This window comes from Azolla caroliniana, unplaced genomic scaffold (assembly GCF_043228905.1).
Source record: "Azolla caroliniana isolate FFs.n. ecotype wild unplaced genomic scaffold, voAzoCaro1.0.p SCAF_8, whole genome shotgun sequence".
Taxonomy (NCBI): Eukaryota; Viridiplantae; Streptophyta; class Polypodiopsida; order Salviniales; family Salviniaceae; genus Azolla; species Azolla caroliniana.
The window spans coordinates 14624422-14696510 of record NW_028230443.1 but is presented as its reverse complement, the minus strand read 5'-3'; the positions used below and the strand labels follow the sequence as shown (position 1 = coordinate 14696510).

Sequence of the window (72089 nt, the reverse complement as noted above, 5' to 3'; positions counted from 1 at the left end):
GAACGGTAAAGACCGGAGGGGGCCGGACCGGAAGGGAACGATGGCAATCGCGGCAAGTGAAGAAGAGTTGATGCTCATCACCGAGCAGTGTGAGATAAACCTTGCCGGCGACGAGATGACCTGGGTGGTAGACTCCGGAGCATCGTTCCACCTTACCCCGGACCGGAAATGCTTCTCATCCTACTCAGCCGATGATCACGGTTGTGTCCGGATGGGGAACGAAGGTACATGCCGAATTGTCGGCATAGGAGACGTGTGGCTGTCAACACCAACCGGATGCAAGTTGCTGCTGAAGGATGTCCGACACGTCCCGGAGGTTCGTCTGAACCTGATATTAGTCGGTCGGCTAGATGATGAGGGCTACACGGGTAGCATCCGGAACGGCGTCATGAAGTTCAGCAAAGGGAGCCTGATTGTGGCTCGGGCCCAGAAGGTAAACACACTGTACCTGATGAATGCCTGGCTATGCCCGGAAGAACTGAACGTGGCATCCGACACTGCCGGTGAGCTGTGGCACAAGAGGCTGTGTCATATGAGCGAGAAGGGGATGAAAAGGCTTGCAGACGACAACCTCATTCTAGTGAAGAACGTGCACTTAGAGAAGTGCACTAATTGTCTAGCCGGTAAGCAGAACCGGACCTCCTTCCGACCAAGGCCACCGATGAGACATAATGCACCACTGGAGTTGGTGCATACGGATGTGTGTCAAGTAGACACAAAGTCACATGCCGGAGTGCAGTACTTCGTGACATTCATAGATGACCACAGCCGGAAGTTGTGGGCCACACCGTTGAAGACGAAGGATCAGGTGTTATCCATCTTCAAAGAGCTCCACGCGAGAGTGGAAAGAGAAACCGGTCGGAAGCTGAAGGCGGTTCGAGCAGATAACGGAGGAGAATACCGGGGGCAGTTCGAGGAGTACTGTCGCTCGAAGGGAATCCGGCTCGAATTTACCATGCCGAAGACGCCGGAACTAAACAGACTGGCCGACAGGATGAACCGGACCATAATTGAGAGGGTCCGGAGTATGCTAGCGCATGCAAAGCTACCCAAAAAGTTTTGGGCTGAGGCATTGTCGACGGCGACATATGTGATAAATAGATCACCCTCAGTACCCTTGGACGGAGACACGCCACAGAGAGTGTGGACCGGTAAGGAATTATCCTACCGACATCTGAAGGTGTTCGGGTGTCTCGCGTACGTGCATGTAGCTCAGGACCGGAGAGGATAGTTAGATCCAAAGACCCGGCCATGCATATTCCTCAGTTACGGTGATGATGAGTTCGGCTACCGAGTGTGGGACCCGATCGACAAGAAGGTATTCCGGAGTCGAGATATTATCTTCATGGAGGACAAGACGCTCGCCGACTGGGAGTCGGAGAAGAAGATAATGAACTCCGAGTCGACCGGTAAGGATAGACTCAACGATGAGTAGACCCAACCGGCAAGAGACCAGTTAGCACTCGAGGAACCAGCCGGTTACGGTGAGGAAGCTGAGACCGGAACCGGCCAAGACCCCGAATCAGATTCGGATGAAGAGCAGATGGAGGAGCCGGCTACCGAAGCCCAAAGACGGAGATATCCTCTCAGAGAGAGAAGGGCCCCCCGGAGATTTCCAGATGCAGAGCATGTTCTGCTGACCGATGAGGGGGAGCCCGAAAGCTTCATAGAAGCGGAGGATGACACCCACAACCAAAAATGGTTAAGTGCCATGCAGGACGAGATGGATTCCCTTCATGAGAACCATACGTACGAATTGGTGGAGTTGCCGAAAGGAAAGCGGGCACTCCGAAACAAGTGGGTGTACAAGTTGAAACCGGGAGATGCCGGCAACCCCCCGAGATACAAAGCCAGGATCGTGGTGAAGGGGTTCCAGTAGAAGAAGGGTGTGGACTTCGACGAGATATTTGCCCCGGTAGTAAAGATGACCTCCATCCGGATGGTGCTGAGTATAGCGGCAAGCATGGACCTTGAGGTAGAGCAGCTGGACGTGAAGACGGCATTCCTTCACGGCGACCTCGAAGAGGAGATCTACATGCAACAACCGGAGGGATTTGTGGAGAAAGGGATGGAGCACCTGGTATGCCGGTTGAAGAAGAGTCTCTACGGGTTGAAGCAGGCCCCCTGGCAATGGTACCAGAAGTTCGACTCCTTCATGACCGATCAAGGGTACCACAAGACACAAGCCGATCACTATGTTTGTGAAGAAGTTCGAAGGAGGCGACTTCCTAATACTCCTTCTGTACGTGGATGACATGTTGATCGTCGGACGGGACCAAGTCAAAATACGGATGCTGAAGAAGGCTCTCAACCGGACCTTCTCAATGAAAGACTTGGGTCCGGCAAGACAGATGTTGGGGATGCACATCATCCGGAACCAGTCAAAGAAGCAATTATGGCTATCACAGGAGAAGTACGTGACAAAGGTGCTTCACCGGTTCAACATGTCAGATGCGAAACCGGTCGGATCGACACTTCCGGCAAACTGCAAGCTATCGGGCAAGCAAAGCCCGAAGACGAAAGCAGAGAAGGCGGATATGATGAAGATCCCATATGCTTCTGCCGTCGGGAGCTTGATGTACGCAATGGTGTGTACCCGACCGGATATAGGATACGCAGTCGGAGTGGTGAGCCAGTTTATGAGCAATCCCAGCAAGGAGCACTGGAACGCGGTCAAATGGATACTCTGGTATTTGAAGGGAACTTCGAAGATGTGTCTCCGATTCGGCTTCGGAAGACCTCAACTTGACGGTTTCACCGACTCGGACATGTCGGCTGATGTGGATACTAGTCGGTCTACATCCGGGTATGTAATGACTTATGTAGGGGGAGCTATTTCGTGGCAGTCGAGGCTGCAGAAGACGGTTGCATTGTCAACCACAGAGGCGGAGTACATGGCGGCTGTGGAAGCCGGCAACGAAATATTATGGATGAAGGACTTCATCGGAGAGCTCGGTATCCGGCAAGAGGAATACCGACTCTATTGTGACAGTCAAAGTGCCATCCACCTTGCAAAGAATGCGGCCTACCATTCTCGGTCGAAGCATATCCAGCGAAGATATCACTGGATCCGGGAAAGAGTAGATGACTAGGAGTTCGCGCTGACGAAGATCCATACGGCTGAGAACGGGTCAGATATGCTAACCAAAGTTCTCATACCCGACAAGCTGGATGCATGCCGGAAGCGGATCGGACTAATAAGACACCCCATGCCGGAGTGAAGGGGGAGTTTGTTAGGAGACAGGTTCCTCCGGATGGGAAGGGAGAAGAACAGTGCCGACGAACAATCTACGCTGAGGCTGAAACAAGAAGATAAGTACCCGGCTACGGAGAGCCGGATGGTGCAGACCCGGTGTGAACCGGATGAGGAGTACCCGGCTACGGAGAGCAGGATGGTGCAGACCCGGTGTCAACCGGATGAGGAGTACCCGGCTACGGAGAGCCAGATGGTGCAGACCCGGTGTGAACCGGATGAGGAGTACCCGGCTACGGAGAGCCGGATGGTGCAGACCCGGTGTGAACCGGATGAGGAACACCCGGCTACGGAGAGCCGGATGACGCATACCCGGTGAGAACCGGAGGAAGAGACATATTCGTAAATATGTTTCTGAGAGCCCATCGTGGCTATATTTGTAAATAGCCAAAAAGTCATATTAGTATAAATATGACTTAGGGCAAATATGTGGAGTGAGTGGTTGTCATTTTCTTGTTGGTGCAAGAAGAAGAGAGAACACGTAACAGTGTACAGAGAGAGAGAAAAAGAAAGAGGTTGTTGCCTCTGTTGTAACCGCCGCCTGTGGCGAAGATCGTGAGACGAGGTCGTTGCCTCCGTGAACTCACTGTTTTGTACATTCCAACATAGTGATAGTTTGCAGCCTGTGGGCTGCCGTGGTTTTTCCCTCTTTGGGTTTTCCACGTAAACATTCTGTGTACCTTTTCTCTCCTTTGTGTCGCGTACATTTGTTCCCGTTTTTTCTGTGTATCATTCTAAGCTCGGTTGCGGCCGAGCGTAGCGCATAAGGAGCGTTGAGTTCCCGTCATTTCTCTCTCTCTCTCTGTACACTGTTACGCGCGCTCTCTTCTTAGACCAACAAGAATGACAACAACTACTATGTTCTCTATTTGCTCTAAGTCATATTTATACCAATATGACTTTTCGGCAATTTACAAATATAGCCCTGATGGACTCTCAGAAACATATTTACAAATATGTCCCATCATCCAGTGAGCACTTCTCACCGGGCCTTCCTCCTCCGGCACTTGCCGGTGTCGTGTGAATCTTCACACACTATGTAAAAAAATAATGAAATAATTATTATAGATTTGATTAGTAGCTTACTATAGAAAGATGATATACTCAAGAGCTGCAAAACGTTTTCTACTATATACAAAATGGAGAAATACATATCAAGTGATGTGAAAATAAAGTTTGAGAAGATAGGGAAATTAGAACTATCCCACATATATAGGAAAGTTAAGGCCCTGGCTATATAAGCACCTTGAGCTACCTCAATTTTCATTTGCGCTAAGAGCACTTTGGCCAGTTTGTCTTGATGGATGATGGTGGCCAAATTCCCTAAAACCGGAAACTGGTCGGTAATCAAATTCGGAAACCGGCCGATAAGCAAATCTAGAAAACGGGTCCGGTAAACAAATCCGGAAACTGGCCGGTAAGCAAATCCAGAAAACGGGTCCGGTAAGCAAATCCGGAAACCGGCCGATATGCAAACCGGAAACAGGCCGGTAAGCAAAATCGGAACCAGAACCGGCAAGCAAACCAGAAACCGGCCGGTAAGCAAAACCAGAACCGGAATCGGCCGATAAGCAAAACCAGAACCGCAACCGTCCGACAAGCAAAACCAGAACCGCAACCGGCAAGCAAAATGGAACCGGCCGACGAGGGATTCGACGATCGGGCGGAATCGGCTACCGGACGAGGTTGGACGCGGATGGACGGAAGATGGGATCATGCAACAAACTAAAGTAAAGTGAAGAGAATTAAAGTAAAGGCCATGTGGACACAAGCAACTAAAGTTGGAGTGCATTCAAAAAGTAAAGGTCATGTGGACGGTCACATGCAACTAAACGAAAAAGCCATGCAACTAAAAATAGATGAAACTAAAAGAAAAAGCTAAGCAACTAAAAGTAGAGGCCATGCAACAAAAAGTAGAAAGACTATGATCAAGGGAGAACTCCATATATATTCCATTTGGTTTCCTACACTCGGACTCTCTCCATATTATCTTATTTTTCTTTTCCTTCTCAACTCCCTTATCTTAGGGAAGCCATATCTCTCATAAACCCTAATCTTCCCTACGGAAGTCATAACACTCAAAATCCCTAATCTTCCCTACGAAAGCCATAACACTCAAAAACCCTAATCTTCCCTACGGAAGCCATAATACTCATATAACCTAATCCTAATTTTCCCTACGGAAGCAATATCTCTCAAAACCCCTAATTTTTCTTTTCTATTAATCTTAGTAAACCGAAAACATCTAAATCTCAATCTTGGGACAAATTGTAATTTCTTTTTCCTTTGTTAATGAAAATTATTAAATTTACTCTTTCCGTTAATTGTTAAAAATATAAACGCACGAATGTGATTATCCTTTGGTCGGAGGCCCCGGGGTCCTGCCTCAAGTTCGTGTGTCCTCATCATATTTTCGCGACATCTTTGGTGAACCCGACGTGAATCAAGGCGGTAGGAGGATATCTCATGGAGGCATATAGATACAAAGAGCCGAAGAGATGCAAACTATACGAGTTCAATCAATGGGTGTCATCATTAAAGACCCACCAAAGTGTCATGCATGCTTTCGTTGAGTTCGAGTGTCGCTTTGCACAACTCTCGGAGCGGGATCAAAGATTGGTGGGGGTGGAAAAAGTCCTAATGTTTGTGAAGTCAATCGATCAGAAGGAAAGGAATACCATTGGAATCTGATTTGAGGATGATGATGGTGCAAATGATGAGCGAAGAGGGAAGATTCAACAATACTCGAAGAGGGAAGATTCAACAATACTCGACATAGAAGTCTTGATGGAAGAGGCATTCGAGAACTTAAAGGCGCAAGTTGAGGCTGAAGAGAAGCTTTAAAAGGAGCAAAAATTGAAGCAAATGATGAGCGAGGAAGAAGAGGCCTCCCAAAAAATGCGGATTAATGTTACGGTTGATGCAAAGGCCCAAGTTCGGTACCACAATGTAACCATGGGAGAAGATGTGGAACAAGAAGCCTTCTCGTCTTGCAAAGAAACAATGGCGAAGAATGAAACAAATGAATCGAGGGTGGCGAATGCCACTTCAAGTAAGGGCAAATGTTTTGGAACACACATTGTGTCTGAAACATCAAGTGATGAAGGTGCTAGCATGAGCAAAGCTTACATGATCAAGGGAGATGAAAAGTGTAACGTCAACATGATTGAGGAGGTAGCCACGAGAAACGACATTGAGTCAGAGGTGGCTAAAGACCAGTCAATGGCGGATGGCCGTGTCAAGACTTTTTCCACACTTGTTCTAGAGACTTGGGCAGATGCGTCGGAAAGCAAACATGAGACCCAAGAGACAGAAGGTGGCGGCGAGGAAGTGAAGGCCGAGGCTAACACATGCAAAGAAGAAAGAGACGTCAAGCCAAAGAGGGTAGACGATGATGATGAAGAGACTCTCCCCACAAAGGTTCTTGAGACTTGGGCATTAACCGATGTAAGACCAAGAGACGGAAGGTGGCGGTGAGAAAACAAAGATCAACTCCAACATGAACAACCATAAGATGGAAGTGGCAAAGAGTAGCACGACAAAGGCAATGCCAAACTACAAAATTCCTCCACACTTGTTTGAGAGACTTGGGCATTAATCGATGTAAGACCCAAGCGAAGGACGATGGCAGCGAGGAAGCAAGGGTTAAAGCCAATGTGTGCAACGAGGAAGTAAAGCAAAGCAAAATGACGAAAGTCCATGTGTACGACAAAGAGGTCAAGCAAAGCATGAAGACAAAAGCAAATGTGTGTGACAAAGAGACCATGCAAACCTCAAAAATCAAAAGTGTGGGCCAAGTGGGCCAAGCGGATACGAAAGATGTAATCACAAAATCTAACAAGGATAATAGTAGCGTAGAAGTCATGGTCAATTCCAACACAAGAGTATACCAAGAAAGTGGACAAAGTGGGAAACATGTGGTGTGGTCACTTAAGCACCTAGAGGAGAGCATGACGCTAAATAATGAATCGCTAAGAGTACTCAACAATAGTACTTCGATAAGGCCTTTGAAAGACATGCATGGAACAAGAAAGAATGATAAAAGAAAGTTAAATGACCAAGGAGATGGTCGAAATGAAGGTGACACATGCACGAGGCATAAAGCATTATGCTCAATAGGAGCAAAGAGAGCCATGACAACCGGTTATGGAAATGCAAAGAGTAAACGAAGAATATGGTGGATCGGATGGCAATGGCGATTGTGGTACATCAACGAAAAATTAAAGTAAACAAAAATGGAGCCTCATCACAATTGGCACATACCGGTGGATGTGCAGGTTTAGTGGGGGCGAATGTCGTGTGAATCTTCACACACTATGTAAAAAAATAATGAAATAATTATTATAGATTAGATTAGTAGCTTACTATAGAAAGATTATATACTCAAGAGCTTCAAAACGTTTTCTACTATATACAAAATGGAGAAATACATATCAAGTTATGTGAAAATAAAGTTTGAGAAGATAGGGAAATTAGAACTATCCCACATATATAGGGAAGTTAAGGCCCTGGCTATATAAGCACCTTGAGCTCCCTCAATTTTCATTTGTGCTAAGAGCACTTTGGCCAGTTTGTCTTGATGGATGATGGTGGCCAAATACCCTAAAACTGGAAATCGTCCGGTAAACAAATCCGGAAACCGGCTGGTAAGCAAATTCGGAAAACGAGTCCGGTAAACAAATCCAGAAACTGGCCGGTAAGCAAATCCGGAAAACGGGTCCGGTAAACAAATCCGGAAACCGGCCGGTATGCAAACCGGAAACAAGCCGGCAAGCAAACCGGAACCGGAAACCGGCCGGTATGCAAACAAGAAACCGGCCAGTAAGCAAAACTAGAACCGGAACTGGCAACCAAAATCGGAACCAGAATTGGCCGGCAAGCAAAACCGGAACTACAACCGGCAAGCAAAATGGAACCGGTCGGCGAGGGATTCGGCACTCGGGCGGAACTGGCTACCAGACGAGGTTGGACGCGGGCGGACGGAAGATGGGATCATGCAACAAACTAAAGTAAAGTGAAGAGAATTAAAGTAAAGGCCATGTGGACACAAGCAACTAAAGTTGGAGTGCATGCAAAAAGTAAAGGTCATGTGCACGGTCACATGCAACTAAACGAAAAAGCCATGCAACTAAAAATAGATGCAACTAAAAGAAAAAGCTAAGCAACTAAAAATAGATGCAACTAAAAGAAAAAGCTAAGCAACTAAAAGTAGAGGCCATGCAACAAAAAGTGGAAAGGCTATGATCAAGGGAGAACTCCATATATATTCCATTTGGTTTCCTACACTCAGACTCTCTCCATATTTTTCTTTTCCTTCTCAACTCCCTTATCTTAGGGAAGCCATATCTCTCATAAACCCTAATCTTCCCTACGGAAGTCATAACACTCAAAAACCCTAATCTTCCCTACGGAAGCCATAACACTCAAAAACCCTAATCTTCCCTACGGAAGCCATAATACTCATATAACCTAATCCTAATTTTCCCTACGGAAGCCATATCTCTCAAAACCCCTAATTTTTCTTTTCTATTAATCTTAGTAAACCTAAAACATCTAAGTCTCAATCTTGGGACAAATTGTAATTTCTTTTCCCTTTGTTAATGAAAATTATTAAATTTACTCTTTCCGTTAATTGTTAAAAATATAAACGCACGAATGTGATTATCCTCTAGTCGGAGGCCCCGAGGTCCTGCCTCAAGTTCGCGTGTCCTCATCGTATTTTCGCGACACCGGGTACTCCTCATCCGGTTCACACCGGGTCTTCCGTAGCCGGGTACTCCTCATCCGGTTCTCACCGGGTCTTCCGTAGCCGGGTACTTGTCATCCGGCGCTTGCCGGGTACAACACATCCGGTTTCGGCCGAGGCCCATCCGGAGGGACCTGTTTCCTAACAGTGTTTACAATATTTTCATTCTTTAGTTCCATTTTAATATTACGTTTAGTACATCAACTCACCCAATTTTTGCTAATTCCATATCGCTTTTAACCTCTTCCTTAACCTTTTTTATCTCCTCCTTAATACCCTGTAGGGAAGATATTTCACCATCATCCCTAGATGTCTCAAGGTCCTTAGCTTGTATTTGAAGGTTCGTGTTGTCTACTTTAAGTTTCATTATTTCAGCAATAAGCACTTCTTTTTCTTCCGTATCTTTTTGTTTTTCAGCTTTAATCTCTTTCGCCCATTTTTCTATTTTAACTAAATAGTTAAGACATCTAAAATTTCTTCCTTATTTATAATTTCTTCGTGTGTTTCATTATGGTTTCGTCTAGAAGTCATGTTGTAATTTAAAAGATAAAAGAAAGAAAAGACAAAAATGACAAAAAACTTAGCCGAGCATCGGTGCCTTGCGCGCTAGGTACAAGTGTAGAAGCACATTTATACTCTCTCGTTTATCAACCGGCGACGTCGTCAGAAGTGTAGGTGATAGCGGTGGTCGATAACGACAATAGCGGCAAAGAATACAAACCAAACAACCATGGCGGAAAACGACGACGATGACAACAATGACATCAGACGATGGCAGCGACGACTACAGATGACGACGACATCAGTGGCGACGACAGACGACGGCGATGGCAACATCAACGGCTACAACGGCGGCTACAGACGGTGATGACGGTAGGCAGTAGAAAGAGTCGTTGGCAGCAGCATTACAAAGAACAGACCAAAGAAGAGAGAGAGAGAGACTGACTGATAGACAAACATAGAGAGAGAGGGAGAGAGAGAGAGAAAGAGAGACTGACAGATAGACAAACATAAAGAGAGAGGGAGAGAGAGAGAGAGAGATTATATTATCGTCTTCGGAGGTCAAATATGACCTATGAGAGCTAAAATATTACATTCATGTGATATGTGTGAAAGTGAGTAGAAACTCTCGATGTTGAAGAACTTTACCAATGAATGTTGCAATTGAGAGTGCACATTGTGGTTGTATTGAATCTTTGGAGCACGTTTGTCACGTACTTCTCTTGTGAAAACCATAATAATTTCTTTGTTCAATCCCAAACAATGTGCATACCCAAGTTTTGTTTTGCCGGACCCATATCTTTCATCGAGAATGACATTCTGAAGGCCTTCTTCAAGCTTCTGATTTTCCTCGGGTCTCGTTCAACAATTAGTGTGTCGTCCACGTACAGCAGGAGTATGAGGAAATTTCCTCCATCAAACTTCTTCACAAACACGTAGGGATCGGCTTGTGTTTTGTGGTACCCGTTGTCGGTAATGAAGGATTCAAATTTTCGGTACCATTGCTGAGGTGCTTGCTTTAGCCCATATAAGCTCTTCCTCAATTGGCATACGAGGTTGTCTTTACCTTTCTCCACATATCCTTCCAAATAGTGCATGTATATCTCTTCCTCCAAATCGCCATGGAGGAAGGTAGACTTGACGTCCAGTTGCTCGACTTCGAGATCCATGTTGGCCGCTATGCTCAACATTGTTCGGATTGACGTCATCTTCACTACTAGGGAAAATATCTCGTCGAAATCGACACCTTTCTTCTGTTGGAAGCCACTTATTCCAGAGTGCCCTTCTCTCCTTCGGCAACTTGGTCAATTCATATGTGTGGTTCTCATGCAAGGAATTCATCTCCTCTTGCATGTCACTTAACCACTCTCAATTGTGGGTATCTCGTTTAGCTTCTTCAAAGCTTTTCGGCTCCCCCTCATCGGTTAATAGTACGTGCTTCTTTTCAGGAAATCTTCGCGGGGGCCTTCTCTCTCTTAGGGGATATCTTCGGCCTCCATTCGGCAAGGTCAAATTACGTTTCTCAGCCGAGTCAAATTCGGTCTCTCGTTCACCCGGTTCCCCTTGTTCTTCAGTCAGTTCTTGATTTTGCCGAGTATTAGATACGCCAACTAGCTTGGATTCCATTTCGATTGAATCAACTTCTACTCGATTTAGTCCAGCATTAACTCGGTTCAATTCAGTAGTTGGAGACTTATTTTGAATCTCCCAATCGACAATCTTCTTCTCTTCCATGAAGATGATGTCTCCGCTCCTAATCACCTTCTTCTCGGCTAAGTCCCATAGCCGATAGCCCAATTTGTCGTTGCCGTAGCCGAGAAATATACATGGCCGAGATTTCGGGTCCAACTTCCCCATATGGTCCTTTGCAACATGCACATAGGCAAGACAGCCAAACACCCTCAAATGTCGGTACGAAACGTCTTTGCCGCTCCACACCCATTGTGGAATATCACCATCCAATGGTACTGAGGGTGATCAGTTTATCAGATATGTTATCGTCATCAGCGCCTCAGCCCAGAACATCTTCGGTAACTTTGCATGTGCAAGCATACTTTGGACCCTCTCCATTACGTTCCGGTTCATCCTCTCGGCTATCCCGTTATGCTCTGGCATCTTCGGCACAGTATACATGAGCCATATTCCTTGCGCTCGGCAATATTCTTCGAATGGTCCGCGGTAATCTCCGCCATTGTCCGCTCGGACTGCCTTTAGTTGTAGGTCGGTTTCCCTCTCGGCCCTCGCTTGGAACTCTTTGAAGATGGATAACACTTGATCCTTCGTCTTCAGCACAAAAGCCCACAACTTCCGGCTACAGTCTTCTATGAAGGTCACGAAATACTGTGGACCAACATGCGACTTTGTATCCACGTAGCATACATCTGTATGCACGAGTTCCAACAACATTTTCTTCCTCATTGGGGAATTCAATTGGAAGGGGGTTTGGTTTTGTTTGTCGACCAACCAATCAATACACTTCTTGAGTTGCACATTTTTCATCTCCGGTATTATATTTTCACTTCTTGAGTTGCACGTTCTTCATCTCCGGTATCATATTTTCCTCAGCAATTTTTCCCCCCGGGGACTCCACTATATATATATGTTGGGAGACAGGTCCCTCCGGATGGGAAGGGAGAAGAACAATGCCGACGAACAAACGGTATGAACCGGATGGGGAGTACCCGACTACGGAGAGCCGGATGGTGCAGGCCCGGTATGAACCGGAGGAAGAGACATATTCGTAAATATGTTTCTGAGAGCCCATCGAGGCTACATTTGTAAATAGCCAAAAAGTCATATTAGTATAAATATGAATTAGGGCAAACTTTTAGTGTGTCGTTTTTGTTGTTGTTATTCTTCCTTGTTGGTGCAAGAAGAAGTGAGAGCGCGTAACTGTACAAAGAGAGAGAGAGAGAGAGACGAGGTCGTTGCCTCTGTTGTAACCGCCGCCTGTGGCGAAGATCTGAGAGCACGAGGTCGTTGCCTCAGTGAACTCACTGTTGTATATTCCTACATAGTGACAGTTTGCAGCCTGTGGGCTGCCGTGGTTTTTTCCCTATTTTGGGGTTTTCCACGTAAACCTCCTGTGTACCATTTCTCCCTTTTGTGTCGCGTTTCATTACCTGTTTTTCTGTGTATGAAAAGAATCTCGGTTGTGGCCGAGCGTCGGACATAAGGAACGTCGAGTTCTCAACAATATAGAGGTTGTATCACGTGCATTCACGACATCTTTTATAAACCCCTTATACATATATTTTTTACTATTTTAGATACCCTTCTATAAAAAAATGGTTAATAAAAATAACCCTTAGACTTGCCAATATATATTTTGACAACAACTCATTTTAAATGCCCTTACATAGAAATGTATCATATTGTATTGCATATGTTGTATATATTTTATATATAGGTTGTGTGTGTGTGTGTGTGTGTGTGTGTGTGTGTGTGTGTGTTCATATGTATGTATGTATTGTATTGTATTCCATGTTTATTTATGTATGTATTGTATTGCATGTGTTGTATATCTTAGATGTATGGTATGTATGCATGTATGTATGTATGTGTTATGTATATGTGAGTGTAGTGGCTCATGTTTATTTGCACATAAATCATGAATATTCTTTTACTAATAAAGACTCAATAGCACATTATTTGGTTTGATAGCTATTCTCTATTTAAACATTATAAAATTTCATCAACAATCATCATGAATACTCCATCATTACAAGAAGTTCCTTCAAATGCTCAATAATTTCTCACATCACAACATTTTTTAACGAGGAAGAGATTAATATATGACTCTTTCAATATGCAAACCTGATCAAGCAATATATGTGCTACATGGGTCAAGCCACATTTGACATACATATCAATCACACTATTGGCAATACAACATCTCTTTCTAGTACACCTTTTTCTTAAATTATATAGTTCACAACAAACACATGCAAAACCAACTTACTATAATAATAAAACACCTAAGGTTCAAATAATGTTTCAAACAAACAATAATTCATTAGATGAGAGGAAAGTAATGGAAACAGTTCTATATTACAACACATACAATTATTTATTTATCAATCTCCTCCCTTTACAACAACTAGAAATCAGGACCTTGCATTCTTGTAATAATGTAGCACCAAGAAAGATGAACACAATGTCAGATGATAATAAAAATACACGAACACAGTCAGTGAAGAGTAAAGTGGGTGTGACTCGATGAAAAAAGACCCACTTGGCTTCAAAAATGTTTCTAATAAATGCCAACCTCCACATCTTGAAAGTCATGAAAGGAATGAAGACTAGCCATATTGATAGAACAAAAGACAATCGTAGCTTCGACCTCCCTTGATAGCTAGCCCCAAAACAAACTCATGGTATGAGAGCCTTGATGGTGCGTGCATTCTCAACGTAGACTGAACACCAAAATAAAAACTAGATAGGTGTGAAGCCTAGTCTCAAGTATCAAAAGCTCCATATCCTTAAATACAAAGATATCATATAGAAAAGCAATTAAACACAACGAGTCTTTGATGAAGACATCCAATTAATTCAGCATCTCCATCACCACACATAGTAGGTGAATATTTGTTGCTCTGCTCTCTTCATAAATAACCCATTATTTGTCTTCCATTTGAAGTAATCAAAAGAAAACAAATATCTAAAGAAAAAACTTCAAACAAATGGAACAAAATTCCCATATTAGTTAAAAAGGAGTTTTAAGAGGAAAAAATTATAATAAGCAAAATATCCTCTCCTTCCTCTATATTTTCCTTTCCAACCATTTCATTCTTATTTTTGCATACTTCTCTTATAGAAATAAAGACATAGACCATAAGCCAAAACCCCTAGTCATAATAGTAAATTTTGTTTATCTTTTGTTTCATTCTAACAATTACTAATAAAAAAATATGCAGAGCTAAGTTTTCTCCCACTTCAATGGCTTAGCGATTTCCCATGTGAAATCAGGATCATCACGACCAAAGTGTCCATATGCAGGGGTCTTCTACTAACGTTTGTTTCTACGTCTGCAAAGGTCATGGATAGCCATCATCCCAAGTCGAAAATCATTGGGATTAGGGTTTCCTAAAGTACAAATATTTTCATCATTTCTTTTTAATTTCAAGAATAAAAAGGAAACACAATGAATGCATAAAGCTATTTTCTTAAACTATTATACATTCCTTGACCAATATGCACAACCAGACTTGGTTTCTACTAAGCTCCTAAGAAGAACAATGTTTAATCATTTCTCACGACTTTATTTGCATGAAAAAGGAGAAAACATGCCACAATAAGTGAAAAACAAGGCTCAATATCCACCAAGATCACAAGATGAATACATACTTCGACAATGCAACGACGGGCAAGTCTCATTGCAACAATACTCTCCACAACTTGCCTCAAAATGTAACATGTACTCCAATCAACCTCGGTAGGGTCCTTCCTAAAGAAAGCACCACCCCATGTGGCTTCTCAAGACCAAAAGAGCTCTTCTTGCCTTGGAAATGACAATAGCAAATACACAAATTAACATGGAAATAAAAACATGAGAGAGAATGTTGCAATTGCATGTGTGCATGCATTCATACATGCATACAAATACACACACAGAAACACAGCCATGCATATGCAAATACACATGCACACATGGACACATACAAACATGGTTAAAAATTGATATAGTACTAAACCTAGAACCCTCGGAAAATGGTATGGATCTTGATGGCAACAAATTCCCACCTTCTTGTAGCTCATCCTTGCTTGCTAGAGGAGGGCCACTTCGAAGAGGTCGATCACGCTCGTGGCGCCTTCTCTCTCTCTCTTTCTCTAGGACTATAAAAGAGTAAGCATTAGTCATGGTGATTCTATTAAATTGTTCTTAATATATTAAAAGTTATTACTTCAGAAACCATAGAGCCTCTAGCAAGCCGGTGGTGGAAGCAAATAACGTGAATGGGACCCTACTTTCTATCCAGAGAATTTCATCCTCATAAAGCCCGTATATGCCCAGGTTCATATATTAAAATAAACCCTAATCTTGGCTTGAAAAGTCGAAGCAAGAAGTAGCCGAAAGAAAAAAGTGTTTGATTTCAGTAAATCAGCTTTCAAAAGAGTGATTTGAATCGTATCTCCCCTCTTAATGCCAAAGTATACTTTATATTCAAGAAGGAAAAACGAAGTGCAATTGAATTTAATGGTGCTCGACCTTTCATGTGATTAGGAAATTCCACAACAATGGTCCCGTGAATTCGAGAAGTTACCACTGGAATGGCCAGCCCAATTGCGAATTCTGCAACTCCCACCATTAACATTAGTAAAGTGTGTAATTAACCCATCATATCATCAGAATAGACAGAAAATACCGGCTCTCTTTCTCTCTCTTTGTTTTCTGTTTCGTCTCTCTCTGTCTCTCTCCCATCTTTTCCCCCACATCCAACCCCCTCCCCCTTTCTTTCTTTCTTTCTCTCTCTCTCTCCAAAACTCATCATCATTGATTAATAACAAAATTACCAAGGTAACAACTGAAATTAAGAGAAAAAACAAGGAAATCCATTCAACTCTCAAGAAAATAAAATCATCATCTAGATCATTTTGAGCACAAACACACTAACTTCATCAACAATTTGGTGGAGGGACACTGTATTGTTGCGCTTCCATGTAGCATGAATTGAAGGCTTGCACTTACAGTTGTTCTGACCTTTCCCTCAAAGTCCAGGGTACTTCTAACCAATAGAAGTAAGACCTCTCAATTCATGGTGTTTGTGAACAAGATTACACAACCAATTGATACTAGGATACTTCCGAATGAGAGTATGAGCCAAATCTACAATATGTGTACGTTGAATCTTGATTAATCTAGTAAGAGTTCAACACACGTAAACCTCCAAGCTTTTGTCCAGCTCTCTCGTCCGCAACAAAGTGCAAAGTACGTCAGAATTTCAATTGTGTAACACCCTGGTTCTTTGGTTTACCATAAAGAATGCCTTTGGAGACATCCCTCTTATGTTCTCCTCTCCTTACACGAAACACAGTAGACGACATAACCCTGTTTTTTCTTATAACCGAGACAATGAGCTTTGTTTGGCCGGGTAGGGCGAGTGATGCGAACCATTCCAGGAAGTTGCCTATTGTTGAGATACAAGCTCAACATTGGCCAGATCGGTTGTGCAAGCCGAGAACCGGATCGGTTGGGACTAATTGGTTAGGGCGGACCGGCGCGTAAACTAGTGCGCAACAAGAAGCCGTAGCAGTGCGTAAACCGTGAGGCCATTGGAAAGATATTCCGCGTAGGAATATATTTTGGGAGTTAGTGTAGAGCTCATTTATGAGCATTGAAGTACGTGTCAGTACTTCTGTCAGTCCGTATGGACTTGTATAAAAGTGCTCACTGAGCACATTCTATGCACAGATTGAGTATTATTATCTTGAAGAGAGTTGTGTGCATACTCTCTCTCTCTCTCTCTCTCTCTCTCTCTCTCTCTCTCTCCCGCGTACTATGTGTGTCCAAGCTCTCCATTAAACTTGTGTTTTTTTCCAACGTTCTGTTTTCTGTTGCTTCCGCACTTTGTTCTTTTTACATGGTATCAAAGTGCGAGGGTTGAGAACCTCTGCAGCCGACCTTAGCTCGAGAAGAAAACCTAACCTTCGTAAAAATAAAAAACAGGAAAAACAAAATGGATAGAGGCATGGCTAGCTTGCTTCCAACCAAGAAGCTCGACAGAAACAACTACGCGTCTTGGTCGTACAAGATGCACCATTACCTGCTCGGGCATGGATATTGGAGCTATGTCGACGGAGCAAAATACACAACACCCGATTCGACACACAAAGACTTCCCGGCTTGGGAACTATCCGCGAGCAGAGTTCTCTACTGCTTCGCGTCTTGTGTTGGCAAACAACTTCTGAGCTATATTGGGGATACGAAAACACTGAAGGATGCTTGGGGAAATCTGAAAAAGATTTTCGCCACAAGCACCACATCCAGAAAGCTCTAACTCTGACAGGAGCTGAGCAACTTACGACAACGCGACTTGTCGATGGCTGATTACACCTCGAAGATCAAAGATATGTGCGACTCCTTAGCCTCCATCAATGTGAACATCGAGGAAGGCGAGATGGTGCAAATCTATCTCAGGGGACTGGCGTTGAAGTTCGGAGTGTTCCGAATTGTTGTGTGCACAAGGGAAAATATGTCGTCGTTTTTCGACCTATAGTCGATGCTCCTTATAGAGGAGAATCAGGCGGGTGCGTCGACGAGTACGCATGCTGATAGCAAGATGTTGTACACAGAGGGAGACAGGCCCCATGGTCGTGGCGGACAAGGCGAGTCGGTGCGCAATGGAGGCGGTCGACGGGATCAAGGAAGAAGGCACTGTAGTGATGCCGACAGCAATTCGAGACCCTCCGGAAACAAAGAGAGTCGAGGTGTCGAGAACAGGCAAGGGAAATCTGTTGTGGAATGCTGGTATTGTGGCAAGAAAGGCCACAAGGAGAGGGAGTGCTGGAAAAGCGCGCCGATTCGGAGAAAACCGGATTCGGATCCGGACAAACCAACAAAGGAAATCGACAGCGATCGCACTACGCCGAAGGATCTGAGAAAGTCGGAAAGGGGGCAGCCTTCGTGACGAGACACAAGGCAAACTCAATGAAGAAGACCACCCCGAAATTGGACGAGGTGTGGTACGTTGACTCCGGTGCGTCAAACCACATGACGAGCCATAAGGAGTGGTTCTCATACCTTGAGAAACCGATGCAATCACGAGTAGTCGCAAAAGGAGACGACACTCCGCATCCGATCGAGAATGTCGGTGAAGTTCCCCTGAGCCATGTCGGGCAAAAAGGGAAACTCATGAACGTGTTACACACCCCAACAATCATGAAGAATCTGGTGTCGGTCGGGCAGATCGTCGACTAGGGGATGCAAGTCTGGTTCACGCATCTCGGGTGCTTCATCGAGGAGGAAGGCCAAGTTATTGCGTAGGGGCGTAGAGACGGGAGGATGTTTATCCTCGACACCAATGACGTTGGCACCGCAATGTTCGCAAAAGCACAAAAAGTCGCGTCGGATATCGACTTGTGGCACAAGCGGATAGGCCATGTCCACTATCAAAGGCTTCAGGACTTGCAATCGAAACAAGTTGTGTTCGGATTGGCCAAATTCAATGACCGCAAGGCCCAAATTTGTGAAGCCTGCCAGCTAGGGACGCAACACCGACTTCGTTTTCCCAACGAGCGTAACCGGAGCCGGAACAAGCTCAACTTGATACACTCAGATGTATGGGGGCCGGCACAGAACGTTAGTCTTGGTGGGAGTCGATATTTTGTCTCCTTCATCGACGACTACACGCGGCACACGTGGATCTATCTAATTGAAAAGAAGAATGAAGTCTTCGACTGTTTTCGGGACCTCAAAAGCTTCGTAGAAAGAGAAACATGGAGAAAGATCAAGTGTCTGCGGTCCGATGGCAGAAAAGAGTACTTTTCTAGCCAATTCAACAGTTATCTACAACAAATGGGAATTCGGCGTGAATTCAGTTGCAAGTATACGCCGGAGCAAAACGGCGTAGGCAAAAGGAAAAATCGGTCAGTTGTGGAAGCGGCGCGGGCAATGCGATGCTAGAAGAAAAGATCTTGCCCAACTTTTGTTGGGCTGAAGCGGTAGGAACCGCGGTCTACATCCAGAATCGGATCGGAGACAAAGTGTCGGCATATGAGCTGTATTTCGGAAGAAAGCCGAATCTACAACACTTGAGAGTTTTCGGTAGCATTGCGTATGTGCATGTGCTGAAGGAGAAACGGAGGAAGTTGGACGCGAAAGCAGAGGAGTGTATCTTGGTCGGCTATTTGGACGAACTGAAGGGTTATAAGTGTTATAACCCCCGAACCAAACAACCTTGCGTGAGCCGCGATGTTGTGTTTGACGAGTCCGTGTCCTGGTACTTGCCTCCGACACCGGACCTCAACTCCAACTCCGGATCTCCGAACCTGAGTTCTGACGATGAGGTCATCGAGGTTGAAATGCCTCTGGATGACCACGAAATCAAGACCCTCGATGAGAGTCAAATTTCACTTCGGCTAAGTGGACCGAACAAGAGATTGGGTTGGTTTGACCAGTCCGAAGAAGAGCTGGCGAGTAGTGGAGACTCGGTCGTGCATTCCCCGCGCAGGAAGCCGAGGAGACCGTTTACGCGCAAGGCAAAAGGGAAGAAGAAGATGCCGAAGTACGGCACGGACAGGGGCGAGTCGGATCGATGCAAATCCGTCTCCGAGGAGAGCGATGACGGGCCTCCAAGAGCGAAGTCCGCATCAACCAAGAAAGCCTCAACATCGGCTAATGAGCAATTACGCCGATCTACCCGCCAAAAGAACCCTTTTGTGTGGTTCGGATACAACGAGTACATGGCGCATCACTATGCGTACATGACGCGTGTAGCGGAAATGCGGGAGCTGGAGAGCTACGCAGAAGCGACGAAGGACGCAAATTGGCATGCCGCAATGGAGGAAGAGATGCGGACATTAGCAAAGAATGAAACCTAGAACCTAGTTGACGCACCGAAGGGTGTGAAGCCGATTGGATGTAGGTGGGTGTTCAAGGTCTAGTACAACACCGATGGCTCGGTCAACCAATACAAGGCCCAGTTTGTAGCGAAAGGCTACGCGCAGAAGCATAGGGTGGACTACGACGAGACCTTTGCGCCTGTCCCGAAGATGACTACCATGCGTGTTCTGCTAGCCATAGTTGCAGCGAAGGGGTGGCATTTACATCAAATGGATGTCAAGAATGCATTCCTACAAGGCGAGCTTGAGGAACTAGTGTACATGGTACAGCCCCCCGGATTTCACTCCGGAATGAACACTTCAGCGGTCTGCCGGTTGAAGAAGTCCCTTTACGGACTAAAGCAAGCCCCACGTGCTTGGAAAGTGAAAATCACGCAGCGATTGCTTAGGATGGGATTTGCGACGTCCAAATCGGACTCTTCACTGTTCATTCGGAAAGGTCATCTCAAGCCGGTTAGTATTTTACTTTATGTTGATGACTTGGTCATCATCGGCGCCGACCTCGGTGAAATTGACCGCGTAAAACTCCAGCTCGCGGCATCATTTGACATGAAGGACCTGTGGAACCTTCATTACTTCCTCGGGATCGAAGTGATCCGTACCCCCAACGGCATTACATGCTGGGTATGCCCTTCAAGTTTGAGATGGCAGATTGTAAGTCCGTCTCGATTGCTCTGGATAGAATCGTCAAGCTTCGCCCCAACTCCGGAAATGTTTGCGACCTGAAGAGGTTTCGACAGATTGTCAGAAGCCTCATATACTAGACTATCACTCGACCAGACCTCAGTTACCCAGTCCGCGTGATTAGTCATTTCATGGTGCGGCCAACCGAGGAGCACCTTCAGTGTGCACAACGCGTACTCCGGTATGTCTATGGCACTAAGGACCGAGGGCTACTATATTGGACCGATACTACTGCGCAATTAGTCGGTTATACCAATGCTGATTGGGTCGGAAAAGCCGGCGATTGTCGATCCACATCGGGATTCGCGTTCTCTCTTGGGAGCGTTGCGATCGCGTGGAGTAGAAGGAAGCAGCTGATAGTTGCACTATCGAGCACTGAAGCCGAGTATAGAGGAGCAGCTATTGCCACATGCGAAGCCATCTGGCTGAAACGGCTACTTAACGATCTGTAGGTGCAGGTGTCCGATCCGACGACAATCTACTGCGACAACCTCAGTAGCATCCAGCTAGCGAAGAACCCTATCTTCCACACCCAGACTAAGCACATTGAGGTGCACTACCACTTTGTCCACGAGCGTGTCCTCTCCGGTGAAGTCGAACTTCAGTATGTTCCGACAGATCAGCAGACCCCCGACATTTTCACCAAGCCCCTTGGTTTCGACAAGTTGCGGCAATTCTCGGGTGCGCTTGGGTTACGACACTTAGATGTGCCGAACTCGAGGGGGAGAGCAGTCCCGGATGACCACGGAAGGGAGCATGAAAGGAGCGGAAGACACCGTGACGCCGAGTCAAATGACGATTTCGATTTCGGGTCGGTTGAACAAGCCCGAGGGCGGATCCGTGAAAGAGTCCGAAAACGGACGTGAGGGCAGCAGCCAAAAGAAAGAGCGGAAGCCAGCCAAGCATAGGGGAGATGAAGCCAAGAAGGGCGAGAAGACCAAAGATGAGTGGGAGATAGTCAACTCAGACGAGAGCGAAAACCGATCGGAGGAAGCCGATTTGGTTCAGATGTTTGATTCGGAGACGTTGAATCAACCGAGGGCCAAACGGAAGAAAGGGCAACCGAAGAGGCGCCACCACCACGACAGCAAGGGAGCTGAGAAGGGCCGCACGAGCACACATGCCGACTGGAAGGCTCGAGGCGTGCGGAATCGAACAGGACGAGGAGCACGAGCGAGGCGTGAAGCCAGAAGAAACCGGAGTGGTGATCTGGAAAAACAAGAAGAGCCTCAAGTTGAGCTTGAGGGGGAGTGTTGAGATACAAGCTCAACATTGGTCAGATCGGCTGTGCAAGCCGAGAACCGGATCGATTGGGACCAATCGGTTAGGCCGGACCGACGTGTAAACCGGGTGCGTAAACCAGTGCGTAACAAGAAGCCGTAGCGGTGTGTAAACCACGAGGCCGTTGGAAAGATATTCCGCGTAGGAATATATTTTGAGAGTTAGTGTAGATCTCATTTATGAGCGTTGAAGTACGTGTCAGTACTTCTGTCAGTCCGTATGGACTTATATAAAAGTGCTCACTCAACACATTCTATGTATAGATTGAGGATTATTATCTTGAAGAGAATTGTGTGCATACTCTCTCTCTCTCTCTCTCTCTCTCTCTCTCTCCCGTGTACTGTGTGTGTCCAAGCTCTCCATTAAACCTGTGTTTTTTTCCTACGTTCTGTTTTCTGTTGCTTCCGCACGTTCTTTTTACACCTATAGTCCCATCAACAAACATGAAGAAGGAATCGCATGACATCGAACTATTTCTTCCTCCATAGCTCCTCCTTGTCATGAGCAATACTAAGACAGAGAAGTACTCTCAGGAACAATACTAAAATAGAGAAGGAATTAGTACTAAAAGATGAGGATTAGTACAAAGGTAGGTGTAGAACTCTCAAGTGAAGGAGAGAGAGAGTGAGTGAGTGAGAGAGAGAGAGAACATGAGGATAACAAAAGATATATATTATGTTAAGGGAATATACAATAGTAGCTGGGAGGCTTGAGACTAGCGTTGAACCGATTTGGTTCGAAATAATGCCTTGTGTTTCCTTTTATAGTGTTCTCAGGAATACTCCTAAAGTTTCTAGAATGTTGAAGAGAAATCTGGAATATAAATCAATTTTCTATAGTAAAACCTAAATGAAAATAATATCCTTCGTATCACAACATATAGTCTAATGGTCAAGAGCTCGACCTATGTAACATAAGGTCATGGGTTTGAGTCTTGCCATATCATGACACTATCCCCCTTTTAAAACGACGAGTGTCACGAGTAGTTTTGGATTGAGGACCTAATCGTCGGTAATCCAACTTCTCGCATGGGCAAGTAGTCTTGATGTGTCGTCGTAGTAGCCACACCCGATCTCCAATGTGAAAACTGGATGGAAGCCGAGGATGATCCGCGTGAACCTTGTGTGTTTGTTGAGCTTGTTGTAGATGAGTAGATGAATCCGCTTGTATCTTACGTAGTCGCTCCAAACAATCCTCTGCACAAGGATTTGTGGGTATCAATCCTCTGCAGAAGGATTTGTGGGTAACTCTGGGACTTCAAATACACACCATCAGGGGTGACAGCCCGTGTAAGCATAAAATGGTGTCACCTTTGTCGATGAGTGGAAAGAGTTATTATACGCAAATTCGGCGAAGTGGAGAATATCCGCCCAATCATCTTGATGATAGCTTAAAAAGCACCGAAGATACTGCTCCAACATTTGATTTGTTCGTTCTACTTGGTCGTCTGTTTGTGGGTGCATCAATTTTCTATAGTAAAACCTAAATGAAAATAATATATTTTGTATTACAACATATAGTTTAATGGTCAAGTGCTCGACCCATGTAACATAAGGTCATGGGTTTGAGTCTTGCTATATCATGACACGCATTTTTTAAAGGGGTCTTCCCATCAAGTCATCGTATTCAATGATCACAAAAACCTTGCCTACTTTCAGAATGCTCGTGTGTTAAATCAACTTCAAGCTCGGTGAGCCCAATTCCTCACTCGTTTCGACTTCAAAATTACGTATCGTTTGGGGAAGCAACAAGAGATGGCAGATGCATTCTCACGGCGTTCGTATCTAGCACCATGTCCCGACGAGCCAGCTTTCGATAACAAAAAGCAAGTAATCTTGGGACCGGCACGACTGCAAGCAACGCAGGTCTTTGGTATGCCCTTGGATTCCCACGTTATCAATACTATACGTGAGGACTTGAAGACAGATGTTTTCGCTCAAGCCATTCTAGCACAAATTGATCCCTCTCGAGCATCTTGTTCAAAGTCGCAACAACCAGGTACGGACTATCGACAATTCAAATGTCATGATGGATTACTATTCTTTAAGAAACTCTTGTATGTTCCTAATGGTACTTGTCGCCTTCAAGTAGTCCAAAACTATCATGACACATATACAACTGGGCATTTTGGTAGTACTAAAACACTAAATTTAGTACAACGATCCTTCTAGTGGCCCCATATGTGACAATTTGTCGAAGATTTTATTCAGACTTGTGATACATGTTGCAGAGCAAAAAGGCCAAGGCATCATCCATATGGTTTATTAGAACCATTGCCAATTCCAAGCAAGCCATGGCAATCCATTGCCCTAGATTTCATCACAGATCTTACGGTCTCTAAGGGATTCGATGCGATCTTAACAGTAGTAGATCGATATACGAAGATGGCCCAATTCCTGCCATGTACCAAGGAAATCTCCAATGAAGAAATCGTCGAAGTTTGTCGAAGATTTTGTGCGGACTTGTGATACATGTTGCAGAGCAAAAATGCCAAGGCATCATCCATATGGTTTATTAGAACCATTACCAATTCCAAGCAAGCCATGGCAATCCATTGCCCTAGATTTCATCACAGATCTTCCGGTCTCTAAGGGATTCGATGCGATCTTAACAATAGTAGATCGATATACGAAGATGGCCCAATTCTTGCCATGTACTAAGGAAATCTCCAGTGAAGAAACCGTCGAAGTTTGTCGAAGATTTTGTTCAGACTTGTGATACATGTTGCAGAGCAAAAATGCCAAGGCATCATCCATATGGTTTATTAGAACCATTACCAATTCCAAGCAAGCCATGGCAATCCATTGCCCTAGATTTCATCACAGATCTTCCGGTCTCTAAGGGATTCGATGCGATCTTAACAGTAGTAGATCGATATATGAAGATGGCCCAATTCTTGCCATGTACTAAGGAAATCTCCAGTGAAGAAACCGCCGAAGTTTGTCGAAGATTTTGTTCGGACTTGTGATACATGTTGCAGAGCAAAAATGCCAAGGCATCATCCATATGGTTTATTAGAACCATTACCAATTCCAAGCAAGCCATGGCAATCCATTGCCCTAGATTTCATCACAGATCTTCCGGTCTCTAAGGGATTCGATGTGATCTTAACAGTAGTAGATCGATATACGAAGATGGCCCAATTCTTGCCATGTACTAAGGAAATCTCCAATGAAGAAACCGCCGATGTTTGTTGAAGATTTTGTTCGGACTTGTGATACATGTTGCAGAGCAAAAATGCCAAGGCATCATCCATATGGTTTATTAGAACCATTACCAATGCCAAGATTGGGCGGATATTCTCCACTTAGCCGAATTTGCGTATAATAACTCTGTCCACTCATCGACAAAGGTGACACCATTTTATGCTTACACGGGTTGTCACCCCCGATGGTGTGTATTTGAAACCCCAGAGTTACCCACAAATCCTTGTGTAGAGGATCATTTGGAGCGGCTACGTAAGATACAAGGGGATTTATATACTCATCTACAGCAAGCTCAACAAACACACAAGGTTTACGCGGATCGTCATCGGCTTTCATCCAATTTTCACATTGGAGATCGAGTGTGGCTACTACAATGACACATCAAGACTACTCGCCAATGCGAGAAGTTGGATTACCGGCGATTAGGTACTTTCCGTATTATCGGAAAAATTAATGATGTCGCTTTTTGTCTCAATCTACCTCCACAACTTCGGATACATCCGGTGTTTCATAGTTCTCTCCTTGAACCCTATCAAGATAGCACCATCCCAGGTCGTATTAAACAACCTCCACCCCCAATTGACCTTGAAGATGGACCTGAGTACGACGTTGCCGCCATCCTCGATTCCAAGATTGTTCGCAACAACCTCTACTATTTAGTCAATTGGCTAGGATATAGTCCCAAAGAGCGTAATTGGGAACCAATAGAGAATGTGGTCAATGCTCATGCTCTTTTTGAAGACTTCCATCTTCAATATCCAGACAAACCGGGTCCTCAATCCAAAACTACTCGTGACACTTGTCGTTTTAAAAGGGGCATAATGTCATGATATGACAAGACTCAAACCCATGACCTTATGTTACATGGGTCGAGATCTTGACCATTAAACTATATGTTGTAATATGAAGAATATTATTTTCATTTAGGTTTTACTAGAGAAAATTGATGTATATTCCAGATTTCTCTAGAACATTCTAGAAACTTCAAGAATACTCCTGAGAACACTATAAAAGGAGGCACAAGGCATTATTTCGAACCAAATCGGTTCAACACCAGTCTTAAGCCACCTAGCTACTATTGTATATTCCCATAACATAATATATATCTTTTGTTATCCTCATTCTCTCTCTCTTTCTCTCTCCCACTCACTCTCTCAAGAGTTCTACACCTCCCTTAGTACTAATCCTCATCTTTTAGTACTAATTCCTTCTCTGTTTTAGTACTGTTCCTGACAATACTTCTTTGTCTTAGTACTGCTCCTGATAGTTTGAACCGATTTGGCTCAAAATAATGCCTTGTGCCTCCTTTTATAGTGTTCTCAAGATTACTCCTGAAGTTTCTAGAATGTTCCAGAGAAATCTAGAATATACATCAATTTTCTATAGTAAAACCTAAATGAAAATAATATCCTTTGTATTACAACATATAGTCTAATGGTCAAAAGCTCGACCCATGTAACATAAGGTCATGGGTTCGAGTCTTGCCATATCATGAAACTCCTCATATTTATAAACAGTTCCTCCATAGCTCCTCATATTTGTAAGCACCCATCGACGACATTGCTCCATTTGTGTGTGCCTGAGCAAGAGTCTCTCTATGTCTGCATCAAAAAGAAAAGGTTTTTTCCTCTCTCTCTCTCTCTCTCTCATCAAATTATAAAGTTACTCACAAAAATCCAAGCCATACATAATTTTTTACTACAAAGCAAGCCAAGCCAAGCCAAGTCTCATCAAATATCCCAACTTCTCCCTTGATAGCCTCAACACAGAGCAATATATATTGAACTTGTTTTGATTAGGTACCATAGAGCAACAACACATTGCATGTCATTTCAAAAGAAGGGGAGGCCGACATTGTGATGATGAACTATCAGGAACGGCATTCCGATCTATCGGACCTATCCTGTTGCCATCATTTATCTTCTTGATCTTGTTGGTTGTGCATGTTTGTGCCAAAGGCTGAAAGAAGTTTCCATAGACATGCTCAAGGTAATATGAAGCATCTTCATGTTCATGGTAATCATCATGCAGGGAAAGCATGTGACCATGCCACTTCCACACGCGTTGCCCCATGGAGGTATCATCATGGAATGAAACACATAAATGGTGGCCAGCTATGGGGACAAATTTCCCCAAGTTAGGTTGAAGTAGGGTTTTGAACTCTCCAGAAACAATGAGTTGGACGACCTTGACCTCCAGGGCTGCTTCGAGGCGGGCGGGCCACCCTGGCACGACCATTGGAGGAGGAGGAGGATGAGCTGGATGATTGCAAGTGGAGGAGATGGCGGTGGGTCGTGGAGGTGCTTTGATCTTCTTCTTCTTCTTCTTCTTCTTGCATTGTTTGGTCCATGAGCATTAGGGTTGTGGCTGTAGTGGCAGGATCCATGGCACCTTCCACGGCGGTGAGGTCGTTGCAGGATCCATCACCCTCCAACTTCTCTCCCTCTCTCTCTCTCTTCACTCCATCCATCATTTTTTACATTCTATAACTCATTGGAAAGCTCTTTTAGAGAGCTTTCTAAGGAATGTTCATTTACTGAATTCTGTTACCGTGGCGAGAAGTTATGAGCATTTTCGTATGCATCCATCTTTGCCCCACGGCTCCTCAAACGCAAGGTAGATTTTGAAGCCCTAAATCAAGTGAGAGGTACATTTTCTCTCTCTTTCTCTCTCCCTCTCTCTCTTCTCGTAGGGTTTGGTCCTACAATGACACACACTCGTAAGGCCACCTCAAAGTTCGGGAGTATGATTGATAATGAACCGAAATCACCAACAAATGTTGATTCCAATGCAATAAACACAATGGACAAAATGGTTATGAGTCACTTGATTTCTATTCAAGAAACCATAAACAAGCAAGGTGAAGAGATTAGGATGTTAATGAAAGAGAATGCTAAGCTCCAAACTATTACCATTGAGAATGAAATTATTAAGAAAGTGGTTGCAAAACTTGAAGAAGAGATTCAAGAATATAAAAGAGCTTCTTTCGAAACAAATGAGCGCCTTAATAAGATTGAGTTAAAGGAAGCATTAAAAGAAGAAAAATTAGACACGATGAGGCGGGATGTAAGTGAGATGAAAAATGTATGTACAACGAAATCATGGGCCGATGTATGGGGTGGGTATGGGGTATCAAACTCATCTAATATGCATGTGATGCATCAAGAGAAGAATATAGAAAACATAGATGCCCGAGAATTGAAAGAGCGTGAATGAAGATCAAAGAACATTGTTATCCGTGGGATTAAAGAGGAGAGTATGGAAACACCCACTTCCCTTGGAAAGGCCATTGGTGAATTTTTTAGCATGCATTATGGGATGTCGGATGTGAATGTATATGGGGCACACTGAGTTGGGAAACATGGTGTTACTCGCTCCGGAGAAAGGCCAATTGTATGCACAATGACGGATGATACAAAGTGGCAGATCATACTCGAAAATACTTGGGTATACCTCAAAGGTACTCAATGCTTTGTGAGTGAAGATTGTACTATCTCACAACAAAATGCCCGTCGTAAAGCATATGAAGAAAGGTTGAAAAATAAGATTAAGGATGTGCTTAAAGATGGAAATGTAGGGAAATAGGGACACGTGACCTATGAGACTAAACCACGTCTCTTACGACTATGTTTTTGGAATTGCAATGGATACCCATGAAATGCAGGATTCAGCATAGAGGAGTTCATCGATGACTCGGATATCACACTTCTTGTTGAAACATGGGAGCATGATACTCAAATGATTCAAGGTTTAGGAAACTATAATGTACACTGTTTGATATGGAAGAAAAATCCAAGACAAAGAAGAGGACAAGGAGGGGTGGCATGTTTGATTAAGAAGGAAATACAGAAATATGTATAAATTGTAAAAAATGATGAACATAAATGCTACATATGGCTCAAAATAGAAACACCTAATGATTTTCCCACTTTTGTCGTTGGATGTTACATTCCTCATCAAGATTCTAACTTCTATGCTTGTTTGGATAAAGATCAACCTTTTGCAAATCTAGAAGATGATATTGCTTATTTCAAATCCAAAGGGGAAGTTATTGTCTTTGGTGACATGAATGCTCGTACAAGAAGTTTCCAACTTGATTCACAAGAATCTTTCATGCCACATATCTCAAGGATGCAAGAGGATATGCAAATGTATAGTCGATCTTCTAGCGATGAAAAAAATCCGAACCAATTTGGGAAACTACTCCTACAAATGTCCAATAGTACCGGATTGCTTATTGCAAATGGTGTTTTCTTATGGCCCAATACTAACGGTTTTACATGTCGAAAACACAATGGAAATAGTGTGATTGACTATGTGCGACTTTCCGAAGGTATTTTGGATCGTATACATAAATTCTCACTGGGGTAATGGACACCGGAATATGATCATAGGAATTTATGTATTGATCTCAAATGTATGCATAGGTTTGATTGCGAGAAGGTCATTGAAGATAGTAAACAAACGCACTTGAGCATGAATCTTAAGCGAGTGCCCATGTATTCCAAGATGGTTGAGGATATGTTACAAATGACAAAGACACAACATGGTGCCACAGTAGAATGCAAATGGGAAGCTTTTAAGAATGACATTCTCTCTTGTACAAACAAATGTTTTTCGACCAACCACACATCATGGAAATGCACCAAGAAATGTTAGAAAAAATGGTTTGATAAAGAATGTCATGAAGCTCGAAAGTGCCTTATGGTTTTGGATGTAGTTAAGGATAAAGAAAATTACCAAAAGCATTTGCATGACTATAAAAGGCTTATTCAAAGAAAGAGACGAATATGGGAAGTTACTCAACAACTTCTCCAAACGCAAGAGAAAGCACATGCATGTGCTAAATTTTGGGGAAATCTAAAGGGGAAACGTGTTGAGAGTTATGGTGACTTAACTCTTCATGACTTGTCTATGCATTATAAGAATTTATATGTGTTATCTCTTGCCGGAAAGATGATGTGTTATGGTTCTCTTTCACATATGTCTCCCTTCTTTACAATGGAAGATATATGCATAGGACTTAAGAAATTGGTCTCTCGAAAGGCAAGCGATCTTCAATGTATAAAAGCTGAAATGCTCAAATTGACGGGAAAGGAAGCACATATATGGATATGCGATATGTTTAATGATGCATTGCAACAAGGTATTCCATATGATTGGACTAAAAATTGGATCAAACCTTTACATAAAGGTGGAGATGTAAATAATGTAAACAACTATCGAACCATCATGGTTGGCTCATTAATGGCAAAACTATTTGGATGTATAATGGAATCAAAGATAAGTGTATGGGCAGAAAAAAATGGTAAGAGAGCTTATGGAAAAGTTGGTTTTCGAAAACACCATAGCACCATTGATCATCTTGTCACTCTTAGAGTATTAATGGAGGAAAGTCGCCTTAGAGGTAAAGTTTTATAGTGTTGCTTTGTAGACTTCAAGAAAGTTTTTGATATGGTACCTCGTGAGCATCTTTGGAGGTGGATGGAAGAACTTGAGGTGCCAAGTGAATATATGCTTGCAATTTCCCAAATATATGCGAAGGTTATATGTTGTGTACGTATGAGAGATAGACTTTCAGATTTTTTCAATAGCACTATTGGTGTTAAGGAAGGATGCCCACTCTCACCAACATTATTTGGTCTATACATTGATGAATTAGAAGAAATGGTTACCAAGTTTGTAAAGGAAGAATGTGTTGAAGAAGTTGTCATTGGGAATGTTGTGATTATGCTTTTGTTATATGCGGATGATGTAGTGCTTTTTACAAATACTTCAGGACATTCACAAAAGCTTATGAAGGCATTGGAAAAATTTTGCATGCATACTAGATTAAGTGTCAATAGCTCTAAAACAAAGATTATGCTTGTGAAGAGTCAAAAAAGAGATAAACCATGCATTAAGTACAACAATGAGCCACTTCAATGTGTGGAACGCTTCAAATATCTTGGCCTTGAAGTTCCTTCAAATCATAAATGGAATGAATGTGCTACACGCCGCTTAGAGGCGGGTAAGCGAGCATATTATGCATTTGAGAACACATGCAATCTTGGAGATATTAAGTGTTGGGTCCTCAAGAAATATTTTTTTGACACTTTGGTGACCCCGGTTCTTCTCTATAGGGTGGAAGTATGGGGCGGTAGCATCCCTAAATCTATGTGGAAAGAGTTTGAAAATGTCCAAAAACATTTTCTTACAAAGTTTCTACAAGTTAAGAAACAAACACCCTACACCCTCCTCCTCCTTGAGACGGGATCGCTTCCCATTGAGATCATGGCCATAGAAAGGGTTGCTAAATACATGCTTAAAGATCAAAAAAGCCTCTCACATTGATTTCCTAGAATTGCATGGGAAGCAAGCAAAAAGATCCAAAAGATGCATAAAAGCAAAATTTTGTGTTCTAGTTGGGTGCAAGATTTAGAAAAATGGTTTGGTAGATAGGATGTAGGACACTTACTTCATGATGCATCACTAGATTCCTCTGTAAATGAGACCTTTTTGCAACGCCAATGTATCATGACATGGGACAAATGTGGTGGCTCACACTTCACACATTATACTACAAATGTTGTGTTAGGAAACAGGTCCCTCTGGATGGGAAGTGAGAAGAACAGTGTTGATCATATTCGACCATGCTTTCCACATCACTTCGATCGAGCCCAATCATTGCACAAATTTCTCTCACAACCACGATGTGCAGTCTCGATTGCAACATTCATTGGTAAAGTTCTTGAACATCGAGAGTTGCTACTCACCTTCACACGTATCACGTGAAATGTAATATTTTTGGTCTCATAGGTCATATTTGACCTCCGAAGAAGATAATATAATCTATCTATCTATCTATCTCTTTTTCGTGATCTTTTTGCATACATATTCTTTGTGTGTGTGTGTGTGTGTGTGTGTGTATGCTCTATACATGTGCATATGTATGTATTGTATTCCATGTGTCGTATGTATGGCATGTGTATATGTGAGTATGCTCTATATATGTGCATATGTATGTATTGTATGTGTTATATGTATGGCATGTGCATATGTAAGTATGTGATATGTGTGTATGTTCTATATATGTGCATATGTATGTATTGTATGTGCTATATGTGTGGCATGTGCATATGTAAGTATGTGATATGTTTGTATGTTCTATATATGTGCATATGTAAGTATGTCATATGTGTGTATGTTCTACATATGTGCATATGTATGCATTGTATGTGCTTTATGTGTGGCATATGCATATGTAAGTATGTGATATGTGTGTATGTTCTATATATGTGCATATGTATATATTGTATTTATTGTATGTGCTATATGTATGGCATGGGCATATGTAAGTATGTTATATATATGTGCATATGTAAGTATGTTCTATATATGTGCATATGTATATATTGTATTTATTGTATGTATGACATGTGCATATGTGAGTATCTTCTATATGTGTGCATATGTATGTATTGTATTTATTGTATGTATGGCATGTCCATATGTATGTATCTTCTATATATGTGCATATGTATGTATTGTATTTATCGTATGTATGGCATGTGCATATGTAAGTATATGATACATGTGTGTGTTCTATACATATGCATATGTATGTATTGTATATATTATATCATATATGTATGGCATGTGTGAATGTATCTTGTGTGTGTGTGTGTGTGTGTTCTATATATGTGTATATGTATTGTATTGCATGAATATATATGTATTTGTTGAGTGTATGTATTGATGTGTATATGCATGAATGTGCATACTGTATTGCATTGTATTTTGTTTTCCCGGATTATATCCTTTCATTAGTTATAAACAGATATTACAAGAATGTTGAGCTACTGTCAGGCTACCTATATTGTGTTGTATTGCATTGTATCATATTGTATTAATTACATTATTGTATATATGCATTGTATGTATGGCATATTGTATTGTGTTGCATGTGTTGTATGTATGGCATGTGAGTATGTATAATTTATCTATGTGTTATGTGTGTGTATGTTCTATATATGTGTATATGTATGTATTGTATATGGGGCATGTGTCCATGTACATAGTGTTATATGTGTGTATGTGTGTATCGCATGTGTGTACATATGTATGTGCTATATGTGTGTGTATGTTCTATACATGTGTGTGTGTTCTATATTTCTACATATGTATGTATTATGTATTGTATATATATCACGTGTATAGGCATGTATGTGTGTATTTTCTATTGATGTACATATGTATGTATTATATTGCATGTGTATATATGTAGTGTGTATGTACAACATATTGTATTGTATTAAATGTGTTGTATGTATGGCATGTGTGTGTGTATGTTCTTTACACGTACGTGCATGTCTATTTTTTTTTATTTTTTATTTTTTTTTTCTTCCGGGAAAAATATCCTTTCATTAGTTATGAACAACATTACAAAAAATTGACCTACCATCAAGCTACCATTGATCTGGTGCATTCTTCCTTAGGTCCCATCCCTCAACACTCCACCACTCCTTAACCAAGTTATGTGATTGGTGGTGGGAACAACCATACTGGTGGCGCTAAGCACCATTTAGGTCTTGAATTTTGTATTGTGAGAAAAGGGGTCTTCTTCCAATAGACAATAAATTCGAGACGTTGCAACACTGCAACATCTGTCTCACCTTTAATATCCTCATACTGTCCTTTCAAGGTATGTACCATCTCCATCCAGACATTCCGTGTACTTTCCACTGGATGAATAGTAGTATTACCAAACACCTTAGAACACCTAGCAGTCCAAATAAACCACATTGTGGTGGTGCATAGTAGCTCCCATACCTCTTGCATTGTCTTTAACATGTCTATTTATTGTATGTATTCGATGTATGGCACATGTGTATGTGTATATGTGTGTATTTCAGCATACAATACAATATATACATACAATAAATACATATATATGTGCATATGAATGTGTATGGATTGTATATGGATGTATGTTTGTAATATGCACTCATATATCCGATGTGTGTGAATGTATGTATATATGTAAGTATTGTAGTTTGTATGGTCCCATATAACCTATATATATATATATATATGGAGATATGTGAAATATGTATGTACATATGTAATATATGTATGTATGTATGTATTGCATCTATGTATGTATATAATGTATGTAAATTTTTATATTGTGACAGTGTAAATGTATGGATTATATGATATCTAATATGTAATTTATTTGTGTGTGTGTTGTTGGGGTGGGGGGTGAGGCCTAGAATGGCTTCACCCCCCTCCCAAGGGGGTTACGATAAAGAGCAAGAGCTAGAGAGAAATACAAATAGAAAATGACAAAAGATGAGAGGGGGGAAATTGTATATCCATTAGATGCCCCATAAGGGGTTTATATAATACATAATGTAACGGTAATAATGATCGTTACAAAAGAGACGACCGTTACACTCTTGTCACATGCACATAATTGTGCATGTGCTCACACATACTCATCCTCACATACTCATTTACTTTCCACATACACATCAACCACATCAATACACATACCCGTATGCCTCCTCGTATATTCTTACGGGTAACACATGGCACGCCTGTGGGACAGTGCATTGCACAGTGAATCCACTCACCATGGCAATTCTTCTCGACCGGAACTCCAGTCGGAAATCCCTCGACCGGATCACTGCTCTACGATCGATAACTTCGATTAGAGCTTTGCTTGACTCGAACCTTCTTATTCAGTTAGCACAAGTCGCGATTGGATCATACATCAATCGGCTAGTACAATGTGGCATGGGTCGTGAAATCATGTTGTGCATTTGTGTATTCTTTCTTTCATCATGTGAAGTGAGTTTTATATTTTTTACCCTTTGGTCTTTAAAATTTTTTACCCTCAAATTTTTTGAAATTTTATTTTTGGCCCTTTAATATTCAAAATTTTGTATTCTACCCTCCAAATTTTGAAATTTTCTCTTCATAACCCTCTTCTCTTTCGTCTTATCTCTTCGTCTTTTGCTTGGCTGTCTTCGCGGTTGTCACTCGGCCGTACTCTTGGTCGCGCATCTCGGCCGTACTCTTGGTCGCGCATCACGGTCGTCCTCTCGGCCATGCGTCTCGGCTGTACTCTCGGCCACGCGTCTCGGCTGCTCGTGTTGGCCATATTCTCAACCGCTCTCTCAATCGCGCCTCTCTGCCACACGTCTTGGCCGTGTGGCTGTCCGCTCGGGATGAGCTTTACTGTGGCCGCCCACTTGCGGTGCATCTTCCATCCAGAACTTTGCGCTTGATGTGAGGCCTCATATGGTTTTGCCTAGGTTCTCTGCATCGAATTGATATCATAGAGAGACGAGTGTAGAGAGTTTGCTAAAGGAATTGATTTTGTGGTGACATCAATGATGTGTCCCTCATGTATACCCTTTCTTCTTGTTCTTTTTCTTCTCTACTTCTGTTCTGTGGTGGCGGTGGTCATGATCTTCTTCTTCTTCTTCATTCTCTGATTATCACCTTCTTCTCCCGCCTGCTGTCTGTCTCTGGCCGTCTCGGTTCGTAGGCTGTCCATAGTCGTCTCTCCATGGGCTGTCTCTGTCGGCTCTGTCCGACGGCCACCTATGGGACCCTTTGTTTGACGGTTGTCACCATTTCTCTGGCCGACTGTCTCTCTGTTCGGTTGGCTGTCAAACCTTCTATCCGGCCGTTGTCATTGTCGTTCGTCGGTTGCTGGTTGCTGGACCTTCATTTTATCAGCTGTCTCACAGACTGTCCGGCTGGCCATGGCCGTATGTTCAGCCATGGATGTGCACACCACATGGCTATGGCCACCATCCTTTTCATTTGCTTCTACTCAGACAAAAGCAACTCTTTCACCTCCACCATATGGACACCGCTCTTCATCATCTCTGCGTACTAGTCAACAGGTCTCAGAAAAGGAATTTTGAGAGACTTGGAACTTCATGAAACCTTCATGACTTTCGTCAAGAGCTTGAGTGTAGAAAGCCATCTTTTTGAGTGATATCATCGTGTTCACATTGACCTCTGCATCATTGATGTCAAAGGTAATAGAGATCGACTGGTGCCAATCGAGTTCTTCAGGCCATCCAATCTCTTCGAGCTTCCCATGGATGGCGATGGAGTTGTAGACGACAGCATAACAGATCTGCCTCGTGGCAAGTGGTATGGGGATTGGGATGAGAACACATGGATTTTGACACTAGACACCATTGAGGGATGGCGATGATCAGAGGAAAGTACTGAAAATGGAAGAGAGAGAAGCTACAATAATGAGGTCATAGATGCATGTTTTCTTCTTTGAAGACACCATGGTTGCTCTCCTCGTGTCTTCTTTCTCTATTCTTCATCTATGCTTCAAATAGATCTCTTCTTCCTCTCGTTCTCTCACACGCTCATCATGAACTCCATTGCCTTCCTGATAAGAACTCACACCAGCAGCCATCTCTGGATGTCTCTGAATTAGACCAAGCTAGAAGAGAGATTGTTTCCATCCAGAAGCCAGAGTTTCTGCCTCCAAGTGAGCAAAAGATGATTGAGATGATAAGACTTTAATGAGAAGAAGAATTCGATGAATCCCCACAACAGAAAACAAACAGACATAGAACTAATTAGAGAAATAAGATAAGTAACAAGAACATCATATGAGTAGCTTTACTTATGCAGGTTACTAGTAGAAAATATCGCACGACTCAGAAATCAAAATGTATGGTCTGCATCATTCTCTAACAGAGAGTGATGCATCACTCCCTAACAGAGAGACAAACCAACACATAGAGAGATGGAGAGAGGGAGAGTGAGACTTCTTCTCAAGGGAGGGTCGTCCATTCGGGCGTGCCAAAAGTGTTGTTGGGGTAGGGGGTGAGGCCTAGAATGGCTTCACCCCCCTCTCAAGGGGGTTACAATAAAGAGCAAGAGCTAGAGAGAAATACAAATAGAAAATGATACAAAATGAAGGGGGAAATTGTATATCCATTAGATTCCCCATAAGGGGTTTATATAATACATAATGACTGTTACAAAAGAGACGACCATTACACTCTTGTCACATGCACATAATTGTGCATGTGCTCACACATACTCATCCTCACATACTCATTTACTTTCCACATACACATCAACCACATCATTACACATACCCTTATGCCTCCCCGTATATTCTTACAGGTAACACATACCCTTATGTCCCACCGGGTGTGCCAAAAGTGTTGTTGGGGTGGGGGGTGAAGCATGGGTATAATGTATATATACACATATTCATGGATGTAATGTTTAAATGTAGGTATATATGCTTAAATAATGCATGTATATGTATATATGTATGTATGTTACTCCAAATTTGACAATTGTTTGCACAATATATTCTTTACTATCTCATTGAAATATCTAATATTTCATGTCAGGCATATGTAATATTTTTCTCCAGCATAATTGATAATACCCTTATGTAAATATATTGTTTATATATTTATTAATACCCTTATATATATACATTATGTATCTCAATGGTTAATTTAACCCCTTTTGATGAACTCACATGCTATCATACAAGTTATGACAGTAAAGCCCCCGGGGTTTTCGCATCCCCTTTTGGCTCATGTGACATAGCCTCTTGTGCCACAACTTAGCAGTTGTGTCGGCTGCCACATTTACCTCGTTTCGGCATAATCGAGCAGGCATCAGGTACAATGTGTTAGTTTTTCCAGCTCGGGTCATGATTAGGCTTCCTTGCAAAACGTCATGACACCACTTCGGATGCTACCCATGTAGCCTTCATCATCCAGCCAATCGGCCAATATCAAATTCAATTTGACTTCCAGAACGTGTTGAACATCTCTCAACAGAAGTCTGCACCCAGTTGATGTTGTCAAACGCACATCTCCAATCTCAATGATTCAGCATGCTCCTTCATTTCCCATCTTTACAGATCCAAGATCTCCGACTCTAAAAGATGAGACATATTTCCGATCAGGGGTCAGGTGGAATGATGCACCCGAATTGACTACCCACGTTGATTCATCGCTGACAAGGTTCACTTCATTTTACTCACTAATGAGCAACAACTCCTCCTCACTTGTCACAATTGCCAAGGTGGTCTTGCTGTCCAAAATCTTCTTCGGTTGCACACTATCAGCTCCCCTTTTTCCTTTCGGAAATGTCAGCAATTCTTTTGGAAGTGCCTCGGCTTTCCACAGTAGAAGCACGCGGACCTTCCCCTCGACTTTGACCTTGTCCCTGACTTATCTCGATTATGGGGACTTTGATTTCGACCACTTCCTTGATTTGTTTCACTCTCCGTGACTAAGGCCTTCGGGTTAACATTGGACTCTCGGTCCTTCCGAAGAGCTTCCTCATTTAGTAAGCTCGACTTCACCTGCTCTAGGGATAAATGCTTCCTTTGCGGTCCTATGTGGCCCAATGTGACAATGAGTGTTTCCCAATTGTCTGGAAGGGATCCCAACAACAATAAGGCTAATACCTCGTCAACAAGAGGTACTTCTAGAGAGGTGGTTTGATTCATCATTCCTTGGAAGACATTAATATGCTCTGCCATGCTGGAGCCGTCTTCATACTGAAGTCTCACGATTTTCCTGAAAATTGAGACTCTGTTCACGACATTCTTGTTCTCGAACATTACGTCTATCTTCTTCTAGAGGATGTCGGCTTCTGTTTCTTCACCAAAGTTGTTGTATAGACTCATGTCTATAAAACACCTTATGTACGTTGTCGCCTTCAGATGCAACACTTCCCAAGTCGATGCATCGATCTTGTCTGGCCTTTTATCTTCGAACTGCACCGGCAGCCAGAGGTCTTTGCACACAAGCATGTCTCTCATCTTCGACTTCCACACTGAGTAGTTGGAGCCGGTTAAGTTGAACATGCCGCCGAACAAGTCTTCCATCTCTTTGATACCACTTTCTTACGATTGTGACCGGCCACAAACGGTTTCACTTGTAATGTTCGAGTACAAAGATCAAGAAAGATAGTGTACACACAAAAAAACGAGAAAGCAAAAAAGCACAAGTATAGGGACACAATATCTTTTACGTGGAAAACCCGAAAGGGAAAAACCATCGGGGTCCAGAAACCCCAAGAAACAGAATTACTAGAATGAGAGGAGAAGTACAATAAGAAACTCGGAGTCAACAACCTCGAGATCGTCTTCGTCAACAAATCGATGGTTGTAGAGTTACTACTCTCACTCTCTCTCTCCCTTTTACACGGTTATAGACGCAACTACATTCTCTAACTATACAACAATGATCAACAACTTCTCTTATAAAGTTTGCCCTATTTGTATTTATATGTATACAACTTTTTGGCTATTTACATACATAGCCCACATGCGCACATTTGGACTATTCACAAATATAGTCCTCCGAATCGGTCATAGATCGGTTCTCGATTTTGGTTTTCGATTTCGAAAAAATGATTTCGGAAAATCGATTTTCGGCCTTGAAAGAGGTCATTCATCGATTCGACTCTTCTCTTCCCATCCAGAAGTACCTGTTCCTAACACATTATACATCCAAATAGTTTTGCCATTAATGAGCCAACCATGATGGTTCGATAGTTGTTTTCATTATTTACATCTCCACCTTTATGTAAAGGCTAGCAAATATCATCTTTATGTATTTCAAGAATATAGAGGTTGAGAGAGAAAGAAAAGAAAGGAAGGAAGGAAGATATAATAATGTCTTCTAAGACCAAATTTGGGCCATTAGACAATTGGTTTACAACAAATGTGGGGCATTTACCAATTCATCAAAAGTAAAAATTAAATAAAATAGAACGTTGATAAAAGAGTTATCGTGTACAAAACTGAAAAGAGTTAGACGCAGAAGCTAATAAACAGACACAGTCATCTCTACTAGATGATAGCACACAATTAGGTAAACACAGAGATGGAGAATACATAATATATGCGATAAAGATAGAGAGAGCAAACAACAAACTCAATTCCAAAAAATATAATGCTCTATACATCAAAACGCGCTTATTGAGCACTTTTATACAAGCCTCTGACATAAGTTAACCCAAGTATTGACGGGTACTTGAATGCTCATAAATCAACATCTAACAATATCTAAACATAATATTCCTAATACTATGTTCGGCCCTAGCGGCTCTGTCACCCTACGGCTTCTTCAACCGCTTTGGCATTTGGCTTTTTCTGCCAATCCTCCTCACCCGACTCGGATTTCGGCTTCTTCAATCATTTTAGTCTACCGGCCTTTAGTCGTTCAGTTGTCACAGATGAGTAGACGAGGCTAAATACTAAGAGAGAGAGAGAGAGAGAGAGAGAGAGAGAGAGAGAGCCTAAGCAAGAGAACAAGAAAGAGAGGGAGAAAATAGACAAGAGAACAAGAACTGATATTATGCTTTCGTAAGGTGAACCCCTGTATTTATACATGTTTGTGGGCTCTAAATGTAGCTCCATTCAGAGACTCGTTTTCATGCACAACCTTTTGGAATGTTCCAGCTTCTCGAGGTTTCTGGAAGCTTCTAAAATCTCCTACACATAGAATAGATAATTTACAATAATGTATTAAAATAACATCACCATGTATTGGATGTGTTGGTTAAAACATATCAATCGATTACAATACAATAGGTCACGAGTTCGAATCATGACATGACTTTTGTCATGTCCATGACATTATCCTCCCTCTAAGGCTGCCTTTGAAGATGCCTCCCCTGTTTTTGTGGATATTGGTGATGAAATTAATGAACAAAATCTGGTGCATTTTCGAAGTGTTGGGCTAGTTCCCAAGTTGCCTCGGAAATGGGATACCCTTTCCATGGGACTAAGTATTGAAGTTGTCATCGATGCCAACAAGAGTCCAGGATCTTGTCCACCTCATACTCCTCACCTGTGGAAAGCTCGATTAGGGGAGGTGGTGGAGAGTGTCTTCTAGGCATAGTGGATGGATGATGAGGTAGGAGAGAGGCATGGAAGCCATTATGAATCCGGAAATGTGGAGGAAGTTCCAACCGAAAAGTGACAGGGTTGATACGCTCAATGATGTAGAAAGGCCCCAGCTTCTTGTAGTCCAACTTTTTGCAAGGTCGAGTAGTGTCAACATGACGACATAAGAGTCAAACTTGATCACCAACTGCAAAGGCAGGTGTAATTGGCGATAGGAAGGGAGAGGTCTTGATGAAATTCTGCTAAACTACGGGCACGTGCTTCCGCTGACTGGTTGACAAATTTGCAATTGAGTGATAGTGATATACTGAAAAGATAGAGAAGAGAAGAGAAAGAGACAAGAATGCTACTATGTTCTATTATGGAGACAATACAAACTGAATAAACTCCTAATACAACCACAAAACTAAAGAACTACTTGATTTCATATCACCCAAACTCATACATCTCCTTCTTTTCTTCCTATTCTTCTTCTCACCTCTTTCTGCTTTCTCTCCTCCCTTCTTCTAAGCAACCTATTTTCACTTCTAAAAATCTTCTTTCCCCTATTTTTATAGAAGGTTTTCTTCTCCTATTTTTAGCTTCGACACGACGATCTTCTCATTGTCATATATCCCTCATCCGAGATCCAAATTAAGAGATTTAAAAAGCTACAAATAACTCTCTTTACGCATATTTGAACATGATATTTGGGTTACAAACAAAAGAGTTCTGATAATTCCTTTTAGACTATTTTTGGGTGACCTGTTTTTTCTCTTTTTACTTTTCTGTGTGTCTCTTACTTTTACTTTTGACTTCTTCTTAAGGTCTTGGTTCATGTTCTTAGCCTCCAAATGTAAATGCTTCATACATTATATTCTTCTAATGTTCAATGGCTTGAATTCCAAAAACACTTTCACACCAGAGATGGAAATATTGAAGCGAGGATGGAAACCATAGTTGGCGAAAAATGGGGTGAACCCCAGTTGAACCCTGTAGCATATTATTATATGTGAACTCTGCTAGGGGTAGGAGGTTAATCCAATCATCTTGTTAGTAGCTAAGTGAGCTCCGAAGGTATTGCTCGAGAATTTGATTCACCCACTCAATTTGGCCATCGGTTTGAGGATGATAGGACGAAGACAGATTCAATGTTGTGCCCAAGTCTGAAGGAGTCATCGCCAAAAATGAGAGACAAATTGGGTTTTGCAATCTGAGGGGACATCATCCAATACCCCATGAAGTCGGACCACATTCTTTAAAAATAGATCGGTTGTTGCTTTTGCTGAAATAGTCTTTGTACATGGGGCAAAATGAGCCATTTTTGTAAACCAACCTAGTACCATGACGAGAATTTTGTCATATCCATGGACTAGAGGTAAGTTGGTGATGAAATCCATGGAAATAGATGCGCAAGGTCATTTGGTAATGGGAAGTGGTTGGAGCAACCCGTATGGCCTATAGTGGACGACTTTGGATTGAGCAGACGTATCACATGTCTTCATGAATTCCTTGACGAACTTCCACGGTTGAGGCCACCAATATCCTCGTGAGATTAATTCCAATGTCTTTGTAACTCCAAAATGGCTAGCCAAGGGATCGTCATGACACCATCCCTTCGGAACATATAAGAGCTGGTCTCGGTAAAACAATTCCCCCACAAATATGAAGCGATCAAGGTCTTCCTTGTTCTTTAGTTTAGAAGGATCAATAAGACCTTCCTTAATATCATTGGCGAATTTGTCGGTGGGAAGTGCTTTGGCTATCTCCTCAAGCAAAGAGTCACCATGCAACATGCAGGTTGCGAACATCTAAAGTTGATCGCACCTCAACAAACAATAGGATTTCAGTGAATATGCGTCATCCCCTAGGTGCAGTACGAAATCAGGTCGCCGAGAGAGAGCATCAGCTTTCCCATGTTGAACGTCTGGTCAAAACAAGATCTCAAATTCAACCATCGGGCCAGTCTTCAATTCAATGTACGTCTACTAATGAAGTAAATTAGATTCTCGTGGTTGGTCGGCACCTGGATACAATGTTGGGCCCCAACCAAATAAGGTTGCCATTCGGTGAAGGTAGAGATGATAGTTGCAAGCTCCTTGTCATAGATAGATAATTGATATCCGGGGTTGTAAACTTCCTGGAGTAGAAGGCAACAGGATGTAGTGTGTCATCGTCGTCTGGTTGGGACTAGATAGCTCCCATGGCAAAGTTGGAGGTGTCGGTTTCAACCTGGAAGGGTCTTGTGGGGTCGGGGTGGACCAACATTGGGGTTGTGAGAAAAGTTGCCTTGAGGGCATCAAAAGCACTTTGTGCCGTAGAGGTCCAAAGAAATGGAGTATCTTTTCCAGTAAGGATGATTAGAGGTTGCAGTAAGGAGGAAAACCTATTGATAAAACGTCTATAGAAATTTGCAAAACCAAGAAATGATTGTACCTCTTTCAGCCGAGTAGGGACAGGACAATCGGTGATTGCCGCTACCTTGCATACATCCATTGTGATCCCAGAGGGTGAGATCACGTTGTCGAGAAAATTCTCACAGATGCGTAGAAGTTGGGCAAGACGGCAGGGGTCTTGAACCAAGGAATCAAGAAATGAGGAGGAAGAGTCTGTGGTTTACGTGAGCCTTGAGACAAGCGCGGACAAAGATGCTAAGAACAACTTGCGTTCGACAGATAAGTTTCTATTAATCAATATATGCGCGTAGCGCTGTGGGTGATTACAACCAGATCAGTGTCGGTGGTCGAGCGTAGGCTCTACAGTAGTCAGATACAAAGTGGACTAGGCACACAGAAGGTCGATCCCTGGTCGGGAGCACTCGGGCGTCCGACGCGAGCAGGGGAAACGCCATCTGGTGATCTCTCGTAGAACTCCTCGTCTGGTCTTCTCTCCGTTCCCCTTTTCCTCTCTCTATTTCTTCCCAAAAAAATGACATCCCCACAAACAGTCAAAGGTCACCCCTTTTATAGCACAAGGAGTGACCATTACAAAGCATTCATGACTTGTCGCTTTCCCTTCCTAGATTCTCCCCCCTGATTCGCTCTCCTCGTAACTCTCCCTACTTACGCGATGTCTGAACCCCTATTAATGCCTTCACTACCTAGTACACCTCCCTCTACCTATGCCTAGTACTTACACTATTTAATTCACTAGGGGTATGCACTCGTGCACACCAGTGCTCCCGCGCATTTCGCCTTGTTTCTACCTATGGCCCAGAATCTTCATGACAACGTAGCCGAGGAATTCTATAGAGTTCCGATCGGATTCACATTTCTCACTTTTGGCATAAAGCCCATGTTCCCGAAGTTTGGATAGAACCAGTCGGACGTGTCGTGTGTGCTCCTCTATGTTGGAAGAAAAAACTAACATGTCGTCAAGGTAGATTATCACGAAGTGATCGAGATACTCCTGAAATATATTGTTTATCATGTGTTAAAAGATTGTCGAGGCGTTGGTGAGACTGAAAGGTACTACCTTGTACTCGAAATGTCCATAGCGTGTCCAAAAGGCCGTTTTCCACTCATCTCTAGGCTTGATGCACACCAAATTGTAGGCTCCCCAAAGGTCGATTTTGGAGAAGATACGCCCAGTTCGGAGTCGATCGAGAAGTGTTGGAATTAAGGGGACGGGATAACGATTACGCACTGTAATTTTGTTGAGACCCCGATAATCCACACATAGTCATAATGAGCAATCCTTCTTCTTGACAAATAAGAAGGGGGCCCCAGTTGGTGATTTGGAGGGTTAAATGAAGCCCTTAGCGAGGTTTTCATCTAGATATGTGCGAAGAGCCGCAAGTTTGGGTTCCGATAGCCCATAGATGGGCCCAAATGGTGGATTTGCGCCAACTTGGAGTTTTATTAGGCAATGATAGGGGCGATGTGCCGGTAACTAGTCTGCATTTCTCTTTTCGAACACATCAAAAAAGTCGCTATATCTTGTAGGCAAATTGGTGATAGGAACAAAGGCATCCCGTGACACAACTGGCACAGAAATGACCAAGTTGGAATCGACCACAACGGAATTAGCAGTGTCGGAGACTGAGTTGAAATCGGAAGAATGCACGACCAAGTTGAAAGCAGCCCCCATACAAGTAACGGGGTGGGGAGTCATGACACACGCTGGTGTCTGTGAGAAAGTGGTAGACCGGCTGCACAAATCCACCATCGGATTGTGTGTTTTCAATCAGGAATGCCCTAAAACAATCGGATGTCGAGGGGTTGCAACGAGGTAGAATGTTAATACCTCCTAGTGGGGCCTGACTTGAAGTACCAACGGGATAGTGGCTTTGGTAACCGCCCCTGAAGAGAGAACTCGTCCGTCGATAGCTTCAACGGATATGGATTGTATTGTGCGGACAGTGGGGATATTATGTGCTCCAACGAACGAGATATTATCAATGAAACAGGTGGATGCACCAGAATCGAGCAAGGCATGCGATTTTATTGAAGTAGACCCAAAACAAAGACTTACTTGCAAAGTAAAACCTCTTGTTGAATTGTAGGAGCATGAAGAAGTCGGGTAACAGGAAGCGTCCAATGGCATGGCTCCTAGTGCAACCGGACTTGGTTTTTTTCCTTCGAGAAACCTCTGCAAGACATGCACGGTGGGATTGATGCGGAGGGCCTCACACAGGGCAATGGCGGATGACAGTGTTGGGGGTATCACAATAGAGGAAGAGGCCATTGTCACGTTGATGTTGTCATTGGGCATCAGCTAATGGTTGGAATTGAGCATGGTCAATCTCTAGTGGGGTATGGGGGGCGACCTCCATCAAAGTATGAGTATCATTGGAGGATGGCAGCCGTGGCATGGTTGGCAAAACTGATACATATGACCTTGTGATGAGAGCGTTGCGAGAAGATCTGTTGATGAACAATACCAAATGGTGGAACCTTTGGCGGAAGAGACGGATGTTGCATATCAATGTGCCACATATTCATTTGACTTGTATGTACCAGCTTAATTAACTCGAAACAAAGATGAATTAGTGCAAAAAGAGGTTGTACGTCTTGGATCTATCCCCTGGATGGATTCACAAGGAACATTCATTATTAATGGAATAGCTAGAGTTCTAGTCAATTAAATATTGAGGAGTACCGGTATCTACCTTAATCGTGAATTGGATCAGAGGGGAGTCTCAGCGTGTACTAACACTGTAATTTCGGAGTGGGGAGGAAGATTCAAATCAAAAATGGATAAGAGAGACAAAATCTAGGTTCGCATAAGCAAGAAATACAATATATCTATTTTGATCTTACTAATAGCTATGGGAGCAAAAAAGACAATTGGTTCCACCGAATACTCTCACTTGTTGAATCACAATGTGCTTTAGGCCCAAGCCTTGCGGGAGGAAGACTAAAATCCTCGAGTCCTACGTTCCGCCTATCGAAGCTCAAAAAGACTATTATCACATTGAATAGCTTGAGAGATTACCTGAGACAACGATGTGGGCTTTGGAAAGTTTAAGGGAAGAGTCTTGACTTCATTTCGGAGGCCTCAACGAAAATGGTTGCATAAGACTTGGTCATCCCAGCTGACATCACACGCGATCTGATGAAACTCTGAAGCATAGATGGAGGTTGGATAGGAGCCTTGTTACAAGGAATAGAGCTTCGTGAGTGTTGTTCGATGCCGGTCCGTCTCTCCAAATTTGGCTTCAAGCTCCATATGGAAGGCAGAAAAGTTATCTAAGAGTGGGGATGAGGTCTCGAGCAATGGCGCAAACCACGCTTGTTCCGGTTCAGAGAGAAGGGTGCCAACGAGGCCGACCTGAAAGAAATCACTAGCATAACGTTGGGGTTGTAAACAAATGATAAGTCGAATTTGATTAATAAAGCCGCAAAGATGTGCCCTCAAGCCGTTGAATTATTTGGGTAGGTTGACACTAGGTTTGAGGACATATGGATGGGAAGAGGAAGAGGTTGGGCTAGGTGTTGACGGAGGGTGAGGCTTAGCAGGTAGGGAATTGTTGGATGTGCCAGTTTGAAGCTCTCGTAATGATTGACGATGTCATGATATGGCAAGACTCGAACCCATGACCTTATGTTACATGGGGTCGAGCTCTTGACCATTAGACTATATTTTGTAATACGATAGATATTATTTTCATTTAAGTTTTACTATAGAAAATTGATGTATGTTCCATATTTCTGTGGAACATTCTAGAAACTTCAGGAGTACTCTTGAGAACACTATAAAAGGAGGCACAAGGCATTATTTCGAACCAAATTAGTTCAATGCTAGTCTTAAGCCTCCTAGCGACTATTGTATATTCTCTTAACATAATATATATCTCTTTTGTTATCATCATTCTCACTTGATCTCGATCTCTCACTCACTCTTTCCTTCTCTCGAGAGTTCTACACCTCCCTTAGTACTAATCCTTATCTTTTAATACTAATTCCTTCTCTCTCTTAGTATTATTCCTAACACACGAAGAATTTCATTTTCTAGTTGAAGTTGTTCCAAGGTTGCCATTACTTGGTTTAAGTTGTTGTAAGAGTCAAACATGGTAGCAAGAAGACAGAAGGTGACCAAACTGTCACAGATGAGTTGACGAGGCTAAATACTAAGTGAGAGAGAGAGCATAAGAAAAAGAACTGATATTATGCTTCCATAACTAGTGTTGTTCACCTTGGCCCTAGTATTTATATGTCATGTTTGTGGGCTCTAAATGTAGTTCCATGCAGAGACTCACTTTCATGCACAACCTTCTAGAATGTTCCAGCTTCTTGAACTTCTTGAGCTTCTTGAGCTTCTAAAATATCCTAGACATAAAATAGATAATCTACAATAATCGACAAAGGTAATATGACCATGTATTGGATGTGTTGGTTAAAACATATCAATTGATTACAATACAGTAGGTTAAGAGTTCGAATCATGACATGATTATTGTCATGTCCATGACATCACCTCATGTTGAGCTTATCTCTCAACACTCCCCCTCAAGCTCAACTTGAGGTTCCTTTTTCTATGGCAATCGGTTCTTCACCTCGATTCCTTTTGCCAGCTCACGCTCCACGGCTCGTATGGTTCTGCGCTCCTCGACATACTTGTTTGACTTGTCTGCTCCCAAGGCCTTCAACATCCTTCTCCTTGCCTTTTCAGATTTGGTGCCCCTCAACCTATCGGCTCCTCCGCATCAGCATCAGCTGCCTCATCATCCGTTTTGCCTCCTTTTTTATTTCTTTTGGGAAAAAAAAACCTTTAAACATGAATTCCATACATTGTATCGAATTGTGATGAAAAGTCTGGTTTTTACATCACCTCAAGTTCAAAGGTTTTTTTTTCCAAAAAAATAAAAAAATAACTTTAAACATGAATTTAATACATTTATTGAGGTGATGTAAAAAACTGAGTTTTCAACATGAACTCGATATAATGTATTGAGTTCATATTGAAAACTCTGTTTTGAAATAAAGAACATATAGTATAAATATATTATTATACATACTTCATATATTATGTATATGACATTGAAATTTTGTAGGGGCCTTTCACATGCAAAATGGAAATTTAAACTTTATATGTCACTTGACGGGTATTTTTATTATGTGTATGTTTTTTACAAGCAAAATGACCTTTGACAAGCATGACACTCGTAAAATTCTTGCCCTACACGAGACCAAAAAACTACTTTAAACTCAATGACTCTAGTTGATAATAGTTTTTCCTTCTTCCCTCGTTCTTCTACTAAGCCTCTTCTCACTTCTTCTAACCTGCTTACTCTTTTCCCCTTTTGGCTAAGAATACCCTGTTATTTATAGGTTTTGGGTTGCAATATTATTGCTTTTAAATAAATATATATATATATATATATATACTCGAGTGTAGGTGAGGCGCTTTTTATATTACTATTGAACTCCTTTGTAATTCCAAATTTGTAATGCACAATAGTTTTAAAAAGTTCTCATTGTCAACTTTTTTGTGAGTCTTTTCTTTTGAAATTTCGATATCGAATGAAAAGGTTATGTGCTTTTCTCTCTACCTAAATCTTCATATCCACGCCCTTGCTTTTTTTTTGTCTTTTTTACTTTTGAAAAATGTCGTTGCTAACTTTATATCCCTTCAAGTCCATTCCTCCTTTAATACTTGCTCCTTTCATATCGGTCTTCATATCACTCTAACGTATTCACAACAATATTTTCTTACGAACAAAAACGAACTTCACATTTAGCCCCCCTCCTTGCTTGTTGAGTGAACCATTTATGGTGAACCTAAAAACGAGGAGCAAAATAATTCCTTCGCCTTATGGTAAGCTATAGACAAAGGAGTATAAATACGAAACATATATCAATTTATTGTGTGAGAAAAAACCCCTGTTAAGCGGTAGCAAAACAATCTCACACTCCTAGACACACCCACACACACATTGACAATTGCCACCACCACCTTTTTCCTTTTCAACATAAAGAAAGAGGTTACAACAATTATTATGTCTTTATCCGCTCTTGGAACACAAGTAGGGTCATGCGATATATAGTTCTCAATAGAATTAAGAATGCTAACATATGAATAAACATTTGAAGCGAGTGAACTTTTTGCACAAATACCTTCAAAGTTTTGACACTTGTTGATGTTGTCCCCTTTAAAATTACTTTGATCTTTGGTTAATCAACATGAATTCCTTCTTAGCACACCACATTCTCCACATTACCTTGTCTTGTATATACGATTATTTGCTATAAAGCCTCATCTAGAAAAAGAGTCTCACCTACAAATTATGAATGCTAGTAGATCGGCATGGGTTTGTAATGTTTGGCAAGTACTTAACACTTGTATATAGCCTTGAATATGAAGACTTTTGTGTTCAGCGTCCTTGCTAAACTTTTCCAAATCCTCTCTCCTTTAGCATTGTTCCCAATGATGTTTTGAATAAATACCGTTGCACTTTATTTTTATGAGATACTTCCCAAATTTTTTACAATTTAAATTATATAACTTGAAGCAACTACATGACTTCACCACATGTAAAATTATATTAATCATAGAGAATAGTCTTCTTAGAATAGAATGCATAATAAAGGCTATGATTAAGTATTTGCTCGATGTCGAGTTATTTGCATGGGAGAAGCTGACAAGGCTTTCAATTTTTCGAATTCAAGTTATGGATTAAGGTATTTTATAGTATTTATTATTGCACGCCTTTTGATACCCATCAGATGATTGCATCAATTATAATGCCTTTTCCATTATTCAATAATCAAAAAGTCATTATAATTATAGTCTTGAATGTGAAGGTTCCTTGCTAGACTTTTCTTAATCCTCTCTCCTTTAACATTGTTCCCAATGTTGTTTTCAATAGATACCCAGTGATGCACCTCATTTTTATGATAGACTTCGCAGATCGACACACTTAATGATTTTTTTTTTTACAATTGAAATTATATAAGGTAAAACTTGAAGCAATTGCATGACTTTACCAAATGTCAAATTTAATTAATCATAGGGAATATTTTTCTTACAATGGAATGCATAGTAAAGGCTATAATTAAGTATTTGCGTGATGTCGAGGTATTTGCTTGGGAGAAGCTGACAAGGCTTTCAATTATCCGAATTCAAGTTATGGACTTGGGTATTTTATATTGTTTATTATTTCAAGTTCCAACCTACAACTTATATAGCTCCATGACACTATATTTATTTAGCTTGGATTTTACTTCAAGTTGAGCAAAACTAACACTTTTAGCAAGATTCTCAAGCTCTTTTTGGTTTCGTTCTCTACCTCCTATGGTCTCTGCGAACATAAAAACATCCAAAAGGTAACCAACATGACCTCTCAAGTCCCTTTCAATATCCATCGCTAAGATTGCATCAATTATAATGACTTTTCCATTATTCAATAAGAAAAAAGTCATTATAATTATAGTCTTGAATGTCAACACTTTTGTGTCAAGCTTCCTTGCTAGACTTTTCTCAGTCCTCTCTCCTTTAACATTGTTCCCAATGTTGTTTTCAATAGATACCAAGTGATGCACCTCATTTTTATGATAGACTTCGCAGATCGACACACTTAATGATTTTTTTTTTTACAATTGAAATTATATAAGGTAAAACTTGAAGCAATTATATAGCTCCATGACACTATTCATTTAGCTTGGATTTTACTTCAAGACGAGCAAAACCAACACTTTTAGCAAGATTCTCAAGCTCTTCTTGGTTTCGTTTTCTGCCTCCAATGGTCTCGGCAAACATAAAAATATCCAAATGGTAACCAACATGACCTCTCAAGTCCTTTTCAATACCCATCAGTAAGGTTGCATCAATTATAATGAATTTTCCATTATTCAATAAGAAAACAATCATTATAATTATAGTCTTGAATGTCAACACTCTTGTGTCAAGCTTCTTAATCCTCTCTCCTTTAACATTGTTCCCAAGGTTGTTTTCAATAGATACCTAGTGATGCACCTCATTTTTATGATAGACTTCCCAAATCTACCCACTTAATGAAATTTGTTTTTACAATTGAAATTATATAAGGTAAAACTTGAAGCAACTATATGACTTTACCAAATGTAAAATTTAATTAATCATAGAGAATAATCTTCTTACAATGGAATGCATAATAAAGGCTAGAATTAAGTATTTGTACGATGTCGAGTTATTTGCTTGGGAGAAGCTAACAAGGCTTTCCGTTTTCCGAATTCGAGTTATGTATTTAGGTAGTTTATATTGTTTATTATTCAAAGTTCCAACCTACAACTTATATAGCTCCATGACACTATATTCATTTAGCTTGGATTTTACTTCAAGACGAGCAAAACCAACACTTTTAGCAAGATTCTCAAGCTCTTCTCGAGTTCGTTCTCTACCTCCAATGGTTTGGGCAAACATATGAAGATCGTATTGGTAACCAACGCGAGATCTCAAGTCCATTTCGAAACCCATCGACAAGATTGCATCAATTATAATTACTTTTCCATTATTCGATAATGCTTTGTAACAATTCTCTAATATCTTCATGCAATGTTCGTCACTCCAATCGTGCAAAATCATCTATGTAATGTTAAAGCTTGTTAGTTTTGTGCAAAGTCATGTCGACATAAAAGAATAATAAAATGATATGAGTTTATTGGTACCAATAAATTTGTGAAAGTTTTGATTGTCAATGCATATATAACTCTTGAGGTGAGGATATATAGTTGAGTTGTAATTGTATATTTTATTCAAATACAGATTGTCATTATTTGGGTTATAATGTTCTTAAGAATGCATGAGATTATGAATATTAATTAATAAGGGAGGGATTGGAACCTTCATGAAAATTGCATCAGCTTGAGGTATTTCAATAAACATGTCACCTGCCACATGCTCGATTCCTGTATCAAAAAATAGTAAAATGAAATATATGAAAATTACTTATTTTGGATTCGTCACCAACATTTTGAGTTCATTATGTATATCAGACAATAGGTGTGCTTGCCATTAATTGGGTACCTGAATAATTTGGGGCTAGAGAAATGACATGAGGTTGGTCAAAGTTGATACCACGAATGTTGGGAAAGCGAGAGATGATCAAACGAAGTGATGATCCATGGCCACCACCAACATCAACGAGTATATTTATATCATCGAAACACGTGGGATAAGAGTCGAGGAGGTCACGGATGGGGACAATGCTACAATTGGTCATAGCAGTGTTGAAGATGGAACCAAAGTGTGGATCATGTTGGCCATATTCAAAAAGATCTAGACCATCGTGGGCCTTGGCGAAGGGTTGGGCACCATCAAGAACAGCCTCATGTAAGATATGCCAAGATTTAATAATAATAGGGTCTACACTTAAACAAAGCATTGGTGCCAAAGAAGATTCATTGTGGACAAAATATTGGCTAACTAAGTTGAGCCCATACCTTCTCGTTGGGTGCTTAGTGAAGGGATCATGACCAATGTCCACATGAACAACACCATGACTAGCCACCACTCTCAAAAGTCTATCTAATGCTACGGAGACTCTCGTCTTGGCATCTGTTAAGACACTACTACTCATTCGTGATACTATTTCTTCTGTCGAATATAACCCTCGCTCTATACCCTTTTCTATATCTGTATTGGCCATGACATTGAAGACTTTCAATTTAATGAGTGTGTTTATGGCCATGGGCAAACAACACAATAAGCTCAATTCTACTGCCCTCAACCATGCTTCATTTTCCACTCCTCCTTCACTCATTACCCTATGCATTGGCTCATTAATAATTTCAGCCATCCTCTTTGTCTCTCTCTTCTATGTGTTCTGATATAGCCTCTCTTCTATGTGTTCTTATATAGCCTCATTATATGAGTAAAACATGTGGTGAGGATATTACCGTGAAACCAGAGACGTGTATGTGGTGGAAGATTGAGAAGAAAACCAGATTACGAAAACCATTAATTTCTATGTCAAGTAGACCCAAATGAATAGACAATGTTTTCATCCTTCCCTTTTGTACGTTATTTCTACCTATCCGAATTCCTCCGCAACATAGCACGTAACGCCATTAAGAAAAGACGAAGATCACTAAAACCCTAAAACATTATACACACTAAAAGATGCTCGCTGCACAGAAGATCACCCAATCACACATAAGAAGCAATCTGCTGCATAAGAAGACATGGCATCAAACCCAAAACCCTCAAAACTGTAGCTCTTAAAGAGCATCAAAACGGAAAAGGGGAGCACAAAACAAAAACGCAGAGGGGTTTTGCTACCCAATGGATTAGTAAAAAAATGTCCATGGTAAAATTGTTCCCAAATGTACCCAACCATTATGTATACCCGTCATACTCACATTACATTCGAATATATGTACACATATTCTCATGTTTCTATTCCAAATAATAATTAGGCTTGGTGAGAAAATCAGGGACAAGGAAAGTCCAAGACACGTTTTCAATGGTGCATGTAATTTGCACCATTCAATCTCTATCTTTAAAAAAAGCGTGCGCTTAAAACGTAACTCTAAAACGTAACTTGGGTTTGACAAGCCTCTGTCACATCTAGGCTGGGCAGTGATGATGCCATTTTATTACCTAACTTGGGCAGTGATGATGTGATTTGATTACCTAACCCGGTCTCTCATCACCTAACCCGGGCAATGTAATTATCTAAGCCTAACCCGGACTCTACGTACCTAACCCGGACACTCATTACCTAACCGGAGCAATGTAATTATTTAAGCCTAACCCGGACTCTACTACGTACATAGCTTGGGCCTTGTAATCCTGTAAACCTAACCCGGTCCTCGAGCCTAACCCGGGTTGAGCACCTAACTATGAACTTCTGATCAAACTCGGGCATAACTTCAGCATTATTAAAACCCTACATAAATCATTTTTCCCCTATTTTTGAAAATTTGCAACCTGTTACATTTTGCACTTGCATCTGCACCTGCATCTAAACCAAAAACCTCTACCTACACCTGGTAAGTACTTTCTTCCACCACGTCATCTATATTTATCTTTGCTTTGGGATTTAAGAAAGATATGTTGAGTCTCAACCTGTGATTTACAACTTCATCTTTATCAATAACTTGTGTATGACTTCTCATAACCTATTCTCTAATATGAGATTTCTAAGTTGGATGATTCTATATCTTTTGCTTCATTATGACCTTTGTAGTTTGTGACTTCTTGCATCAATTGTTTTAAATATAAAACATTTCATGTCGCGAGGCTTTAGTTGCTTTCAAAATGAGCCTTGTATGTTTGAAGGTTCTTCCATCGGTATCATCAAGATGGTCTTAGTTAATTGAAATGCTCCTTTTCAGCTTTGATGTGAAAAGTTTTCTAATGAGATCTCATTGATAAAGGAAACATATGAGTATCGTTTCCAAGTATAGTGGCTTTTTGCACCAAATTATCAATGTGAAAAGTTTTCTAATGAGAAATTATTGATAAAGGAAACATAAGAATATTCTACAATAGAAGATGGATATGGAACAAACATTGCAAAATAGAAGGTCAAATACTTGAGGATGAAGAAATTAAGTATGAGACAAAAAAAAAAGATTTGGGTTTTCAAATCAAATAACTTTGGACCTCTGCATGCTCTCAAAGATACATAATCTCATACATTCTTGATTAAGAAAAAATATAAATTAGGTGAAACAGAGAAAGAAAAAAAGAAAAAAAGAAACATAATCTCATACATTCTGGATGCATGAAAGATCAAAGGATATGTTGTGTTCTTCTTCTTCCCTGTCTCCTTCTTCCTCTTCTCTATCTTCAAATCTTCATAAGTTGTTGATCTTCCATGTTTAATCCATCTTTCTTATGAAGGTCCTCTTTTGATGCGAAAGGACAAAAAAAAAGTATAACATTGTTTGATTGATAGTTGCTCGATCCTTACAACTCCTTGACGTGGATGAATTTTGGGGTGAAAGAAAAACCAGTGAGGAGAGGTACTATTCACATTCATTCACATCTAGATACATTGTCGCCACTGTGAAATCAGTGGAGTTGACACCCTCTCAATGTTCAAGTGCTTTTTCAATCAAGCGATTTTTCAATGCTGATCTAAAATGCAATGTTCAAGTGATTTTTCAATGCTGATATAATAGAGCTCATCTGTCCCACTTAAGAACAATAAAGAAAAGAGCGCTTGAGGAATACAATGCAATCCCTAATGATCTCGGATCCTACAAAGAGGCAGAACTTGCACTTGAGAAATATGATTTGACAAAAGAGAAGCAAATGGACAAGATTAAGGCTAAGATTGCAAACGGTTACGATTCTTATGTGAGTATTGTATTTTGGGTTGATGTATTTTTAATAATACTCATTGAAGTAATAATACATTGTCAATTTGATACCTTGAAATGTAGGGCTCAGAAGGTGCAAATGGACAAAGAAGATGGGAACATCTCAACTGCTAGTGGGCATAAGGCGCATTTTGACTTGGAAGCATACCCTCCGAGTAGAGCCAAAACCCCAGTGAGATGGCCAAAGTTAGACCCGACCTTAGTGAGGATTCCATCTGAGTTTAGAGGAGGATTGTGAAGATGTTGGCTACGTTCAAATCACGTATGGGGAAGTCATCAAATCCTTATCCATGATAAATGGAAAGACATTCACCAGGTATTCTGGTTGTACATTTTGGTTTAATGTCCTAGCGATCAACATTCAAACGGTATTCTCATGTTGTAATATTATAACGCAAAACCGATTGCAACTTTTTTGTAGAAGGTTGAATTTGTTAGTTTACATAAGGGAAGGCGAATTGCGATCAATGTGCACCCATGGAGAGATGGCATCAGCATGGTCCATGAATGTCTTACATATGTGGATGGAACACACCCAACCACAACACATATCCGACCAATATTCAATCCACTTTGGTTTCAATTATACAAGTAAACCAATAAAGCCAACAACATCCTTCAACAAGTTCCCAAACACGATTTTGTATTCATACCCATATTGCATGAAGGGCATTAGGTCCTTTGGGTAAAGATGTGGCGGTTTACATATAGATAAGGTAACAAGTCTAGTTGTATTTATTGACCCTATGAATAATCCTGCTACTAGGTGTGAAAGTGTTTTTAGAATTGAAGCCATTGAACATTAGAAAAATATAAGGTATGGAGCATTCACATTTGGAGGCTAAGAACACAAACCAAGACCTTAAGAAGAAGTCAAAAGTAAAAGTAAGAGACAAAGAAAAGTAAAAAGAGAAAAAACTGGCTACCAAAAAACAGTCGAAAAGGAATGGTCATAACTCTTTTCGAAAAACTAGTAAAGAGAGCTATTTATAGCTTTTTAAATCTCTAAATTTGGAGCTCGGAGGAGGGAGATATGACGATTAGAAGGTCGTTGTGTCATAGCTAAAAATAGGAGATAAAAAGCTTCTAAAAAAGCGTGAAAGAATGAGGAAAGAGAGAGAATAAGAAGATTATAAAAGGGGATGAGAAGATTATAAGAAAGGGGAGGCGAGAGTCTTAGTAGAGGAGGAGAGGTCTTAGTAGTGGGAAGAAGGAAGCATAGTCGAAGGAAGAAAGAGATTAAGGTAGAATAGTGAAAGACATTTGTAGGTTTGAGTGATTGGAAGTACAAAGTTCTTTGGTTTTTTAGTTCAATTTGGAGTTTATCCACTTTGTATTGACTTGATAGTGGAATATTATAACATTCTTACCTTTCTCATCTTCTCTACCTTTTGTCTTAATTTCTTAAGTCTCCCTCTCTAATTCGTAGTTACCTTGATCTATAAAAACTATTATAATTCACAACTTCGGTTTGATCAAGCCCTCATATTGTGTATGACTATCATCTTTCTTATACACCCTATCAATAGGGAATTGAAGAGTTTGGTAGAAATGGCTATAACCAAAGTCACAAATACCGTTGCACACCATCTCATCATACCCAAGAACCAATATACTGAAATCCATATCCCAAGTCAGCCCAATGGGACAGATTCCGGATATTATGTACAATTCATATGTTTGTCGAAGAGTTCGCTTAATATGACCTCAAATCACCAAACTTTGTAAGTATCTTATAATTTCAGTTTTGTATAGTCATCCTTGATTGTTGGTTCTTATACATCCTATTCGGCAAGGGTCTGAGCATTGATACAGTGATGATGACGTCTATCTCCTACGTGTTACGATCGCTAAGTAGGCACAACGTGTTTTGGGTCTCTGAACTTGTAACCTCATCATGTTTTTTGCCATCCTCTATATGGCTTGTACATGTTGTTATTTTACCCCCCTTGGTATTGTAATTGGTCACTTATAATAGCCAAACTTGTATCTCTGAGAAGTAATAATGGTCCATTTGTCAAAGTCATATGGGGTGTGTAAACAAACTTGTTTTGACTCTTAGTATCAAAGTCGATATTTTGGGCTTGTGAATGTCTTGTAGGTATTGTAGTTTTTTTTCGTGGATATTACGCCATAAACAATCAATCAGATGTGTTGTTTCTTTCAATATTATGCCATAATTGGGCAAATTTGTGTTTGAAGAAGTCTATGGGCCAAGTTTGGTAGACTATTCAATTATGGACATGTTGACACTACCAATTTTGTGGAGAGACATTCACAATTTCTCAAGTACACTACCTTGAGAGGAAGACTAAAGAGATCTATTACCAATCTTGTGCATGTCTTAGTCGGGGACAATGTCTTTGGCACTTGCATCGGCCGGACCGTGGTAGAATGGTACATGCAACGACAAGAGGAGTGTTAGAGTGGTAGTTTCCAACCCCGTGCAAATTGTAAGGATCAAAGGTCAAGATGTAAAGAGGTTGAGAGGATACTACAAAGATATGTGATCGATAGCAACTCAGTGCATATTTTGGGCGAGGCCCAGTATTGGTATGTGTATATGTATGTGTGTGTGTGTGTGTGTGGGTGTGTATGCTCGTTTCTATTTGCAACCAAATCATAATTAGGGCTAGTGAGGTAATCACGGACATGGATGGTGCAGGACACGTTTTGAATGGTGTATGCAATCTACAGTGTTCAATCTCTATCCATAAAAGGTGGGTGCCTAAAACCCAACCCGGCTCTGACGAGCCTCTATCACATCTAACTCGGCCCTGACAAGCTATTTTGTAACATCTAAACCTAACTTGGGTACAAGAACCTAACCCGAGTGTGTGCGCCTAACTTGGGTACCTTATAGAAATTTCTGAAGAGACCATTGTTTAAAAAAGATGTTAAGATTACTCAAAAAAATATCGAAAACTTTTTCAAAAATACAAAATTGTACGATTTTACATATAAAAATCACATGATGTAATGTAATAAAAAACTATGAGATCAAGGCTCTTGTTCAAAGGATGGCAAGATACACCAACAATTTTTGTAGCAATTTGCTTAGTGTCACATATTGGCAACTCTCTTAGCACGACAAGCAGCTCTCTTTAATCTATGGTGTGTGCCTTGGTCATGTTTGGGGAGCTGCCAATAAGTTCTTGTGAAATGTTGGGCGTGGCTCCTCTTTTGGCACCAAATTATTGCTTCCGACTTACTGAACCTCCCGATGCCATATTGGTTGTTGCCGATGCACCCATAGATAAGAGCAATTCCTTTTGAAAATCTACCATGAGTTGCCGACAACAGTCAAAGAGCCATACTATTCATTGCTCCCCATCGTTGTCAAGAAGTTAAAGTGCTTCCATAGTTTGATGTACTTCTAACTTTATTGCTTCCCTTTCGTCAACTTCTACATTTCATCTTGACTTCTACTTCTTGTGTCGACTCTAGTTCTCTATCCATTGTGGCATCATCCATTCGCATTTGGACTGCATGATCTATAAATGGTAATGGCATATGGCGGGCATATGGCTCTCAATGATCATTCGAGTGGAAAGAAAATTCTTACATTTACTTGCAAAGTCTTGGCAATCACAATATGAACATTGGAGTGAGACATTGTACCCTACATTGGGAGTGTTCATGCTCAATATTCAAAACTAATATCTGGCTTCATCCACAATATGCACTAAGTTGCTATCGGTCACATGTCTTTCTAGTATCCACTCAACCTCTTTAAGTCTTGACCTTTGATCCTTACAATTTGACAGGAACTACACGCTCCGTATGCGCAATGCTCGGCCACAACCGAGTTTAGAATCATACACAGAAAAATGGTGAATGAATGCACGACACAAAGGAGAGAAGAGAACACAGGATGTTAACGTGGAAAACCCAAACTAGGGAAAAAACCACGGCAGCCCACAGACTGCAAACTATCACTATATCACAATGTACAATAGTGAAGCACCGAGGCAACGACCTCAAGCTTGCTATCTTCACCACAGGCGGCGGTTACAACAGAGGCAACAACCTCTTCCTCTCTCTCACTCTCTCTGTACACTGTTGCGCTCTCTAGTCTTGCACCAACAAGAATGACAACATTTTATACAAAGTTTGCCCTAAGTCATATTTATACTAATATGACATTTCGGCTATTTACAAATATAGCCTCGATGGACTCTTAGAAACATATTTACGAATATGTCCCTTCATCCGGTGAGCACTTCTCACCGGGCCTTCACCATCCGGCTCTTGCTGGGTACTCCTCATCCGGTTCTCACCGGGTCCTCCGTAGTCGGGTACTCGTCATTCGGCGCTTGCCGAGTACACCACATCCGGTTCTCACCGGGTCTTTCGTAGCCGGGTACTTGTCATCCGGCATTTGCCGGGTACACCACATCTGGTTCTCACCGGGTCTTCCGTAGTCGGGTACTTGTCATCCGGCGCTTGCCGGATACACCACATCCGGTTCTCACCGGGTCTTCCGTAGTCGGGTACTTGTCATCGACACTATTCTTCTCACTTCCCATCCGGAGGGACTTGTTTCTTAACAAACTCCCCCTTCACTCCGGCATGGGATGTCTTACTAGTTCGATCCGCTTCCGACATGCATCCAGCTTGTCGGGTATCAATACTTTGGTCAGCATATCTGACCCGTTCTCGGCCGTGTGGATCTTCGTCAGCGCGAACTCTCGATCTTCTACTCTTTCCCGGATCCAGTGATACCTTCACTGGATATTCTTCGTCCGGGAATGGTAGGCCGCATTCTTAGCAAGGTGGATGGCAGTTTGATTGTCGCAATAGAGCCGATATTCATCTTGCCGGATACCGAGCTCTCCGATGAAGTCCTTCATCCATATTATTTCCTTGTCGGCTTCCACAGCTGCCATGTACTTCGCGCCTCTGTGGTTGACAACGCAACCGTCTTCTGCAGCCTCGATTGCCACGAAACAGCTCCCCCTGCATATGTCATTACATACCCGGATGTAGACTGGCTGGTATCCACATCAGCCGGCTGGTAAAACCGTTGAGTTGAGGTTTACCGGAGCCGAATCGGAGACACATGTTCGAAGTGCCCTTCAAGTACTGGAGTATCCACTTGACCGCGTTCTAGTGCTCCTTGCCGGGATTGCTCATAAACCGGCTCACCACTCTGACTGCGTATCCTATATCCGGTCGGGTACACACCATTGCGTACATTAAGCTCCCGCCGGCAGAGGCGTATGGAACCTTCATCATATCAGCCTTCTCTGTTTTCGTCTTCGGGCTTTGCTTATCGGATAATCTGCAGTTTGCCGGGAGTGTCGATCTGACCGGTTTCGCTTTTAACACGTTGAACCACTGAAGCACCTTTGTCACGTATTTCTCCTGTGACAGCCACAACTGCTTCGTTGGCCGGTTCCGGATGATATGCATCCCCAACATCTATCTTGCCGGACCCAAGTCTTTCATTGCGAAGGTTCGGTTGAGAGCCTTCTTCAACATCCGTATTTTGACTTGGTCTCGTCCGACGATCAACATGTCGTCCACATACAGAAGGAGTATCAGGAAGTTACCTCCTTCGAACTTCTTCACAAACACGCAGTGATCGGCCTGCGTCTTGTGGTACCCCTGATCGGTCATGAAGGAGTCAAACTTCCGGTACCATTGTTGGGGAGCCTGCTTCAGTCCGTACAGGCTCTTCTTCAACCGGCAAACCAGGTGCTCCTTCCCTTTCTCCACGAATCCTTCCGGTTGCTGCATGTAAATCTCCTCTTCGAGGTCACCGTGAAGGAATGCCGTCTTCATGTCCAGCTGCTCTACCTCGAGGTCCATGCTTGCCGCTATACTCAGCACCGTCCGGATGGAGGTCATCTTTACTACCGGGGCAAATATCTCGTCGAAGTCCACACCCTTCTTCTGCTGGAACCCCTTCACAACGATCCTAGCTTTGTATCTCGGGGGTTTGCCGGCATCTCCCGGTTTCAACTTGTACACCCACTTGTTTTGGAGTGCCCGCTTTCCTTTCAGCAACTCCACCAATTCGTACGTATGGTTCTCGTGCAGGGAATCCATCTCATCTTGCATGACACTTAACCATTTGCAGTTGTGGGTGTCATCCTTCGCTTCTTCGAAGCTTTCTGGCTCCCCCTCATCGGTTAGCAGCACATGCTCTGCATCTAGAAATCTCTGAGGGGCCCTTCTCTCTCTGAGAGGATATCTCCGTCTTTGGGCTTCGGTAACCGGCTCCTCCATTTTCTCTTCATCCGAATCCGATTCGGGGTCTTGGCCAGTTCCGGTTTCAGCTTCCTCTACTTCTTCTTCTGCCGGTTCGGTATCCTCACCGTCACCGGCTGGTTCCTCGAGTGCTAACCGGTCTCTTGCCGATTGGGTCTGCTCATCGTAGAATCGATCCTTACCGGTCGACTTGGAGCTCATTATCTTCTTCTCCGACTCCCAGTTGGCGAGCGTCTTGTCCTCCATGAAGATAATATCTCGACTCCGGAATACCTTCTTGTCGACCGGGTCCCACACTCGGTAGTCGAACTTATCGTCGTCGTAACCGAGGAATATGCATGGCCGGGTCTTTGGATCTAACTTTCCTCTCCCGTCCTTAGCTACATGCACGTACGCGAGACACCCGAACACCTTCAGATGCCGGTAGGACACTTCCTTACCGGTCCATACTCTCTGCGGCGTGTCTCCATCCAAGGGCACTGAGGGTGATCTGTTTATCACATATGTCGTTGTTGACAGTGCCTCAGCCCAAAACGTCTTGGGTAATTTTGCATGTGCCAGCATACTCCGGTCCCTCTCCATTATGGTCTGGTTCATCCTCTCGGCCAACTCGTTTAGTTTCGGCGTCTTCGGCACGGTAAATTCGAGCCGGATTCCATTCGAGCGGCAGTACTCCTCGAACTGCCCCTGGTATTCTCCCCCGTTATCTGCTTGAACCGCCTTCAGCTTCCGGCCGGTTTCTCTTTGCACTCTCACGTGGAGCACTTTGAAGATGGATAACACCTGATCCTTCGTCTTCAACGGTGTGGCCCACAACTTCCGGTTGTGGTCATCTATGAACGTCACGAAGTACTGCGATCCTGCATGTGTCTTCGTGTCCACTTGACACACATCAGTATGCACCAACTCCAGTGGTGCATTACGTCTCATCGGTGGCCTCGATCGGAAGGAGGTCCGGTTTTGTTTACCGGCCAGACAATCAGTGCACTTCTCCAAGTGCACGTTCTTCACTTGAATGAGGTTGTCGTCTGCAAGCCTCTTTATCTCCTTCTCGCTCATGTGACACAACCTCTTGTGCCACAACTCACCGGCAGTGTCGGATGCCGCGTTCACTTCCTCCGGGCATAATCGGGCATTCATCAGGTACATCGTGTTGACCTTCCGGGCCCGAGCCACAATCAGGCTCCCTTTGCTGAACTTCATAACCCTGTTCCGGATGCTACCCGTGTAGCCTTCATCATCTAGCCGACCGGCTGATATTAGGTTCAAACGAACCTCCGGAACGTGTCAGACATCCTTCAGCAGCAGCTTGCATCCGGTTGGTGTTGTCAACAACACGTCTCCTATGCCGACAATTCGGCATGTACCTTCATTCCTCATCCGGACACAGCCATGATCACCGGCTGAGTAGGATGAGAAGCATTTCCGGTCCAGGGTAAGGTGGAACGACACTCCAGAGTCGACCACCCAGGTCATCTCGTCGCCGGCAAGGTTTAGCTGACTCTCCTCGGTGATGAGCATCAACTCTTCTTCACTTGCCGCGATTGCCGTCGTTCCCTTCCGATCCGTTCCCCTCCAGTCTTTACCGTTCCGGTCCGGGGTCCGCTTCGAATCAGTACCATCGGTTTCCTTGTCTTTTCGGAAGTGCCGACAGTTCTTCTGGAAGTGTCCCGGCTTGCCGCAATAGAAGCAAGTAGGCCTCCCCCTTGACTTTGACCGTGTCCCCGACTTTTCCCGGTTCTGGGGGCTACGGTTCCTTTGTCTTCCGCGTTCCGATTCAGTAAGGAGCGCTTTGAAGTCTGAGCTCGTATCCTTGTCTTTCCGACGCGCCTCCTCATCTAGCAAGCTCGACTTCACTCTTGCTAGGGATAACCGTTTTCCTTCCGGCCCGGCGTTGCCCAAAGTGACAACCAACATCTCCCAGCTATTCGGGAGGGAACTGAGCAGGAGTAGTGCTAGTACCTCATCGGCGAGAGGTACTTCCAATGATGTTGCCTGCCTGGTGTATCAGCCCCTGGAAGGCATTCATGTGCTCCGCCATGCTGGAGCCATCTTGGTACCGTAGTCTTACTAGCTTTCGGAATATCGAAACCTGGTTCACAACATTTTTGTTCTGAAACATAATGCCAATCTTCTCCCAGAGCTCATGAGCCTTGCTCTCTTCATTGAAGTTGTTGTATAGGCTCATGTTGATGAAGCACCGGATGTACGCCGTTGTCTTCATGTGCATCACCTCCCATATCGCGGCGTCGATCGTGTCCGGTCTCTTGTCCTGAACTGAACCGGAAACCAAAGATCTTTAACCACGAGCATGTCCCTCATCTTCGACTTCCACACTGAATAGTTGGAGCCCGTGAGCTTGAACATACCTCCCAACGAATCGTCCATTTTTTGTGTCGTTTCGCTCTGATACCACTTTGACAGGAACTACACGCTTCGTATGTGCAATGTTCGGCCACAACCGAGTTTAGAATCATACACAGAAAAACGGTGAATGAATGCACGACACAAAGGAGAGAAGAGAACATAGGATGTTAACGTGGAAAACCCAAACTAGGGAAAAAAACCGTGGCAACCCACAGACTGCAAACTATCAATATCACAATGTACAATAGTGAAGCACCGAGGCAACGACCTCGAGCTTGCTATCTTCGCCATAGGCGGCGGTTACAACAGAGGCAACGACCTCTTCCTCTCTCTCACTCTCTCTGTACACTGTTGCGCTCTCTAGTCTTGCACCAACAAGAATGACAACATTTTATACAAAGTTTGCCCTAAGTCATATTTATACTAATATGAATTTTCGGCTATTTACAAATATAGCCTCAATGGACTCTTAGAAACATATTTACGAATATGTCCCTTTATTCGGTGAGCACTTCTCACCGGGCCTTCACCATTCGGCTCTTGCCGGGTACTCCTCATCCGGTTCTCACCGGGTCCTCCGTAGTCGGGTACTCGTCATCCGGCGCTTGCCGAGTACACCACATCCGGTTCTCACCGGGTCTTTCGTAGCCGGGTACTTGTCATCCGGCGCTTGCCGGGTCCACCACGTCCAGTTCTCACCGGGTCTTCCGTAGCCGGGTACTTGTCATCCGGCGCTTGCCGGGTACACCACATCCAGTTCTCACCGGGTCTTCCATAGTCGGGTACTTTTCATCAACACTGTTCTTCTCACTTCCCATCTGGAGGGACTTGTTTCTTAACACAATTTTCACGGGGTTTGAATCTACCACTCTCACATATCTCTTGTTGTTGCTTGTATCATTCTACTACGGTCCCGCTGATGCTTGTGCCAGAGACACTATCCCCGATTATGACATGCACAAGATCAATAATAGACCGGTTTATTCTTCCTCTCCACAAGATTGGTGGTGTCAACTTGTCCATAATTGAATAGTCTACCAAACTTGTGTCATAGACTCTTCCAAACACAAGTTTGTCCACACTATCTACCTTCGATATATTGCCAAACTCCTGGTTTGTTTGAGTATTCTTGCCTTACCTCTTCACACATAGCATTGAAGGATGATTTGCTAATGCAATGCATGAGTTCCCAAATCTTTTAATAGAGGGGTTTCTTTCCGCAACATTCACTTTGATTTTTAGCATGGTACTGACACAATAAAAGTTGACAACGTGTTTGTGAACATTCATCGTTAGCAACAATCCAAGATTCATGGACTTGAGCAGTTACATTAGATATGACATTATGTCCAAGATTTATCAATGACTATCGTATTTGGCCTTACCCTAGGCATCCTAGCAGATATGACTTTCAAGCAAGTTTCTAATGCCACTTGCTCATGATTTGAGCCCTTTTCAGAACTACAAATAATATACCATACTAGGATCCCTATTCCCATGGTGTTTGGTGCAACAACTACAAATAATGGGGACCCAAATTGATTAGTTTTAATTGTGGAGTCGATTGCCCAAGAGTTATTTTGCGACAATCGCTGACACATTTCCAACATCCATTTATCTTGAAGTATCAAGATAAATGGTTGTCGAGTTTGAGATCCATTTGGACCGGGCTAGTATGGTTGAACATGTACTACTTTGCCTATATCTCGGGGTGCATAGGCATCTTGCACCATCAAAGACCAATCAACTTCCAACAATGCACTTCCTATTTTTAATGTATTGGGCATGTTATTTTTAACATATTCCATAGACATATGGAAGGTATTCATGGACCATGTCGATGCCATCTCTCCGTGGGTGCACATTGATCACAATTCGCCTTCCTCGATATAAACGAATAAATTCAACCTTCTACAAAAAAGTTGGAATCTATTTTACGTCATAATATTACAACATGAGAATAGCCTTTGAATGTTGATCGCTAGAGCACTAAACCAAAATACTTGGTGAATGTCTTTCCATTCATCATGGATGAAGATCTGATGACTTCCCCATACATAATTTGAATGTAGCCGACATCTTCATAATACTCCTCTAACTCAGATGGAATTTGTACATATAAGATCGGGCCCAACTTTGGTTCTCACTGCGATTTTGCCTCTACTTAGCGGGTATGCTTCCAAGTTAGAATGTGTCTTATGCCCATTGGCAGTTGAGATGTTCCCATCTTCTTTGTCCACTTGCACCGTCTAAGCCCTACATTACAAGGTATCAAATTGGCAACGTATTATTAGTTTGATGAGTATTATTAAAAAGACATCAAATTGGCGTGTAAGGTTTTGTACAAATTCTGCCTCTGTGCAGGATCAAAGATCATTAGCGATTGCATTGTATTCCTCAAGTGCTTTTTTCTTTATTGTTCTTTAATGGAGAGATATAGAAAAAATATAGAGAAGAGAAGAGGAAGAGAAATTGGTACACTTTCCTTCAACTTAATGTGGTGCTTGATGCCTCCTCTTGTCTGTTAATAGTTATCTATGAATAACTTTGGAAACTTAGAAAGAAGAGAAATAAACCTTAGATCCTCGTTGTTGAGATACAAGCTTAACATTGGGTGCGTAAACCGGTGTGTAGACTGGGTGCGTAAACCGGGTGCACAACGAGAGGCCGTACCGGTGTGTAAACTAAAAGGTCGTTGGATAGATATTCCGTGAAGGAATATATTTTGGGAGTTAGTGTAGGGGTTCATTGATGAGCATTGAAGTACGAGTCAGTACTTATGTCAGTCTGTATGGACTTGTCTAAAAGAGCCCTCTGAGCGCATCCTATGTACAGAGTACTAACAAAGTTTTTAGAGTATTATTAAATCTGAGTTCCTTTCTGTTCTTGCTCTCTCTCTCTCTCTTTGTCTGTCTCTCCCGTGTATGATGTGTTAATCAAGCTTTCCATTAAACCTTCTTGTCATTCTTCTGTGTTCGTCTGTGTTACCCGATTGTGTGTTTTACACTTCTGTGCATGTATTCTTTTACATGGTATTAGAGCGCGAGGGTTGAAATCCTCAGCTACCGACAAATAAATAAACCCTAATCACCGTGAAGAACTGAAGAGAAACAAGAATGGATAGCTCGCTTCCGACGGAGAAGCTCAATAGAAGCAACTATGCATCTTGGTCGTACAAGATGCACTAGTACTTGCTCGGGCATGGCTATTGGAGTTATGTCGACGGAGCTAATGATATAGCACCCGAATTGACACAGAGATTTCTCAGCCTGGGAATAGGCGGCAATCAGAGTTCTTTACTGCTTTGCGTCCTGTGTGAGTAATCAACTTCTGAGCTATATTCGGGATGCGAGGACGCCGAAGGATGCTTGGTGAAATCTAAAAAAGATTTTCGCTGCGAGCCCCATAGCCAGGAAGCTCCAACTTAGGCAAGAGTTGAGCAATGTTCGACAACCAGATATGTCGGTGCTTGATTACACCTCCAAGATCAAGGACATTTGCAACTCCCTCACCTGCATTGATTTAAATGTCGAGGAGGACGAAATGGTGCAAGTCTGCCTCGAAGGAATAATGTCGAGGTTTGGAGCATTCCGAACTGTTGTCTTTATAGGGAAGAATACGTCATCGTTTTTCGAGCTTCAATCGATGTTGCTCGTAGAGGAAAACCACATGGGTGCATCGATGAGTATGCATGCTGATAACAAGAAGTTATACACGAAGGCAGAGAGGCCCCGTAGTCGTGTTGGATGAGGCGGGCCGGTGCGCAATGGAGGTGGCCAACAAGAGCAAAACGAGTGGCATAATCAAAATGCCAGAAGCAATTCTAAACACTCCACAATCAGGGGGAGTCATAGCGGCACCGGGACTCGGCAAGGGAAGGTCACAATGGAGTGCTGGTACTGTGCTAAGAAGGGCCACAGAGGGAGCGAGTGTTGGAGAAAATGAGCCGATTCGAACAAAGCCGGATCGAGCTGGGGAGAAGCAAATAGGGGTCAAAGATCACACTTCACAGAAAGCTTAGGGCGAGCCGGAACGGGCCCTGCCTTCGTAATGAAGCACAAAGAAAATTCAATGGCGGTGAATACCTTGAGGACGAATGAGGTATGGTATGTGGATTCGGGAGCGTCGAACCACATGACGAATCACAAGGAGTGGTTCTTGACTCTGGAGAAGCCGGAGCAACCGGGGGTCTTCGAAACTGGCGATGACACCCCTCACCCCATTGAACACATCGGAGATGTCTCTCTTAGTCATGTCGGCCAGAAGGGAATCATGACGAATGTCTTGCATGTTCCGACAATCACCAAGAATCTAGTGTCAGTCGGATAGATAGTCGATCAAGGCATGCAAGTATGATTTACTCATCTCAAGTGCTTCATAAAAGAGGAAGGCAAGATAATCACGCAAGGGAGCCGTGAAGGGAGGATGTTTATCCTCGAGACCTACGACGTAGGAACTGCTATGTTCGCAAAAGGGCAAAAGCTTGAATCAAATATTGACCTATGGCATAAGCGGTTCAGCCACGCCAATTTCCCGAGGCTTCGAGAAATGCAGACGAAAAACATCATTTTTGGCTTGCCGAAATTTAGTAGCCGAAAGGGCCAAGTCTGCGAAGCCTGCTAGTTGGGAAAGCATCACTAACTTCTATTCCCCAATGAGTGTAACCGGAGTCGAAATCTGCTCAACGTGATCCATTCGGATGTATGGGTACAGGCACAGAACGTGAGTCTTGGTGGAAGCCGATATTTCGTGACTTTCATCGATGACTTCTCTCGGCACACTTGGACGTGCTTGATCGCGAAGAAAGAGCCTTACAAAAAGGGAAACTGTACGAAAGATCAAGTGCCTAAGGTTCGATGGCAGGAAGGAGTACTTCTCTGACCAGCTCTCAAATTATTTGCAGAAGGAAGGAATTCGGTGTGAATTCTCTTGCGATGTTGTGTTCGATCAGTCGGCTTCGTGGTACTTGCCTTTCCCCCCTACTCTTGCCCACTCCATTCCGAATTCTGAAGATGAAGCTAGTGACGCCGAGAAGCCTCAACGTAATGCAGAAATCAGAGCTATGAGAGAGAGTCCAATCTCATTTTGATTAAGTGGGCCAAATGAGGGGCTAAGCCAAGATGGACAATCGAGGGAAGAACCAGCGAGTAGTCAAAACTCTGCCATGCAATCCCCGCGCTGTCGTGCCTTTTGGCTCCGGATCGTTGTGTGAATCGGGTGGGAACCACTGAGGTTTTGGACTAGGAGGAGGAAGAATTTGAGACAAGTTTATAGTTATGGATAGATTATTAGAAAGATAGGTAAGTTATGAATATCGTGAATCCCACGAATATATTATATTAATTGGTGTCTTTTAAAAATATATCCAATTTCCAAATATTCCACACACATTACATTGTGCTCCTCATCCTTATATATTGATGAGAGAGTCTTCACAATCCATGCTTTTTCTCTAACTATAGACTATATGCTTTATCTAACATGCTTTTTCTAACTTTAGTTTTCATGCACACTACATGTGCATGATTAGCTTTCTATCCCATCTTTTCTTTTAACTCGAGTGTGTATGTATGAGTAACTTTTTGTACCATGCATATCTAGAATATTTACATGCGGTAAAGTTTAGTATAACTTTAAAATTCATAATATGCTAGTATAGTGATAAGGCTTAACATTATTAACATGGAGGTGCAAGGTTCGAATCTTGCCCTATGCATGCAATATATATATATTTACACTTTCTTCTATTTACAAATATGTATCTTCATCCGGTGAGAGACTCTCACCGGCCTTCTTCATCCGGCTCTTGCCGGTTCTGCTTCATCCGGTTCTCGCCGATTTTCTTTATCCGGTTCTTACCAGGTCCTCCTTACCGGTCCTCTTCGTCCGTTTCTCACCAACTCTCACTGGCCTTCTTCATCTGGCTCTTACCGGGTCTCCTTACTGGTTTCGGTCCATACCAGTTCCTCTTTCCGATTCTCACCGGGTACTCCATGTCCTATCCGGAGAGACCAAAAATGTAATTTCTCATGTAGTGTGTGAATTACACTACAACCGCGCAAGCAACTGTGGAGATGGTTCATGCGCAAAGAAAAGGGAAAGAAGAAGATGTTGGAGTACGATATCGGCCCTGTCGAGTCAGACCGTAATGAATTTGACTTCGAGTCGATCGAATAGGAACCTCCGTGAAAGAGATCGGAGTTGGCCTGGAAGGCCGCGAAATCGGCTAATCAAGAATTACGCTGATCTACCTGCCTGAAGAACCCCATAAAAAGATACGAGTATAATGAATATATGACACATCATTACGCGTATATGTCAAAGGTGGCGGAAGTGCGCAAGAATATGAATTTGTATTAGATTAATCAATATTAAGATAAGAATATGAATTTGAATTCAAATAATAGAATATAGAAGCTTCGTGAATCCCACGAGTATAAATTATTAACTAGTGTTTTAGAGATATATCCAATTTCCAAAAGATTTCACACACCTATTACATTGTGCTCCCCATCCTTATATAGTGATGAGAGAGTCTTAGCAATCCATGCTTTTTCTCTAACTATAAACTCCATGCTTTCTCTATCTATAGACTATATGCTTTCTCTAACATGCTTTTTCTAACCTCATGCGTTTTTATCGACTATAGTGTTCATGCACGCTAAATGTACATGTGTAGGTTTTTTTCTATCATGCGTTTTTCTTGTAACTAAAGTTTTTTTCCTAGAAAATATGCGTGAAATCATCTTTCTATGTGGGATATCTACTTTTTTAACACTCATGATGTGTTAGTGTAATGGTAAGCCTTCAAATTATTAACATGGAGGTACAAGGTTTGAATCTTGCCATATGCATGTAATATGTATTTTGATATTTCTTTCTTTTTCTTCATATTTATTCAATCGGTTATTTTATACGTTTTTCATGTAGTGTACGAAATACACTACGACACTCACCCCCTCCGAACCTGCACATCCTCCAGTATGTGTCGAAATTTTCAGAGCTCATTATTCTCCATCCGTAATATCCTCCGTTTGTCCCGCTATGTCAACTTTGTCTCTTCATTTTGAGCACATCCATTCTTTCCACCCGATCCATTGTAGCCATCTGATCCACCATATTCTTCATTCACTCTTTGCATTGCCATGACCGGTTCTCATGGCTCCTTGTGCTCTTTTTGAGCTTAACCCTTCATGTCTCGTGCATGTGCTACCTTCATTCCGGCCGTCTCCTTGGTCAAGACACTCCGTAGTTCGTCCACCTTCATCGTACAATCTCGCATTAGAGTTGACAATCTTCATATTAGAGCCCTCCCTCTTTGTTGAGCTCTCATCATCGGTAACACCTTTCAAATCCGCTTGGCTCTTGTTGTGCATGGTAGTGTGCTTGCTTGGCATCTTCCTCGTGTTCACCGGCCTCGATTGCTTCGACCTCTGGTTAAGTCGGATTAGCTTCTTTCCATATTGGTCTCATCTAATCGACTTTCTGCTAGGTTGTTTTCCATCCGTATTCGCGTTCGGCCGAATCAGACTCAGTTGATCGGTTTCGATTGAGTCGGCCCCCTTCCGGTTCAGGTTCGACCGATCGGTTTTGGTTTGGGTTAGCTTCCTTTTCCTTGTGTTCA

General features: G+C 42.3%; 1 protein-coding gene and 1 pseudogene across 1 annotated transcript; both read right to left on the bottom strand.

The window, feature by feature from the left end:
• Nucleotides 1-16084: 16084 nt before the first annotated feature.
• Nucleotides 16085-50938, bottom strand: LOC147861062 (large ribosomal subunit protein eL15y pseudogene; annotated as a pseudogene).
• An 843-nt stretch (nucleotides 50939-51781) lies between these two features.
• LOC147861061 (caffeic acid 3-O-methyltransferase 1-like) lies at nucleotides 51782-53360 on the bottom strand. Its single transcript, XM_087323632.1, has 3 exons — nucleotides 52578-53360; nucleotides 52395-52459; nucleotides 51782-52136 (listed from the first exon to the last, which is right to left on the bottom strand). The coding sequence occupies exons 1-3, from the start codon at nucleotides 53347-53349 to the stop codon at nucleotides 51837-51839; spliced, it is 1137 nt and encodes a 378-aa protein (XP_087179758.1). The 5' UTR covers nucleotides 53350-53360; the 3' UTR covers nucleotides 51782-51836.
• Nucleotides 53361-72089: the final 18729 nt, after the last annotated feature.

Coding starts and splice junctions, on each gene's coding strand:
- LOC147861061 (XM_087323632.1), bottom strand. CDS start 53,349: ATGGCTGAAATTATTAATGAGCCAATGCATAGGGTAATGAGTGAAGGA. Junction 52,460..52,577: donor TCTAGCCCCAAATTATTCAG/GTACCCAATTAA, acceptor TTTTTGATACAG/GAATCGAGCATGTGGCAGGT. Junction 52,137..52,394: donor CTGATGCAATTTTCATGAAG/GTTCCAATCCCT, acceptor AACATTACATAG/ATGATTTTGCACGATTGGAG.